At 29.5% G+C, this 72,089-nt stretch overlaps 3 protein-coding genes and 1 long non-coding RNA gene across 8 annotated transcripts; 2 read left to right on the top strand and 2 right to left on the bottom strand.

The window, feature by feature from the left end:
* Positions 1 to 44,295: 44,295 nt before the first annotated feature.
* On the bottom strand, positions 44,296 to 52,947 carry LOC111035669 (protein fem-1 homolog B-like). Of its 3 annotated transcripts, none has more exons than XM_022317366.1 (13): positions 52,340 to 52,947; positions 52,086 to 52,263; positions 51,558 to 51,761; positions 51,058 to 51,219; positions 50,795 to 50,996; positions 50,330 to 50,473; positions 49,095 to 49,269; positions 47,511 to 47,657; positions 45,599 to 45,825; positions 45,284 to 45,397; positions 45,074 to 45,201; positions 44,841 to 45,010; positions 44,296 to 44,784 (listed from the first exon to the last, which is right to left on the bottom strand). In XM_022317366.1, the coding sequence occupies exons 1-12, from the start codon at positions 52,526 to 52,528 to the stop codon at positions 44,874 to 44,876; spliced, it is 2,007 nt and encodes a 668-aa protein (XP_022173058.1). In that variant the 5' UTR covers positions 52,529 to 52,947; the 3' UTR covers positions 44,296 to 44,784; positions 44,841 to 44,873. The 3 variants fall into 3 exon arrangements, with proteins under 3 accessions (XP_022173058.1, XP_022173060.1, XP_022173057.1); XM_022317368.1 differs by having other exon boundaries at positions 44,868 to 45,010; XM_022317365.1 differs by having other exon boundaries at positions 44,296 to 45,010.
* A 264-nt stretch (positions 52,948 to 53,211) lies between these two features.
* LOC111035670 (ataxin-10) lies at positions 53,212 to 55,991 on the top strand. 2 transcript variants are annotated; one of them, XM_022317369.1, is made up of 7 exons: positions 53,213 to 53,685; positions 53,793 to 54,146; positions 54,316 to 54,480; positions 54,879 to 55,171; positions 55,253 to 55,440; positions 55,522 to 55,585; positions 55,676 to 55,991. In XM_022317369.1, the coding sequence occupies exons 2-7, from the start codon at positions 53,803 to 53,805 to the stop codon at positions 55,861 to 55,863; spliced, it is 1,242 nt and encodes a 413-aa protein (XP_022173061.1). In that variant the 5' UTR covers positions 53,213 to 53,685; positions 53,793 to 53,802; the 3' UTR covers positions 55,864 to 55,991. The 2 variants fall into 2 exon arrangements, with proteins under 2 accessions (XP_022173062.1, XP_022173061.1); XM_022317370.1 differs by having other exon boundaries at positions 53,212 to 54,146.
* Positions 55,992 to 56,578: 587 nt separating this feature from the next.
* Positions 56,579 to 68,449, bottom strand: LOC111035671 (putative ATP-dependent RNA helicase TDRD12). 2 transcript variants are annotated; one of them, XM_022317371.1, is made up of 23 exons: positions 68,195 to 68,443; positions 66,154 to 66,277; positions 65,809 to 65,976; positions 65,521 to 65,676; positions 64,840 to 64,989; positions 64,556 to 64,781; positions 64,343 to 64,486; positions 64,066 to 64,253; positions 63,787 to 63,918; positions 63,269 to 63,417; positions 62,973 to 63,152; positions 62,724 to 62,904; positions 62,478 to 62,657; positions 62,189 to 62,411; positions 61,968 to 62,115; positions 61,262 to 61,375; positions 61,061 to 61,202; positions 60,733 to 60,843; positions 60,368 to 60,676; positions 59,319 to 59,698; positions 59,124 to 59,251; positions 58,129 to 58,230; positions 56,579 to 56,873 (listed from the first exon to the last, which is right to left on the bottom strand). In XM_022317371.1, the coding sequence occupies exons 1-23, from the start codon at positions 68,227 to 68,229 to the stop codon at positions 56,740 to 56,742; spliced, it is 3,804 nt and encodes a 1,267-aa protein (XP_022173063.1). In that variant the 5' UTR covers positions 68,230 to 68,443; the 3' UTR covers positions 56,579 to 56,739. The 2 variants fall into 2 exon arrangements, with proteins under 2 accessions (XP_022173063.1, XP_022173064.1); XM_022317372.1 differs by lacking the exon at positions 58,129 to 58,230 and having other exon boundaries at positions 68,195 to 68,449.
* LOC111035672 lies at positions 68,421 to 70,355 on the top strand. Its single transcript, XR_002604671.1, has 2 exons — positions 68,421 to 68,498; positions 69,848 to 70,355. It is a non-coding gene; the product is annotated as an uncharacterized LOC111035672 (long non-coding RNA).
* Positions 70,356 to 72,089: the final 1,734 nt, after the last annotated feature.

Below are 72,089 nucleotides of genomic sequence, written 5' to 3'. Positions count from 1 at the left end.
GCTACCAATTACCAATTATGATATAGTTAGGTACCAATGATTACGTTGAAAAATATAGTGTTATCTTCTATTTACAAAAAAAAAAATCGTTTTAAAAATAATTCGTTTCAGTGCAGAATCAAAAGTGTCTTTTAAGTTCTTTTTTTATGTTTTAGTCTTACAGACGTTATTTATTATTATTTTTTATATTATATATATAAGTATATAACCATCACACACGTATTATATCATGATCCAAAATGGGTAGAGGATATTTCATACTGTTTTCTCTCTCACGTTTTATATACATAAAAAATATTTTTTTTGATAGTAGTTTGAGAAAACAATATTATTACTACTGTTTTCAGACCCAGCGCAGATCGATAGTCCTTGGATGGTCTGCTAGTTGACCGGATGCTATACGAGGAAAACTCAAAATGAGTATTCAGCAATCAATCATGATCGAACTGATGTGTTCACCCCGCGTTCTTGAGGTTTTTGTTTACGCGTATATACCTATGCTTCGCTTGCCCAAATCAAATTATAAGCTTAAAAAAAAATGAAAATTCTAATCAAAAAATTTACATTTTTACATACATTTTTTAACCTAGGCTTTGTAGTCTGCATAGCTCGCTGTACTACATGCATGATATAACTTATAAAGTTACACTAAGATGTTAACTTTCAAACTTATTATAAACCTCAAAATATGTAAATCAATTTAATAATAACTGTATACAAAGTGATTCACCTGCAAGACCCTGCATTATCCATTTGTATATTATAGTATTCATTCAAAATCGAATTTTTTTAAGTGTCAAATATATGTGCCCGGGTTAAGATATTTTAATCACTCAGAAAAAAATAACCTTCTTTCCATCCCATGTACAACGCGTGTAAGTATTGATTATTATTTTTTTTTTTTTGATAAGAGAATTTTTATTTTGTTTATAAATCTACGTTATTGTATGTCTATTGTTAGAACCTATATTACCATTTTAAGTCGCTATTATATGAAAAAACTAGATTTTAGCTAGAATCGAAATTCAATCAATTAAATTCAAATACGATTTGGAGCACAAAGCTTATTATTCAATCGTTTATAACAATTAACATTTTAAATATAACACTGATTTATTATTTTTATAAACGTTATTAAGATATTCATTTAATTACATTCTAATTTACATTATAATACATATGTATATTATATTCTAATGTTATTTCATGAAATAATAATTCACAAATAAAAACAGCAACATTAGTTTGATAATATTATTATGAAAATATAAATGTAACTACTTAACTTTATTAACTTGAAAAGTTAAAACTAAATTTTTATTTTTATTTTATTTACAAAAAGCATAAATTATAAACCAAACATTATGTAGAAAACTCTTTTATTTTAATGCTACAATGAAACATAATAACATAATACATTGTAAAATGTTAGTACTAAGTACGTAGTTGAAAAAAAATTGATTAATAACATGCACACATTTTCTACATGGTATAAAGAAAAATAACTTTATGTTTTAAGTTTGTTAAATAAAATAATTAAGTTTAAATAGAAATGCGGTAGTTATTTGTGAATGTTAAAAGATAAAATTAGCAAGATATAGAAATAAAATAGTGTACTTATAAGAAATGCTGAAATAAATAATTACGCAGGATTAACGAAATAATTAAACTTCGGCAAGTAGATTAAACAGTAAGCGGACGTAAATGGAGTGTTAGCTTATTCAGTGAGATCGATAAACGGACAGGTCCGTGGCTACCGACTAAATTGAACAGTAAAAAAATAATTTAAATATTATCAGTTAATTTGGTAATTCATCGACCATAAATATTAATTATTAATTATAATTTTTAGCAGCCAAATATCTCGGTACACTGGCTGCAATATGAACCCCGATTCCCAGACCAAAGTATATAAGGACGGTCGATGACATTGTTTGAATAGAATCGAAAAAGATTTTAAAAGGTTAACCGTATTATACGGTGCTCGCATTGTTCCGTTTTATTATTATTAGTTGCTCTTATACAGTTTGTAAATATATTGTTCTGTTTGTGAGTACTTAATGGTATACGTGTGGTTAATATATAGTGACCACTAAAACGATATGAACCGGAAACGTATGAAAACCGGAAACAGAATATTAATAATATTGTATATAATAGCATATGTTTGAATCGTGCATAGGTACTTAAAATAACTATACTAACTAGACAAAGACAATCGGTTACAGTCAGTCAGTAACGGCACCTACATAAACCGTGTTCTATACTTCTATTATAGGTAATATTGGTTTCTATACGCTTTAAACAAAAGAAGGCTTACTTAGTTAAATTTATTAATGCTACAAGTTGAGCACTTCATTTTTTTTTTGAACATTTTAACACTTTAACAAGTTATTTTTATTTAATTTTCTATTCAACTCGATAGCCAAACTAATTACAAATTTACAACACATCTATTATAATAAATTAGTTTTTTGCAGTTAATTCAAAAAATTTATACATTCTGTTAAAATCCAGCGTATACAACATATAATATCTATATGACCGTTGTTAAACACAAATTAATTATTATTTTTTGTCTGATCACGATGTACACAATAATTTTAAATATCGATGTACAAATAAATATTCCTTGATAAAATAATTTAGTTGGCACTTGACACTAACGTGCAATAGCCCAAACCACTACAGCTATATAGAATGCAATGAAAACGAATAGTAAGATGAATTATAGCAAAATTTGAATATGCACAGCAATATTGTAACTTATGGTAATAATTTAAATTGGTAAGTTAAATTAATATTTTTCTTCGATATTAAAATTAAACATTTGAGTTAAATATATTTTTTGTTGACAATTAACTTATAACTTAACGTACTTAACGTCGACTAACTTAAGTTAATGTTTTAATTGACTTGCAAACCTTTAACTTTTGGTAGTGGATGGATCGGAGGTAGGTATATCTTTTTGAAAATCACATTATGTAATATTTTAGACATTGCATCTTTCATCGGTTTTGCACTACCTATTACGATTGTGAGCATTTAAAAAAAAAACAACAAATGATTATATATTCTCACCATGTTATATGTGTAGGGGAGGAGATCCAGAAAACGCATTTAAAGTTGAAAAATTCATAATTTTAATATCGGTGATAATGTTACTTCTTTGATTTATAACATAATTAAATAACTAGGTATATTAAAAAAAGTTATAGACTATAGTTTTATTATGTTTTGATGTAAGAAATCAATAATTATTTACAAGCAAACTTTCCACAATTGTTTATTTTTACATTGAAGAGTTATAGAATATATTGGAATCGTATATAGAATATTTTTAAAATGAACACTGAGATGGAACTTAAAGGTTTAAAAAGTTTTTAAATTGAATGATTTAATATAAAACCTTTTTAAAGTGAACAAATAACACCATATTTTTCAACTGTATTCATAGTTCGTAAAAAAATAATCATTATTTATGTGGGAATACAATTTAATATACAAATGAGGAATTTCATCATACAATTCAACAATAATGTGTTCATATTATTATCGTTTGGGTATTGTCACGATGATAGTTGTCATAAGTTAGGTATAACAATATTCACTGAAATATAAAAGGTGCAGTACCATTGCTATTGCGCCTGTAACAGAAATATATACTTAATCTCAAAGAATTATGGCATTGGACGAAAAATCATAGGCATCAGAAATCGAAAAATGTTAGCCACATCACATCACTATAGTATTATTTTTCCAAAAAGTGATTTCTTTTTGAAGACCTTTTCATTCTCGGGTCGTGATTGTGAGCGGAAAACACTAGAAAAAAAACACCAACATCGCGCGATTGTTGTACGTGACGTCATCGTTGTGTCGATCAATCGATTGTCGCTGTACTTATCGCGGAGGTCGAATGCAATACTTGCCGATAGTCCGGTACCAGGATCGCATATTGCTCGGTGACGGCTAAGCCAGAGAACCATTCGATCGGGAAGCCGAAAAGCCGAGGAAAAAATAAAACCCCGGTGGAAATTTTATTTGTAGTCTACGTAATATCTTATAATAATCATAATAATAGTAATGTGATTATGTCCACAGTCAAGTTTTATAGTATTTAATATCGTTTTATATATAATAGGAATTATAATTTATATAATAATAATGGTAGACGTAAAGTATGTGAATTCGTGTTGTATGACGAGAACGATGCGTTTTCATGTTTTCAAATCACACCATTTTCTAATGTTTACTTTGAAAATAATAATATAATATTGTACGTTTAACGTCCGTTGCCGAAGCCTTCGGGTGAGCTCTGCATTCGATATTACTTACGACAATCGAAAAATGACATTGAACTACTTTTGATGCGGTTTTGACACGACGAGAAGTTACCCGGCACCAGGGCATCATGATCCGATGACCATGCACTACTCCTTATAATATCAACTCGCTGAATAATAAATAATAATACATTATAATCGAGTAAAATATAGTGAGATGATTTTCTCCGTCTGCTCACCCGACAAACGAGCACACCCGGCTTACCGGTCACTCGCCAAAATCAAGACAACTATGAAGAACCTCTATGCGAGGTTATTAGAGTACTAAAATGTATACTATTATCTATAACAGCCTATGTACCCAAGCAAAAAATGGTTACTGGTAATAATGGCTAATGTTAAGTTTGTTCGAGTTGTAAAATGTATATTATACCTAATATTTTTTAAAGTAATATTTCCTACGATTTTGTTTCAGTTCAAAAACTGTTCAATTGAATTCTTTAAAGAAAAAAAAACTACCTATATAAAGTTGATCATTCGTTGTTTCTACAATTTTCTTTTCAAATAAATTAAAAATCTACTTTGCATGATATCTACGACAAATGTGGTGGTAGATCAGGTACCAAACGGGTTTAGAGGAAATTATTTGAAATATTCAGTATCATTAGCAGAATAAAGTTGTTGTCATAAGTCATAACTATTTAATGAACGTGAAATGCATAAAGCTCATTTAGAACACAATAACTGTTTTCGAATGAATTTCATAGCAAGTACCAATATTGAAATTTGAACTTTTCAAGTTTTTCAGTTTTTTTATAAAATAGAAAACTTAACAAGTTATAACATAAAATAATCGATAGTACGTATAATTTTACACGAAACATAGTTAGGTAGTAGTTTTTCATTGTTCAGTGTGAACTTTTGATATAATTTTACGGTCACCATTGATTGATCGCTTATCCTGTTTAATTACTTTGGTTTGTAAATTGTTTCAGTTAAATTTCTGGGAAATTAACTCGAACAAAGGATTGAAACTTATAGGGTTATATAAAGCTTAAACATGTAGAATAAGTGTGTTTTGAAATCCCCAAATTTAACGTCCTGACACAATACCGGATCCCCGTGGTAGAGTAAAATACCAAGGAAAAGGGTCCATTGTGTGCAGCTTTTTCACATATTTGGTTTCCCTCCCCCTACACACTCTATCAGACGCTTTACTTATTTATTTATTCTACGCTTTTTACTCCAAAGTGAAAATATAAAATACAATATCATTAATTTACCTCACGCTTAAATAATAATAATGATTATTATAATTTATAATTTATTATTACTATTATGTTTGCGAATATAAACGAAATATTTTCACAAATAAATTTAATTTGCCAAATAATAATGAATACAATGTTGGATAACAATAATATTTTATTGACCTTTGAAGAAACCTATGCTTATACTTTTTAGAGTGTGGTATTACCTACAATTAAAAATTTGTAAACGTACAATAATAATAATTGTTTGTACTGAATGAGACATTCATTCGTATTTATTTTGTTTTAAATACATAAACGCATATAAATAAAAAATAATTTAATACCGCTTTTAATATGTTTAAAATATGTGAGAGTAATAATTGACGTGCATTTATTGAATTTAAATATTTATTTATTATTCATAACGCTATCCAATAATAATACTAATACTATGTAGTATGTACTATGTTCTTTACATTCACTTAATATATTATAATGCATTAATGTATTATTCATACTATAAACATTTATCAATTTATAAAAATTTTCAAAATAAACATAAAAACAAGACATTTTAACCTTATGATTTTAGACCCTAAGGCTGTATAAATAGTAAAAAAATGTTTTTTTTTCAAAATTTGGCAGAGACTCAGTTAGTATAAAAACATTTACTCAATAAGTAGGTAAGTATTATATCTAATATATTTTAAATCGTATACAGGATTCAATTAATGCGTACTTGAATGTTGAAATCATCCGGAGCTCAATTAATTCTAACAGGTTTTATTGGTTCAATGTGAAAATTAAGAATAATTAAATACGACCCAACAACCTCATCATAATTTATCCATCGACATCCTGCTGTATACTGCAGTATACAAAAATGATATTGACATATCTAGTAGTCTAGCTGTAGTATAAAATCGGATTTCGTTTTTGATGGTCAGTGTATTTTTTTTTCCAAAAATATAATCTTTTACTCATGTTTTGTGACTATCGTAAAATTCCCAACAATTAGAGTTGTTATTCCTACTGACAAACAAAACATAGGTATTTAAAAATTATTACATCAATTATGTTTAAAAATTGTTACAACATATTTTCAAATTTCATTGTCTTGCTTTATTCTTTACGGTTTTCTTGTGAGCACAAGCAATGCGATTTGTTTTCCATTTCTTTATATACCTACACGCATTATACCTTTAATCGAATTAGTAAAATAATAATAATACTTAAAGAGTATTAGTGTAGGTAACATGGTTGAGATTGGTACAGACTACTGTGAAGTGTGGACTTACAACAATCGATAGTAATTATAATCTTCAGAACGCCATATTATTTTACTTTAACAGACTCGTGTGTGTGTGTGTATTATGCTGAATTTAAAACCGTTTAAAATATCGTATTCTAAATGTTACATTTAAAATTTTTTCCTAGTATTCTGTCACTTTGCTTAAGTAGAAAAAGTGCATGCAGATTGCAGTTATTTTTTAACTTTAGAAGAGGAAGAGAGTTGTTTTTTTGCTACATGGTTTTGGCTCAATTATAATTTATAATTGCATTTATGTATATAAAAATGCGTAAAAAGTAGCTACCTATGTCTAGACAAATGTTGGATTTTCATTTTCACATATTTTTAATAATAATATATTACGTTTGTCGGAGAAAAGTTATACTTTAACGTATATTTATTTATGTATGTAACACAAATCCTTTGTAACAAAATACAATATTATGTAAAACGGAAAAGAATCGTAATTTTACACATTTTTGTGAATATTATATAAAATATTATGTTATAAATGGGAATTCTATAGATTAAAATATTATTATTATTCAATATACGAGTCTATAAATTATGATACAAAATACGCGAATCTTTATTTTACCACCGCAGGAGGTACTTAACTCGGGCTAACTATACTACACCTATCATATAAGCGGAATATCGCTGCATAATATGCAGTACACAATGCATTGTCCGACGTCGTTGTTAGCTCTCCGTTCCCCGGATCGATCTCGACGCACCGAATTTTCAACGAGCTTAGAAGTGTCCCGACCTCCGAAATCGTGTTTTCAAGTCACGACGGTGATGATTTAGCCGGTTCGTCAATCAGGTGATTACAATAATTCAATGCTGAACATCGCGGTGCAGACGACTACTGCGGGTGATGCATACGATTTCGGGTTTCAATTTATGGTATCAATCGATTCACCCTCTTCCGCTTCGATTTAGGTTAGGATTTAGGAACCGGTATCGATCGATTCACCGCGTCTGCCGGCGACTCGATGCAAACGGTTTCGGTCAAGCTTTTGCGTGGTCAAAGTCCCAAGTTCAGTACATAGTTACATTTCGTTGATTAACACGGCAGTAATGACAACCGTCGCCACGGAAATCGAGATTGAGAGGCCGCTCATCGTCTCGTAACCGCTGCATTTTCGACCGGCCGATGCGGAAATGCAGCAGTCAAGCCGCGATCTCGCGGAGACACTACCTTTCTAGTATAGTTCTAGCTACGTGCCGATGTGAGTTTCGATCGAGACGTCCGAGTTTGAAAACAGCCGAACTAAAACTCACGTGTAGATTGCAAGCTGTGCATGAGAATTTGCTGCAGGAGCCTGTAATCATCGGCCGGTGTGATGGGTTACGCTGTAACCACCGTGGTTAAACCCAAGTGGCACTCGATGTGGAAAATACGAAGTGGTTTGTTCGACGATTGTTTTGTTGCGCTTGATACATCAATAAAAAAAAATGGAACCATGTTCAATCGGGTATCACCGAATCGGGTGCATGCATCCGTCCGAAAGCTAGTTGAAAAGAAAAAGTTGTGCCTAGATTGTAAGACTGCTGTTATACAGCTAATCATATAATTATGATTTAAACAAATAAAAGTTTTTGTATGCTACCTATTTAATTGGTTTTTATTTGATATTATAATATACTATTGATTGTTATTAATCGTCATTAACCATCCATACGCTAGTGAAATATTAATTTATGTGGCTTTTGAAAATCGTGACTGTATTGCGCAAGAATAATTCGGTGTTTTTTTTTTTGTGACCAGTGTGGTGCATTCGTTTTTTATCGATATTTAAATTTAAAAAAAACTTAAAGTAATTGAAAAAATTAAAGGTCTATAAATAGCTCAAACAGTTTTAAAAAAATGTTGACATTTTTTATCGTGTGCAGAAAATGCTAACTTAAACATTTGGTGATAATTCCTAGTATAGAATAGCTATAGTAACTGTTATTCGTTTTTAAGTTACACATTACAAAATATACTCAACAATTATAATATTTTAATACTATGTTCGCCGTCCGAACAGGGCTTGTCGGCTTGAGAACGTAATTTAATAATACCCATATATACCTTCTATGTATAGGTAATTGAGACTAACGGGTTCTAAACAACAACCGTACGTAAAACGAATCGCACGCAACAAAGGAATTATAAGCACTTTTGCCAATATCTGCATCGTATGAATCGTCATTCGTCGCTCACTATATCTTAAAGAACAATATAATACAATATTGATTGTGCCTGCGTATATATATACGGATAACGTATAAATAATAAGCGCTTAGCTTTGACCGAATTCTTGAAAACCGAAACGATCGTTGCAAACTTCACGCACGATTCGCATTCCAAACACGTAGTAGTTTACGGGCCGGGGAAAAAAAAATACCTTATAACTTGTAACACACGTGCAGATATTATTAGAAAGAAACGAAAAAAGAAAAAAACCGTTGACCGCGGAGTCTGGAAAATCGAAAAATAAAACATATTATTTATCTTAACCTAAGCCATCGCAACACAGATCAGCTGATAGAGCTTTCTGTTGTTTACACGATGGCGGACGGTAAATAGTTACAGCAAAAACCGCCTTCGAGTAGATATCTTCCAAAGAGTAATAAACCAATTAAGAGCAGCTGCAACAGACCACGGAGCTTATAATATCATTATTATGGTTTTGTGTGTGTCTCGTTGATATAGTTTTTTTTTTATTATTACGCGAAAGCCAAAAAGCTAAATAATCGGTCATTATATGTAGATTGTGGGTATATTGTACATAATACTTGTTAAATAGTTTTTATTTCAAACTCGGGATGATTATTTCATTAAATATAAATGTATATATATGATAGTAAACATGAAATATAAAGTTTTGAGTAGGTAATATAACTCTATAATAGCCAATAGGTAATAATAATTTAGATTTAAGGTAAATACCAAGAAGTCTAATATAATTATATTAACAAAAAAAAAAAAAATAGAATTATTAGAGATATTATTTTTTTAATGCAGGATCATTTGACTATGTTTAAATCATAAATAATAGGTAAACAAATTGTTTTAATTAACAACACCATTTTATTCGTATTAAACCATAATACCATATAGGTAACCATTAATTACATTTTAAACTAAAATGTGCCAATATATACCTACCTACAACCATCTTATAAAGTTTTTGACTAATTCTACGATTGAGTATTGAAGAACGTGGAATACTGAAATATATAGCTACTTATATTTAAATATTTTATTTTCCACTATGCTTTAATTCCCTGATGTTTAACTATTATAGGTTTATGATTTACAATGCAAGTCAAATAAGCACTTAAATACTTCTAAGCTGTACAAGTATTAAGTATAAACAGACATTATTGAAATCTAAGTAATTAAGGCAGTTAAATGATAAGAATAAGTACATTATTAATTAATCACACAATTTAAAATAATTGGATTCGTTTTGGAATCTTTTTTTGAGTAATTAAAATTTGTTTATTATACAGTAATCTTCTGGGTGAATAATAATATGCGTTAATTGTTGTAGGTTTACATTTATACATTTATCATAGCGATGGCTAAGAGGCCAAAAGTTGTATGTCCCAAACACTAAATTTTACAGGAGAGCAGTTTTAAGATTTTAAATTATTGTACACCAAATAATTTTTGCTGTAGATTTTTGTTTTTCGGTATTTCAATTGATTTATTTGTAAAATATTCTGTAGAAAACATAAATTATTACTTTTAGGTCTTAACATTTTTTTCAGACGTAATTATAATGTTTCTTTCAAATTTAAATGGGACTTGTTATGAATGGCAATTATAATATATTTTACCGTGGACATATAAGGTTTTGATGGACATATTATTATTATTATTAAAAGTTGTTAATTTAATATAAACTATAATTAATTAATTATATAAATAGTTAATCATAATATTATGTACTTAAGATTAATTTTTTGATATACAAAATTCAATATGTTTATATAATTGCAGTAAAAAATTTAAAAATAAAAAAAATATTGAATTTTTTATTGAAAAATAATAAAGTAGCATTTTTCATAAAATTTTTAGTCAAATAAAACCCGCCCTTAATGATATTTTAGGCTAATTGATGATATCATATTATTTAGACTTTAGAGTAATAAATATAAATATATGTCGTACATAATTATACATTACCATAGTTATAATTTGTATTCATAATAATTTATTGACAAATCCTAAAAAGAATATTATTCTATTTTATCAATTCTTCAATAGATACAAGTGTAATAATAACAAATACAAAAATTAGGTAAAGAAAAAGTATAATTTACTCATAAAATCAAAATCAAAATACTGTTGGCATATTATAAAAATAAAAAATAATAATAAAAAGTATACTTTACTTTTAAACATCCTTTTAGCTCTACTGCTAGAATGCCCGGAATTCATGATAATAATTACAATATTGTTATTATTTAAATTTTTAACTAATTTATTGTTTGACTATTAATCAATTAAAATAAAATAGGAAACTCAGTCACACAAGTCACAAGACTGTACACGCAACTACACGTCAATATTATTATGTCACGATTGTCATACAAATAATTATAATTATTAAAATCTTATCGATACTAATATTATTATGAAGACAGTGTCGACGGATCGACGTATTGACGTATCATCAGTGATTAAAACGATATAGATTAAAAATAGTTTTTCGACAAAATAATACGTCCGGACATATTCATTTTTTATAAATAGATAAACAAATTCGATATTATCTAAGACATTACACGTCCAAAATTGAATGAATTATTTTTGACAAAAGTAACAAGTCCGGACATGTGATATTTGTCCGCTTAATATTTAGATCATGTTAAAATATTTATTGTATGTCTCATTAAATTAGGACTTGTTATATGTGTGCACTAAAAAAACCTATCTTGCACTAAAAACACAAAAATTAAAGTATAAATAAAACCTGTTTTACTTATGATATTGACTTATAATGTTTTACCAAATCATAAAGACGACCCAGATAAACCCAATGGACTAATAAAACGATTTTGAGTAAAAATGGACATACAACTTTTGGCCTCTTAGCCATCGATAGGTTAGTTTCATTTTAATAACATAGGCACTGTTTTTTAATTACTTTGTGTGATTGTCAATAGTGTAATATTTATCAACCACAATTAAGATTTAAGTTCTAATGTTCCAAATCTTATGTTTCGGTCACTATTCAATAATGAAAATCTGTGACTGAAGATTAGATAGTAGTATAGTGCAATACTACTGTTTTAATTTTTACACATTAGTAACAACTAATGAAATGCATGGTAATCCTCGAAAATGTCAGAAGCTCAAATGGTGAGTAGAGACTTGTTAAGCTAATATCAATTAAGACTAAGAAATAATAAATAAATAAATAGGGAGTGTCATCAGTTGGTAGTTTCTCTCTCCAAACTGTTCAAAGTAGGTACTATTTTATTAATAATCAGTAATCTTCTATAGATACTGCAATTACAGTTCATGCAACTATTCAAAATAAAAAATAAAAATAAAAATATTTCATTGGTTTTTGAATTAAAATAATATAAAATATATCTATTTAGTACATCTTTTTTTTGAAATTTGTCCTGATTTGTGTCTTAGTGTTTAAAAATTATATTTTTTCATAAGATAATAAAGTAGAATTAGTAATAATAATATTATCACCACATATAATATTATTAGCTCTAATAAGTTAAATACATATCTATTCTGTTGTACGTTGTGTTCATAAATATAAGCTTCGTCTTATTTATTAAATATGTGTAATAATATGAAAATTGTTTATAACTCATATTTTATTTTCTACAATTTATATGCCAATGGTTGTTATAAGTATAACTAGGAATATAACATATTAATTTAATGACTTCGTTTCGTTATATTATATATATTATATACTTATACCTAGTAAGGTACGCTACTATTGCAACCATTAGGATGTAAACATGAAACAATAAATTATGTGAATTATTTTGTTACAATTCAAAATAGATTAATTAAATACCTATTTAAAACCTTACAATCATTATATAATCACTGCAGGATCACATAAATCCGATACATTTGTCAATATTTTGATGCACCTTGTACAAATATAAAAGTACGGAGTTTGCGAAACAGATCCACTTTCAAATTATAACAATAATAATATTATATTAAAAACAGCTAGTCTATGAAGTGCAGTATGTAGGCAGTAGGTTTATCATAATATAAGATATCTCCTGCTTTAAAGTTTAAATACTTTCGAACATTTGAAAATTGTTCATTATTGTTTCCCCTAGCTCAGATATTTTGTCTCTTGCGTATATTTATTTTCCAACACAGGGCCTACAACTAATGCACTTCTCAGAAAAAAATAAAAATAATATGTTTTGACTTTCATCGCATTTGGTTCATTTTACAGCTATTTTCTTTTTATCGATGATAATTCGTCTTGACATCGAACTAAATACAATTTTTTTATAATAACATCCTTAAGTCCCATTACACTATGTACTTGTATATTGCGTAACTTATTTTTTAAATTTATTTAAAGTTATATGAACCCGTTCATTGTATGACGATAATGGAAGTTATGATGCTATTCAATATTATGTTTTAATATTAATAATAACAAATGTGACGGCTGAGTTGACGAAATACATTATCAAATATTATTCATATTTTATTATATCAGCTCGTTTTGTAATAAATAGTAATCACTTCGTCTCGGAAACGATATAAAAGTGAAACACATCTGTAAATTGGTTTCGATTTGACAAGTACAAACGGTTCAACCCGCGTATTATTGAAGACGCGAATAGAATAATTATTAAATTATGTGAGGTAAATCTGTTTGATTGTTGCCTGTAATATTGGTGTGCCCAGGAAAATGTTTTAAGTGATAAAAAATTTAAATGGATTATTGGAGTACTATCGAATGGCAAAGACACGAATAAGGGGGCTCACAGGGAAACGGGGTGTGAAAACCCCTAACCGCCTCTCCCTGTGCGCTCCACTGATCTATGTCCTGTAAGTAGTACAGGTGTGACCGTCCAAGAAGTGAATCAAATCATTTTTTTCATAAATAATCGCAGTGCGGACCTTTTGAAAAGATTGGTTTTATTTTTGTAGTTTTGAACGATTGTGGTGATAAGTGTATCGGAGGATATACTACACGCATATTATGTTATATGCGCATAATGAATATGTACACACTTCTCATCATCAGTCCCTCTCAATCTTGAAGCCACCGCGGCGTCTGGCTCTTTTTCAGTGGCCGTCGTACGTATTATCATTATTGTTGTTGTATAAGTAATAACCCTTTCGTCAGTGGTGGTGAGGGGAGCACTGCACACAACAATAATTATGCAGCAATAATAGTTTGGCGTGGGCGCACACACACACACACACACACACACACACACACACACACACACACACACACACACACACACACAGATAACACAAAAGAGGGCTTATGGGGAAAAGTTAATGAAGAACATTTGTATGTATTATATGAGTGTATGTAGTACGTTTGGCGTTTGCGTGCGCACGTACATATGAGTTTTAACAAGAAACCTCACCCCGCGATCCCTTCGCAGCCGTAAACATATATATGTGTGTGTATATGTGTGTTACACCCATTGTTGTTCGGGCGGCGAAAGGCTTCCGCAGTGTGCGAGAAATAAGAGAAAAAGCCCATTTAAGCCGGTCGGGACATCACAAGAAAGACCACGCGCGTGCAACACCGCCCTCCACCCCTTCCACAACCACATATATATATATTTAATATACACCATATTATTATATTATTATATCGTACACACGTATATATATATATATTAGATAGCTTATATAATGTGCTAAAAGGGGACGCCGCAGGGGAAGAAGAAAAAAAGGGCAAACGGTAAAAATAAGGGATTTCGTCGGAACAACGGAACTATAATATATGTATATAATATATATATATATATATATATATATATAAAACACACACGCATGGTGTGTTATCGTAGTCGTAGTCGTCGTAGTCGTCAGCCCGAGGGTCACGCCACGAATATGTGCGAGTGCTACAGGACCTCATCACCACCCCTCCGACGACGATCATCGCCCAGCTATACACTTATCGACTATAGACCGTCAAGCCGACACTAAAATATATATGCACACTCTGTGCGTGTGCGTCCGGAAAACGAAACTTAACTATGAAAAGCCCCTCGCGACGAGTTTTCCGATGATCGAAAAATGATTATATTATTATTTTTTACGATTCTCGAATTGACGTTTCACACTACAGGAACGAAAAATAATTGACGTGTAAAACGAGTCTCTCGTGATTGAATTCATATTTTTGCACATCATCTCCAACTACATTATAAAAATAGAACTCGAGTAAAATCGTCAATCGATAATATAATCGCCAACGTAAATCGGGCTACTTATAAGTAGGTACCTATACAACCATTAGTAATGATGATTATTGTTTGAGATATGTATTCGTATACACTGTTAAAATATTAACGTAGATAGGTACCATAGTAATTTTTAACGAAACATTTATTAACTTGAAAGTTTTTTTTTTTATTATTATTAAATTGTTTAACTCGAATTACTCAACAAACGACACCAGATCAATATTATTGGTGTATATAATATATTCAATTTGATTAGCATACTTAACTACATATTTTCCTACCCAACACGACGGATTTGTATATAATATTGTACTCTTCAAACAGATTTGTACTTAAATAAATTACCATACACATATTCCCTTTCTAAATTCTTATAAAACATTATATTCATATAAAACTCATCACTTTTATTAATCCGAATACTTTCAAGCAAAATAAATACTTAGTCAATACTTAAATAATCAAAACTCCGGTAATATACCAACAATATTATTAAAATATTGATACAAGGTATAAGGGAGACATATTGGCCGGTTTTTAAAACAGTAGTTTGTGCTTAAATACATTAAGCAAAACCATAAATATACCATAATACGATAGCTGCAATATCTAGATTATAGGTGGCAATTAAATAAGAACGGATAGTTTCAAAGCTGTACTAAATAAGCAAATCAAAGTTATCTGTGTTTGAACAAAGAGTAATGCCAAATAAATAAAATAACGTGAAGAACATTTTGAGATGTAAAATATAAACCCTACAGAAAATTTTTCCAGAAAGTTTTAAAAGTTCTATTTAACATCAGTTTATAATGCTCTTTGAAGATTATTCTTGGTAATTTCCAAGCCCGTATTTCTTGCCGTAAATTGGCGTACCTACATTTCACCGGAAATATATTATTGTTTTACTTAGATATAATATTATACCTATCTATTTGTATGGATACCAATGTTAGCATTTACCTACTACAAGATTGATTTACAAAACAAAATAAACCGATGAAACCCAACAAAGCACTCTATAACAAGTACGTCATATTTTAATGTTTAAACTTTTAATAAAGTAGGGCACTGGTCTGAAACAATGTCATCGTAACGTCATAATAACTAATATACAAAATTAATAAACTTCGTTTAAGCTAGCACGGAAAATATTATAGAGATGAAAATTTAAATATCAGCTCGACATCACAGTCGGTGAGAGTAACCAATTGACTGTAAGACAAAGCGACAAACTTTTCCCAGTAATGTTTGACCTGGTACTGGAAAAAACTAATTAGAGCTATACAATTTATTAATATAATATCTAAAGGCCTTCTTCTAGGTCAATCAATGATAGACCGGTAGGCCGATAAGTAGGACATAGATATTTTGGGAGATAATAAACGTAGACTGTAAAGGAGCTATAGGAGAAACGTATAGCAGCTGAGGGTAAAGTTGATCTTATGATAATTAGTGATGAAAAAACTTCCACCGAGCACAGAGACTAAAAGTAATAGAAGGATATGAGTACATGACTCTTATTTTTTATATACTAAAGTGCCAAAATTATATTTTAAATATTTAGGAGTCATTTTAACCCAAGACAATGAACTAAAATAATTGAACAAGATTTTTCAATTACTTCGAATTGTATCCCCCCCCCCCCCATTTATAGATTGTCGATATCAACATTTTATTTCAAATAAAAACCACCATATTTTGTTGTATACCTACATTTTTAGAGTTAATTTTGATGTATTCAAATTTAAAACAGTAGTTAGTGAATTATAAAACTTTCTATAGTAAGGATAGTAGTTAATACGAACTCATGATAACGGGTGTAAAGAGGTGATAAAGAAGCGATGATTCAAAATTATAGCAGGTAATTAATACTAATATGTTTGTATTTTATGTATGTGAAAATAGTCTCTGAAAATTACGTATATTTCATATTTAATGTAAAACCTTTACAAAAGATTATTATACACAGTAAGTACTTGAAGATTAATAACTTAACTACTCGTTAAAATTTTGATTTAAATACATCAACACGTTAAAAAAATCAAGTGCTTGACAATTTGCAAAAATGGGTGGTATTTTTATTTAAAAGAAATTCGCATCACCGCGGAACACTGCTTAAAAAGTATACACAATTAAGTGCCTACCCATTTGAAAATATTGTCATTACATGCTCATTAAGTATAATTAAAAATTTCAAAAATCAGAATTTTAATAAAATATGTAGGTACCTACTATTCAAAAATAAAAATGAGTAAGCGTGCTTGGTGATCACTGTGTATGTGCATAATAAATAGTTTCTATTAAAATGCAACTATTTAACGTGATTTAATACTATGGCATTTAAGTATGAGCTACCGTGAAGGGTAGATTGCAGTACAATGACCTTTTAAAATATTTAACGGTTAATTAATAAATATTTATGGTTTCATGTGTACCTATTTATATTGCTATATATAGGTATATTTGTATAATGTCGTTTGTTTTCACCATCTCTATCATAATATTTACAATTTTACGTTTTTCGGGTTTTTGATATTTCGTATAGAGAATTTGGTAAGTACCTACAATTTGTTTCTCATGGCTTTTGAATTATATTATTATCCACACAATTAATCAGCCTATAAACTTATTAGTGCAATAAGAGTAAGTGATCACAAAGATTTATTGTTTTACCGGCATGACTTTATTGGAGAAGTCACCCAGTTGTGTCATTACTCATTATTTAGTTTGGATTTGGGATTCACAGCAGCTAGATAGAATTGTGTAGATCAACTATTGTTTATAAACTATTTAATATATAGATACGGTTTTTTTTTTAAATGAATTAATTGATTAAATCTCTTGGTCTAGTTTAATAGTCTACTCGTGAAGGATTATAAGGAAAGGAGATTAGTTATGAATTATTTGAACTATCCTATGTTATCCGAACTGCTTTCTAAAATCTCAACAACTCTTCACCGTCCATCCGTTCTCCTCCACTCTGAATTTACGTTGTATGTATTTTTGTCATTTAAAAACAGTTTGATTGCTTAATGCTACCAGCACACACATAGGTACATCAGGATATGGAGTGTGGAATAAACGATGTAAGTATATCGTATAATGTACAGTAATTAGGGGGGGGGTGAATATAAATCGTATTTTGAGATCGAAAGAAGGGTTTCGTTGATATAGATACACACAGGTCACCTGCAGCTTCTGGCCATACAAACGGTATAAAAATCACCGTTCACCTGATAATATTAATATATGGTCTTTGAGTATATTAGAATTCGAATAAAATAAATTCATTATTATAACAGATAAAAGGGATGACCGTGGAACCACCCTGTATATAATAAAATGTGCATATTATCATAAAATGCATATTAATATAATATATGAACATAATGTGCGTGCGTGCTAGGCGGTTTTCATTCCTTCGACTTTTTTACATCATTTCCGTTCCCACGTACTCGAGTATAAAGGTATATATTACATTTATGTGGATTTATATACATGTCATACACTCGCATATCAGCCAGTGTCAAACCAAAACTAGTTTTTAGCGAATTTATTGTTTACTTGTTGTTTTTATTTCCTCCGTAATCTCATCTTCGGCACATATTATTATATTATTCTTTAATTATATTTTATATATATATATATTATATCGTGTAATGTTATAAAGCACTTCATCACAGTACAGTTTTAGTATGTTGAACGGGGGAGGGGGGTATACAGGTGAAACGTGCGACGGAAATAATGATTGCAATCGACGGCGGAAACGATTACGTGACTCGGGCGGTAAACTATATTATGTTATACATGTGTGTGTGTGTGTGTAAGTACACTACGGTGTCGCGCCAGAAGGTTTGACTTCTGATCAGCTGTTGGTTATTTCCAACGCCGGATCTCGAAACCCGCTATCTGCAGTAAGCCTACATTATAGATGAGAAAATAAAAATAGGTACACCCCGAGATTTTGATAAAATACTTATTTTACAAATTAATAACAGTCACCTCATATCCGCATCATCTGTATAATATTGACAATAAAAGCAACACATAATTTTATATTTCACTCCGCACTAGGTATTAAAATTGTTCAACGCCACATTACAAAAAAATATAATATAATAGGTGTTAATATTAATTAACTTAATATTACAAAATATATTCAATAGGTATAAAATTATAATATATATCAATAAATTTAGTTTAAACTAACTACTTACCTACCTACATCCCAACTTTGTTATAATTTAAGCCGAGTGCGCAGAATACCTTTTTGTAGAATAATAACGAACCGGCAAACCGCAGTACCCATACGAGTAACCCACCCTCGTACCAAACATTTAACTCCCTTCCCGCCTTTGTATACATGCACAATTCACGATAATCAGGTGAAATTTGAAAATAGTGTGGAGCGTAATGGTTTTTAGTTTGTTCTTATTCGGAGTTTAAAATGGAAATGGTTAAATGCAAAGGCCACCAAATCGGATTCGTAACGGAAAATGAACTGTTTTTCCATAACCTGTCACTGCAGACTAGACTGAGACTAGAGAGCATTATTAGTTATTTGCTTGTCTATCCACGACGTTGTAATGGACAGTTGTAGCCTTTGCCGATTGCTGATTTTTCCCGTTGACTGTATAAACGATAGCTTGAGTTTGTATCAAACTAGGACAATATTAATAATAATCATGATAGACCTTAATATACGTTTCGTAGGATATTTTGATATCTGCAAACGATATTTTTACAAATATGAAGTAATCACACAATTTTATGATCAAAAATATTTTTGTTGTTATAATACTGTTGTTCGTATTCTATGGTCCGTGTTAATTGTCAATTAATGTTTGATGACATGAAACATGAAACCGATAGTTCGTTTACAATAAGTAGAGGAACTCGTTGATTTTTATTCCAATTATTTAGGTATTATACAAATAAATTATGATTTCAATTTTTGAGTGATCGTTATATTCTTATGTCAATTATAAATAATATTTTCTACTCTCGAAAAAATTATATACATTAATTTGCGAAAATTGCAAACTTACCTGTCCCAGCAAGGTATTCTATATCTCTATAAGGTATCATCTACACATTAAAAAAGCATTTAAGGACATTAGTTTATTTATATAACATCATGATTATGTTAATGTTGTCAACAAATAATTTGTGCACTACGATCAAATAACTGTTCAATTTGTCATAAATCATAATATTTGTGCCTAATTCATTAATATTTAATATCATATTTTTAGACAGTATTGAATGCAAAATAAAACGCAGTCCGATATCGAGAGATGATATTATCTTAAAGATACGTCACGGGATTGAATAATCTGCGGTAATCTTTGTAGGGTGGTGAAGTATTTTTTCTGTATTATCGATTTTTCATTTGTATATTTTATTTATTTTTTATATTATTATGTATTATCATTTTAGGATTTGTAACTACACATTTGTGCCGTGTTTCCGGGAGACTTACGTATGTAAGAGCATCTTCAATGTGATTGGTAAAAATGTTTTCCGGGACAAAGCACGCAGTTGACCGGAAATCCGAGTGATTGGACACGTATCCCTGCAGTGATGGAATGATCCTTACACCTCGTGTTTCGTACACTAATGGTAAAATAAATTCAATGTGTTTATATATAGGTACCGTTTGGTAACACGTTAGGTGACCGTAAATCGTTGATAATATGATATTAAAAAAAAGCAGGTCAGGCTGCTGAGACCACTCGCTTTATTGTGCAGACGTGTTTTGATTTAAAATACATTGGTACATGGTGCAGAGATATTCCTATAAACAATTCGTATCTCATTGGAAAAACGATTTTGAGCTGATCTTTGGTATTCTCCTTCTTTGAAAATGTCAATGGTTTTTGGATAGATTTTTTTTATATGCTTTTAGTCACAGAATTGTGGCCTTAGATATTGAGAAAATTAAAAAATTACTTTTTCAAAATAATCCGCAGTGCGTAAATACAGACCCGATTTATGATCTTAACTTAAGTCCAATACACGAAACTTTTATTACCCAAAAACTGTTTTCTTCTACAAAAAAACACTAAAACTCACAATCATACACACAATAGTAAGTTATAAGAATCTAAAAAATGTCTATACCTAATTCACTCTACATTCATTAAATTATATTGCTAATAATAACATCGATGTTTTAATAGCAATACGAGTAATTTAAACCTAATTGTTCCAGTATTTTATGGGAACATAAAAATAACGTTTTCTATATACATTGGCATGTCATGTTCATTTTGACCTACATTGGTAGTGTGACTATAAACGTGTCCTTTTTTATTTATTTATTTCTGTTGCCAAGCTTTAAAGCCAATTTTTATACTCTCCGAGTTTGAAATTGATCCCTCTACTCATATGTAACGTATTAGCTCCGAAGGTTGTTGTTGTCTCCATTCTCATAAAACCGAAAATAAACGACAATCGTACAGAAAGAGATATGCGGTAACCGGGTAACGTATTGTTGCGGGGACATGCGTTAAACGTTAAATCCAAGTTTTTTTATCATGTTAATCTTCAAATAATAATTTTTACAATTGATGAGAATCTAAATAAGTTGTGTTTTTTTTTTAAATAGGCAATTTTAAAATCATAATAGTTATTTATAAAATGAATGTACTTAGTACTTTTTATTAATTATTATTTATAAATTAAAAGCCTTAACTGCAGTGTTCTACAACTTCTGTAGTCAACAATAATGTATTATAGTATAGATTATTTTAAATAAATCATAATAATACTTGGAGACAACAGTTAAACAGCTTATAAACCTGTAACATATTAAATTAATATACTTACCTAGCTTTCAGATTTCCTTCTCCTAGCAATAACCTTCTTCGTTGTTAACGCAGATTTGTCGAATTGTATTGTTATTTATACATTATACATTTATACCGATGTATCAGTCTCTGCCCTTTCTGCTTGCTATGCATCATAAATCCCGGAGTTATATATTATTTCGTTTACTAATAATATCTCCCCTCCTTCTTCTTCCAGCCGAGTTTTATGCCATCGTCGAAGCCTTTTTTTACATTTTTTGTCGAATAATTATTAGCCTCTGGCTATGTCATGTCTTCATATCTATAAGGCCTCAATTTTCAACCACTTCTACTCTCATCCATCTCTACTTGTTTTTTGTATTAAGTTTCTTATTTTCACCTTCAACAATCAGTTCAATTATATATTCAATTCCTTGGATTCCCAGTCATATTAAGATACTGGGATGCATGGTAACGAGGTCACCGATAATCTAGCCAAGTCCACATCTAATCTAATCTGCCCTCCTGTTACTTATCTACCCCAGTCTGATTGCATCCCCTTTTTAAGACTTTAATTCTCTAATCTATTGTTTTCTCACTGGAATAACATATCTGCAGACTTCGCTTCGAGTTATAGATATATTACACGTAATATCCTGAAAAAACTTACTTTAACATGATGAATTTACATAGACCATATATTTTTCAATCTAATCATTTAAAGAATAATGTATTACAAATCACACTTTCAGACGTGGCTCAAGTGACTCCTTTGTGTACACTTCATTCAAATTATTGTATCTGTGACCTCCCCCATATTATATTTTATTGCCCTACTCTGTGGGCTAAACGACTAATTCTCTTTAACTATCTTAAAACTCTTAATATTTCTTTCAACCTCTATTTCATTTTAAATACTAAATCAGTATCTGCTATAACAATTGTAATCACTTTTGTATTAGAGGCTGGCTTTATTTTATAGATAATAATATATACTATTAATCGTATTATATTTTCAGTTTTTCACTTAATTACATTGTAGTTGTTGAGTTATCTACTTTGTTATATACTAGTGGCTTTTAAAATAATAATAATAATACAAAAAATACCTACCTATTGCTATCACACCTATAATATTATTAATATTCATCGTTGCGCGTCTCGTAAAATATCGAAATTGATACACAAACACTATACCTACATCTCTCTTTTGATACTCGTTTTATTCCTGTAGATGACTCTCATTATAGATGTATTATCATAATTCATAGGTATAATATATGAGATGCAATAAAAGTATCACGCGTTCCCAATTCTCGGTATGCGCGCACAAACAATCATTATAATATCCTCGTCGCGTCGTATTCCCGTTTTGTAAGACGTGAAAACCTTTTGGTAAAAATCATAATCATAGTAACCACTATTACCATATTCTGTTAATACCATGATATTATTACCCACAATCATGTGCTTCCGAGAAAAAATGAATGCAGTAATAACCTCATTAATATGTGTAAATGATAGCAAGGCTATAGTCCGAGACTACGTCGCTTTTGATTCCCTTCAAATTTCAACCACCTGGAGTCATCACTCATAGCACATCATATTATTATAAATTATAATACGATAATGCGATAATCATAATTCATAATGTAATAACATTATACCCAATCGCCGACCATATATAGGGTCCGGTATACCACCTATATTATTCTCAAGTCTTGGAGAACACGACGAGAAGCTTCTAAAATAATTCTAAACCGCGATTGGCTGTGGTCAATGGACATACCGTATAGGGCGTAGGTTGAATATTTAATTACGTTTACCTCGCGGTCGTATGGAGTATAAAATATTTAATCTGTACGTTCCTATAATATTATGTCTGTATAATAATATTATATGCAAGTGGCAAGTGGTAATTAGGTATTTTGTAGTAGCTATTAATTTGTAGGTACATATCAACGGTGTTTTAGTCGTATACCGTCAAAATTCGAAGAAAATCTGAAGTTTTTACACAGCAACATTTTCAGTAAAAAGGTGGTATTAAATGAAAATGTATGATGTATACAATATTTATTTACAACAATAAAAAAGTGTTCAGGTTTTTAAAATGTAATAAGCGTATCGAATACCTGCATACAAATTTCAGCTTAAATAAATGAAAAAAACTACCTGCAGTATGAACGATATAATGCCTGCAGGTTACCATGTGTATTAACGAATGGTTAACCCCATGAAACTGCATATTTTTAAACTGAAACAGGGTGGTGAGATTACATCTTTCGATTACCAATAAAAGAAATGACCAACAATTTCCCAATATCTCAACTCTCAAGTTTAAAATGCAATAAAAACAATCATTATATTAAATTAATAATTGATTTTTATTCTTACATTTTGTAATTGCTTCCCGAAAAAGAGAAAAGATCCCGATGGTTGATTATAAGTGAAATACCGAAAAATATATAAGTACCTACTGCGTTTTAAGAGGTCAAATCTGTGGTTATATCCGCAGGATCAACGAAATCGACTGAAGTCGAATGCCTGCTCCCATGCGTGTGCAGGCGTAATTGAATGCTCGTTGCAATCTTTAAGCCCATATCATCGATTTTAAATTACATTATTGCTAAACCAGTCTACAAATATGGTACATACTACATACATAATAGGTGTACGACGTCGGTAAACAATACAAATTATATGGTAAACAATAATACTACTGAATAATCCTGGCACACAAATATTAACGTCATGTAATTGGGTTACCGGATGGAATTATAATATAATATTACCTATATGTTTGTGTTTGGTCGTTAAGTTCACTAGATTGAATTCAACACGGATTTCATGCACTAAAAACTGTAATCCACGTATTATCATATTATCTTCACATATTTGGACCGTTTTAGCTATTTAGATTACGTATAGATAGAAACGGGTACTTACATCCTTCATATTATTTATTCCAGTTATCGATTTTTGAGCCGTACGGTTTTATAGAAAATACTTCATGATAATTTAGACACGTGAATCTATGTAATATAACAGTCTACGTAATATCGTTATTATGTTTGCAAACATGAAAAAATAAATTAAATGATACGACATTGCGACGTAGGTACCTATGAAGAAATCACGTCAGCCTGCGGACTATTTTAATATAGTTTGTTTGTCAGCAGACAGCAGTATATCATTATAATGGATAGATATAATACTTCAAAATTAAATCGAAAACACTGAAGTTTTGACGATATTGTTTCGGAAAGTTCGATTGTTTACCGATTCAATTATATTTATTAAAACTTCTCACGCTATGCACATTATATTATCATGGTGGAGGGCGGCGAAGCGTATATAACAGTGTACACACGCTACCGAATATTTATAGTCAACCCTCTCTTATAAACCAAAAAAAAAAAAACAAAAACGTTCGGGTGAACTAAGAAGTATACAAAAAAAAAACATACAATTTTCATCCTTATTTATACCCTACGACCCGTACGTGACATTATTCCGGGCAGGTCGATGTGTGCATACTGCAGCAGGGGTGGAGGTCGTACCGAGCGAAATGATATAAATTATTGTGTCCATGGAGTCTAGTTACTCGGCGAGGGTCGAAGGGGTTAGTGCTGCGGGCGGATGAACGTCGGACGGAAGGGTGGGCCCATCAAAGGAGCAATGAAGCACGTGGATTATGTTTCCGGTGTGGTGGCGGAAGACTACCGTGGGCGGCGAGTGGCCGGAGAGGCGGAGTGGGCTGGTTGAATGGATATCGATTGTTTGTCGAACCCGCGAACGGGGGGTGAAGATAAGTGGAAAGTTTGATAATTCGCCGCCGGTGTATGGTAGGTGCGGTGGTGACGGGCACGGAGGAATAAGAGAATAAATGGATTTTTCTATTTGCCGGTTTGTGGTAACAACAAAGGTGGACGACGACTGCGAGTATTGCGAAGTGGGTAGGGGTTGAGTCTGCGGTCATGCTTTTTTATTCCTTTTTTTTGGAAAGTGTTTGACACGCGTATGCCTACCAATCGTCGACGACAGCATCTATATAATTACAAATCATTATGATCAACCTGCAGGTCATTGGCGGATGAAAGACTTCTCTGAATTCCAACACAATCACTATTCATACTTACTACATTCGTTTAATTTATTATCAAAAACGTCGGTGCGGTGGGCCAGTATAATAATATACACGTCACGTTTATATGAAAACTATTAAAAGTGTAGTTTACTTTTTTTCTAATCATAAGCCAACTATTGAACCTGCACAATTATTCGAAAACATAAAACAACACCATAATACTATAATATAGTGGCTGTTTTGTAAAAATGAACATCTTAATATTATATCTTATAATATATCTATTATATATTTACATGACGATGACACTCGTCACTCGGTGTAATTAATGTTTCTCCTTACTTTCATTTCGAATATACAAAACATTATACATCACATTAGTAGGTATTGTTTTTACATTCATATCAATATCATTTAGGTACTTCACAGGATACTTCAATATTTTAACGAGGGACAAATAAAATGAGGCAATAACATAATAATAATAATAATAGTATGTGACATGTGCAACACGTCCTGTTAAATAGATGACTTAAGGGCAAATTATAAAAGTTATTATTTTCTGAGTACCAAAAGCTAGTCGATTTTTCGTAGGCTTACGCGTAAATGTTCACATCACATGTGTCGGTGGATTTTAACCTTTTCGACTCTCTGTACATTTTGAACCCGACTTGATCGAAACTCGAAAGCGTGTTGCCACGCATTTATTTTTTTACACGTTTCAAGTTTATATTTTTAGAGCGCGTGGGTTAAAACACGGTCTTATAAGTTTTAACTTACTGTGGAATTATTTATGATTTATTCTTTACACTTTTATGGTTTAATATATTCTACTCGGCGTATCTTCATTTTGATTGAAACATAAAAATGTTGTTTGAAATAATATTTGCAACAAAATACTTCATATCTACATACCTACCGACTTTGGAAAAAATATATTTATTACACGCAATATGTTACGGCCTAAAATATTACATAATAATATATTTTTCTAAAATTGGAAATGATACAATAAGATCCATAGGTCTACATACTACAATATGGCATTTTGTAATATAATATAATATTATAGTAGGTAGGTATGTTGGTACATATTTTTATTTGAACTATTCCAGATATTCTGATATAAGTTGCAAACAGTTCACCGAAGTATTGATATAGTCGTGAAACCCCATGAAATATAAATAACACTCTGCATCTAACATTTAAAAGCGTAAAACCACTCTAATTCTTATTTAATATAAAGTGTAAAATTGATGTTCTATATTGTAATAATTGTTGACTTCTTTTCAGAACTTATGTCTGATAAAATATCAAATATTCAACTTTTCACTTGACGTAAGTATATTGTATTCAAATATGAAAAATAATTATAATATGAGCTCTAAATTAGGCCAGTATAGTTTCCTTCAAACTATTTGACGCATGCAAATATATAATACAATCTGTATAAGACTGAAACTACTATCATATTCTTTATCACAGGTTGATTTTGGTACTGCATTTGGTAACTGGTAAGTCGTGATCACGCAGCTCCGTAAACACCACAGAGATCATATTTTAAACATGGTTCAACACGGAGTAGAAAACATAATATTAAAAACGAGTTCAGCATGCGTTATGGCATAGGTAGGTATGTCATTTCGTGTCCAAATTTGAGCTAGGCCCAACACTGTAAATGTCTCGGTAAACGGTGGTTAGAGAATGTACCATAATATTATATTACAATGGCCAATCAGAATTCGATAAACGGAACGCCACATGACAGACGACGTGCTTTCAATTCAGTATTTCCTGTCCCTGTGAAATCGAGAGATGAAATAAGAATAACCCCCGTGACGCCATTTATATTATACGGTAATAATTATAATATTTCCAAAACACCCATTTATGTCCCATAATATTATATTGTATGCAATTATAATTAAAATTGTTTCACACGAAGGAAATCAGGTTAATCTGCAGCTATAGCATACATAGACCTAATATTATAAAATTAAAATTGTATGAAACCGAAAAAAAAAAAACAATAAATAAATAAATAATAAAGAAAAATATAATAATACATGACGTTTGAGACAATATCTTGTATTATATTCTGTATTCTATAATATTCTATCCATATTCTTTTTTACTAATAATAGAGTATTGCTTTGTGAACTGTATGTATTTGTATGAAACATAGTAAGTAATAATATTTCTGTAGTCGAAGGTCTAAACATAATTATACGTTTGGTAGTTTGGTTGACGAATACGTTTTCATTATTTTACGTTTTCTTTTGATTTACCTATATATTATGGAGTGTTTAAGTTATCAATTATAATGTATCCATTAAGTTTAATTTAATGGCTATGTAATCCTTACATTTTCTTATGAGTTATTAATTTTAAATGTTAATTGTTAATTTTGTGGATATATTTTTATTTGTGCAGTTACGTTTAAGGCAAATGATCATAACACGGTTCTATATTTATATTTAAGTCTAAAATTACATATTTCGTATACCTACGTTTTATAAACTATTAAAATATTAGATAAGTAGGATAACTGTACCCATTTATAAATGGATAGTTGATTTAAATTTAAATTGATACGATAAATTTGTCTGAAGACAATAAGTGGGTAAATAATTTGAAAGTTAACTATAATATTTTGAATAAATATAAGAAAAATGTTTTAATTTAATGTTAACAATGTTCTCATCAACAAAATAATTGAGTTATCTTGTATAATAAAATTCAATATATTATGATATGTAAATTACTTAGATTAATATTAATATTTCCTAATCATGGGCAGCCGCTGAGGTAGCTCGAAGAGGAACCGAACTCAAAGAAAGCCTGCAGCGGTCCGCTCTCGCCACCACCACGGTAACGGCAATAACCACCGTCTCACATCCCATTCAACTCGGAGTCACTGCAGAAACTCCAAACGAAACTCAATTCCGTTCAACCCAAAAAATCCTCCTTCCAACAACATCGAATTCCACATTTTCACCCTTGCTTCTACTGCCAATTGAAATTAGGGTACTCAAGGGAATCCCCACTGAATATCGAATGATGAGTTTAAAACCGAACTCGAGGCCCGCAACTTCGAAGTACAACAAAATAGACATTTCGGCCCATCTGCAGGCACCCAAGCCAAAGATATATACGACCTATCAGAACTTTTCTACCTTAAAATCGTCGTCGAGTCGTTTAAGAAAACGGGACCTTCTCAATGCCACTCCTGTCAACATTTCAGCCATGGGCCGAAGTACTGCAGAAACTCCCCCCCCCCCCGACGTGTGCAAACTGCAACTGCGCACACACATCAAATTACCGTGGTCCGTGGATGCCAAATATCTGAAGTCGCCAAAAAATTCATCGTCAAGCCATCCTTACCAAACAACTCAACAACCAAATCTCCCCACTTTCCAATCTTCCAGCTCAAAAATTCAACTCCGCCAACCCAGCCCACTACCTTAAGCAATCTCCACTCTCATAAAGTCCACTACGCCATCGTCACCAAGAACAAACCTGCTATCAATACTGGCACGGTCAACGAACTCCTGTCAGCCATCTCCACGGCCGGGGACCCAAAAATAATCATCTCCGCTACCATTAACTCATTCTTGTCCCTTCTTAAAAACCAGCCATAAGTAATCTTAAGATTATTTCCGGGAACACAAACGGCATTACAAATAAGCAAAACGAACTTCAGACCCTCACCAACAATCTAAACATTGATATTATCCTCCTTAACGAAACTCGCCTAAAAACCACTTACAAACTCTATTTACCCAACTTCCACATAGACAGGACCGACCTACTATCAGTCAGAGGCTCCGCAGCTGATGGTGGAATAGTCCGCTCTCACATCATCCATAAATTCACCTCCCTCCGCACGGATTTACAATCTACGTCGACTATTATCAAACTTGGGACCTACGAAATTTTCATTTCAGCCGTCTACAAACCTCCGAGTCAAACTCTTGACCCAATTGACCTGGACACTCTCACTCAAAGCTCGGAATGGTCTATAACTGCTGGCAATCTCAACTCTAAACATCCCCTATGGCACAGCCGCGCCATAAACCTGGTCGGTTCAATATTGTTCAACCATGTCCAACAAAGTGACTACACCGACCTTATTACTCCTACAGTCAGTCTTTTCGACCAGAAGTGCTCGACATCGCCCTCATAAAAGTTCCATTGGCCGTACAAGTTGCCAATCTAAAAGACCTCTAGTCAGACCACAACCAGGTTCTACTCGAAATAACCAGCACGCCAATAACCTCCTCCTCCTTCAGCAAAACGGACTATAAACTGGCATAAATACGCATCTATCCTCGAAAATCTTTTAGTGGACCTAAATCCTAGCACAACGGAACCCGCAGTAATTGACAGCGCAGTCGACTCGTTTACATCAACCGTTCTCAACGTTGTGCAATTTAGCTCTTTAACCTCCAAACCTAGCCACCCGTTCAAGGTCCTAAAATCTTACATTGATACTGAATATAAGAACCGTCTTCGCCGTGAGTTTCAGCAAAGGCATATACAAAGCAATCAAAAGCCGCCTAAATGCCAAAATCAGAACCATGCTATCCACACACAAGCAAGATGAATGGGTCAAATTTCTCGATTCTCTCAACCATAAAGACTGCTCGATTTACCACATCAACAAATGCCTCCTGCACAAAAGCCCAGCCTCAAACCCACCAGTCGGTCCAAACTGACTTGTTTTTCTGGCAATCGAAAAGGCAGAACTCATAGCTGACTTGCTCGAATCTCAGTTCACCCCAAATCCTGGTCCTGCTCTCCAAGATGTCAACAACTACTTAAAGTCAACCTTTCGGTCACACTTCGCTGATACTCCCTGTCACAACCTGCACACAACTCCTGGTTTCATCATGAATCTCCTCAAAAGGCTTCCGTAGAAAAAAGCCGCTGGTGTTGACCAAATATCAAACACTACTTTGCTACTACTTCCTAAAAACATGATCCTGGCTCTAACCAAAATCCTAAATGGCTGCTACAACTTTCCTACTTCCTAACGGCGTGGAAGAGGGCTACAATAATTTCCATTTCTATCCCCAAACCGGGTAAAGACCCCTAAAAACCGTACGGTTACAGACCGATAGCACTGCTTTCTTCCATCTCAAAAGTCTACGAGAAAATCATTCTCTTCGAACTCCAAAAGCACCTAATTGACACCATTAGACCAGAGCTAGCAGCGTTCTGGCAAGAACACTTAATCACTCAATAGCTCATTAATCGAATAAGTCTTATCAGCAACAATCTCAACAAAAGGAAATATACAGCCGCTGTCTTTGTCGATGTCTAAAGGCCTTTAATCGTGTTTTACAAGATGGCCTCCTCTTCAAAATGTCAGCTTCGAACATCCCAACGCATCTCATACATGTAATACAGTCATTTCTAACAAGTCGCTCCTTTTGTGTTTGGGTAAACGACCAACTGTCTACCACCAAAGCTATCCTAGCAGGTATCCCTCAGGGTTCCTGCCTTGCCTCAATTCTATAGGTAATATACACAAACGACATTCCTGTCACAGTCAAGGCACGCTTCGCTCTGTTTGCGGATGACACCATGTTCTACAAACGCGACCACAATCCAATCGGAGTGAAAATGCAAGTTCAGAGTCAACTTCAACTAGCTTTAGACTGGTTTACAAAATGGCCCCTCTAAAACTATCGCCTTAATGTTTCGTGGGAAACGGACAAAACACCTGCCCCAGCTCTCTCTCAACGATACTCCTATTCCATGATCCACTCAAAAAATATTTAGACATTACAATGGGTCGCACTCTCAATTTCGAGAAACATGTAAGAGACTCCATTACAGAGGCAACAAGAACCCGTGGTTACTCTCCCCAATCCTGAGCAGGCACAGTGCACTACCCGCCAGAACAAAAATCAACCTTCTCAAGATGCGCATCATTCCCATCTTAACATACGTATGAGCTGCCTGGACTCCATTCATTTCAAACGCCTAATGGTGTCAACTCGAAGCTGTTCAAACTATCAGCACCCGTATGATTCTTGACCTTCCATCATGCATTAAGAACAAAATCACTCTATCTTCTGCTAATCTCCAGCTCTTAAAAAAAACCATCCGCTCTCAAGCTTCTTCTCTCTTCTACAAAAATAAATTCTCGATATTCCCACACCTAAGAGAGCTAGGTTATTTGCCCCCCTCAATTTATATTCATCGCCTCAAAAAACCGCCAAAAACCAGTCCCCTTGAGTGAGCCTCACCAACCTGAAATACACCTGAATTAAACCATCTTCACCACTAGAAAAGCCAACAGCTTGCCATATTAAAGACCATATAGGGTCTCCATCCAAGCAAAGATCGATCCTCTTCTTCAACGCTTCAAACTTTCAACAACTATACAGTCCAGATTAAAACCATCAGTAGCAACCGGTATAAAGTTCCGGCGAAACGAAGAACGCCATTAAGACACGAAGACTGATTAAACCGCGGAAGAGAAGCTAATTGAATACAGTGCCGTCATCGACCAAACCACTACAGCAGACGAACAACCAGCCGTCGACACGCTGTCTTTACTCTGACAACGTATTCGGGTTGCCTACCTCACTGACTGACTAACACCTCTCGGGGTTAATCGGTTATCGGCTACGATCTGTCCAGACGTCCGACGAACGCCCTTGACGTGTCTCCTTTTGTGCCGATCGTTTTAAATCGAGAACCCCGTGGTGCACCAGGCGGGTCGCCTTTGAAACAGCTTAGCAGCGCACATAGAAGACCTCAGCGACGCCGATCATATTCCCTCCGTACAGCTGATACCCGTGCAGGTGACAACGGGAAATCTTTAAAATAGCTCTATTCAGGGCTTACAAATCTTAGTCCTCCCGAGGGCGCACCTTCTTAGGTGATGCATACTGGTCAGACCTTTTTTCCAGACGCTACTTGTTTAAGAGGGTCTGCACAGTGTTACGTGCCCCACGCCCCACCCCGAACTGTAAAAAATGACCATTTCCTTTATTGTCAACGAGGACCTTTCCCGCTGAATCGGCCGTGTTATATTCCGGGGACGCCGTCTTTGTCCCCTATATTTGTAAATATAATTTCGTTAGAAATAAACCAAAATTGCTTATTCCATAATTTACACGAAGACTAAATTATAACGGAACGGTGACTCGCCAACGGTGAGCACCGTCTCAAACTTTAAACTCTTTCTCACCTTTTTCTATGAGTAAAGATTTGTTTTTTTTTTTTCATATAAACAATAAATTAAATAATGAACGTTATTTGTTTTAGTTTTTGATAAGTGAATAAAGTATAAACATAAAAAAGTGTATGACACTTTACAAATAGTCTAGCAGCAGGCTGGTAGAAATTACAATAATATTTGATAATTGTATATAATAATATAATATTTTTGATACTGTGTTTTACAGTTTATATAAACGAAATCAAATCTACTTTTTTAAAATTAATTATAAATAATACTTTTGTAAGTAAAAATGCTTCGCATAATATTATAAGATTATTTAAAAGTCCGCTAACTTCCATAGTCGTATGTTAATAGGCACAGCAATGTCTCTAAGGACTAGAGTTTAATCAGATGTGTGCAAGTTTCTTAATTGAAATACTGTAATTAGCAGAACACTACGCATCTTGTTAATGTATAAGTTGTATAATATTATATTATACTTTATTATTCTGTAAATAATGTTTATTAATAAAAACTTACGATGAACACAGACGCGATAAACTATGCATATAATGGTTAAACGGTTTTATTTATCTAGATAATTACCATTTAAAACTACTTAAATATAAAATACTTAACTTTTTAAAAGTTTTAAACTTAACCATTCATATTGTTCTTTCATTACGAATACTTTGAAATCATTTACTAAATAAACAAATGTAAAATATAGCTTATCGTGGTGGTATCTATATCATTGGTGGTTTAAGCATTAAATAATATTTTATATTATAATAAATAAATGACAATAATATACAAATGATATCAAATAATATGTATTACATGTATGGCATGTCACACTGAAGGAAAATAATAACATGTTATAATATTGGTTTTACTTCTTTTAAGACATACTAATTATAATTATTTGTGTATACAGGAGAACGTCTTACAACTAATACAAATAATTAAATTATTTTATTTTATTCACTAGTTTTAATTTTGCATTTTATTTTCTATTTTTGCCATTTGCAAATTTATCCATTTTAAAAGCCATAAATACTTTTAAGTTTTAAGGGACTTGAAATCTAAACTTCAAACCTTTTCGATCATCAATAATTGAATACAGATATTGGGAATCAGCGTATAATCTATAAAATAATGATTAATAATTAGTATTTAGTAATTAATTACTTAAAATAAAACAATATTATGAATATTAAAAAAAATTGTGATTCTTTGCCATTAAAGTATGGATGAATAGCAAATTTTCACTTCAAATATTTGTCATTTCTGTTTAATTTTTTTTTGCTACAATAAAAATAAAATAATTTATATTTGAGGACTCATACTTTGATGATGAGCAAAATAATTAACTAATGCATGCGAAAATTAAAATAATACAAAGACACAAAAGTAGGTGGCATAATATTATAGTGTGTTCACATAGTACAGGTTATCTGTATTGAATAATTTTATCACTATTTTAGTGAAAATGGAATAATTGAGCACAATTCGGGTCTCCCTTTTCAATGCAAAAATCATTCCGGTTTATTCTGTGCATTCGATCGAACCACAGTTTCCGCCACCTTGACATCATCCCCTTACGACTTTGGCAACTTCCCAACCCCCTTATGTGAAGTTTATTCAAAACGTGTCCGGTTGTTACACAATACGCTGTTACTGCAGTCATTTGCATTGTACAACGTTCCAGTACAAGTGTACAACACTATTATATTACATTAACCAAGATTGCTGAAAATAGAAAATTGCATAGGTTCTAATTACTTATATTTTTGACCAAATTACAGCCAACATTATGTACAACACCAATGTGTACAAAAAATATCAAAAATACACACTCTTTAAGTGTTATTATTATTGACAGCTGTGACTGTGTGTTGTTTAATGTTTTTAGTGGATATTTATATAAATTATAAACACAATATTTCGATTCATTTAATTATACGTATTTTACACGTTGTACAATTATTGCTGTTGTTGAGATATGTATTTAGGTATTTGATGAATTTAATTTCATTAGACATTTTCATATATTTATACTAACATTCTTAAATATTTAAAAATACTGAATTAGAGATTCTATAAACTATCAACGAAGTAAAAAATACATTTGTCACCACCGTGATGAAACTTAGATGTAAATAATGATTTATTTTTGTTGAATTTCTATACTTGACTATATTATCATCGTTGTTTTTTAATTTGTATTTGTTTATTACTGAAAATTAAAAACAACGATGATAGTATAGTCAAATACACTACCATTTGGTTAATAGTTTGTTACGAATTCTCTGACCTCCCAGTAAAAAGATGAAATATGAATTTTTTATACTTGTTGTACATATTGTGAACATTTCCATCTAACCCTTGTATTATGGTATTGTATTATGTAGGTATAGTATAGTATATTTTTTTTAATGGATTATTCAAATATGATAAGTGATAATAATTGTATTATATTAAGTATTATAGCATTGCACAAATTTCAGATTATCGTTATTAACAAAGTATATGCACGATATAAATGTGCTATTATTACACAAGTACACAACACTCAGTTTGATGAACTTGTATTATATGTCTTTAAAGCCACTATTAGTTAAACAGTATTCAAAATGCACAAAAATATAATAAATTAGTACCTAACATATTATTTGTAGTGTAGGTTTTGCTGTATTGGATACCTTAGGCTATAACATGTATTTATGAAATTTCATTATTTCAATATAAATTAACAATATAGTTTTTATAATATAATAAATGATTGTGTTTGAATATCGATATTCGTGTTCCTACGAATGCTCAGTGAAAATAAATGAACTCATCAATTACATATTTAAATAATAAATAGCTTCAGGGTTCTGGCTATAAAAGAAAGGTAACAAAATTAAACCCATGTTTTATTTGTTAACACAAACTACGACTACCTGTATACATATTATTGTTTTATTGTATCTATAATCGTGACCCAAATCAACTATTAGTATTGATTTTAATTTATCTATGAATGTAATAATTATTATAGTCTCGATTTGACAACGAGAAATTGTTTTAAAAACTTATATTATCTACAAGTTGTACACTGCAGTTTTAAGTACATTAATTTATCAATTCAGAAATGTATAAAAATTTTGTCTAGAATAATATTATATTGTAATAAAACCCTTTTTTTCTAAAAATGTCACACTATAACGCGGCTTAGGTAATAATAATAATAATAATAATATGGAAAGTATAAAATGGGATTAAATTATTTGTTTTTGAAGTACACTGTACGCTATCTACCGTTCGGAAATAATTGTGTTGTTCAACTTCATCAAGCCTTCTACACCACTAGATTAAATAATAATAGATATGTGTTCCACAAAAAATACATTCATAGCTCCGCTAAAATAAAAAATTATATGAAATAATAATTACGATTGAAAAAACAATTCACTAAAAAAATATATAAAGCATAATATATTAATATCATAATAAAGTATAATAATATTATCATTTATTGTATTCAGTATTATCTTTAAAAACTCGATATAAATATTAAAGTATGGATTTTTATTTGTGATATTTTGTTTTAAAATAAATCTATAATTATAATTTCTAAAAGTTTTAATAATATACACTACCCAAATAGGTATTAAAATATTATATTCTTGTTGTTCTTTATTGCCCTGCAATAAAATATAAGTATAAAAAAAATCAAATCTTAAGAGTTGATCCAATTTGTTTATTTTAAACTTTTATTTGATTTCAAATTTAAATTATGTATAAATTTACGATGAAAAATATTATTCCATAAAGTTTTATTGTTAAACTTCAATCATTTCCTGTCAGATATTAAGTTCATACCTAACTAAATATTAAAAGTTAAAGGTAGTTTAGCATAGTACACAGAATAACCTAATAATACAATAACAAAATTAACATAAAAGCTAATAATTTATTATTATACATACATTATATACCTATAGAATGGTTATTGGCTAGGGACCCTCTTTTAGTCGACGCAGACCAATAACTATAGTAAGTTCAGAGCATAATAATTCTATTAAATATGACTTTTCAAGTCTCTTAACTTATTACTAAGTCATTACTATTATCCTCTATAAGTTTTTTTTTTAAATTTATAAGATATGTAAAAAAATCACCTCAACAACACACAGAGAACCATATTTTAATTTTACTTTGTCCGGAACTCCCTCTCGTCCAATATAACGATTTATTAAGTATACATTTTATTTAATCTATAATATTATATGGAAAAAATATCAACTGATCGCGATTTTGTTATATTTTAATATGGTAATAAAAATTAAAACACAACTATGCCTAATACACTCCACATAACTCTACATAACTTATGTAGAACATTTATAGCAAACATTCGGCACATCAGACAAAGTATGTACAGTGACGGACTATACCGGCGAGAAAGCGGGACTTTTTCTGGTGGACCACAGCTGCAGATAATAATGGACAGGGGGCTGTTCATTAACAACAATAATGATTAGAGGGATTATTGTTTATGGATATAGAGTAAAAAATATTGAATAATATTGTTGTTGGAAACATTGTTTATATTTTTAAAACCAAATGTGGTTTATTGGATAACATTTTTTTTTTTAAATTTAATATATTATTTTATTTTGATCAAGTGCAAAATATGAATTATTTTTTTAGTAATTACTCATTTAAAGGTTACATGATCTATACAACTTCAAAATAAGCATGTTTTCGTACAATGAAAAAAAATCACTAAATATATACATGACGAAACAAATTTAACTGCTGGTCAAAAAGTTTAACCAAGCTGAATTGTTTTCGTAGTCCAGCACCGAGGATAATCCCCTCCCGTTAAAAAAAATCTGGTTGGGCTATAGTCTCAAATTTTTTATGTATATTTTGGTTTGGTTATACGGAGATAATTTAAGTAGTTGTATTAAAATTGTTCACTATCGACTATCACGGAATATAATATGAATATAATGTCCAGTGAATATTTTGTTTTATGACGTAAAAACGAGCCCCTCAGAAATATGTAGCTAAATTGCCTATTCAAGACGCCGTGTTATAATAAATAGTATCGTTGAAAGCTGACGTCATAATAATGTACGAAACGTCGAAAAATGGACCCAATAATGGTGGTATAAATGCTGCTTTGTTGTTGTGATAAAAAATAAAATACGAATCTGTGTGTAATTTCAGGCATATCATGGTAATAATAATTAATAAATTAATCGCATTCCAGAGAATAATTTGTACCTATAAAATGTATAACTCAATAAATAATAGACTGTTCACATATTTGCAAAATTCGCATAGAATAAGTTTATTTTGGTGGGAAACACAGCCGGAATCAAATCCTCATAATGTCGTAACAATTTATTCATTTATATAATTATTATAATTTATAATATTATGTCTTCAACAGATTCGATTCAATTTTTAAAATTAATACCATATAGTGTCCTATTTGCAATATAATATTATGACGTATGTGATGCATATTTGTACTGCAATATTATAATGCGAATATGATATTATATATTATAATATAAGTATATTATGAAAACTAGACCATTATGAATAATTAGTTTTGTTTCTCTTAGATAATATAGACTTAGTAATACTGACTACTGAGTATTACGTGCGTATCGCAAACAAATTAATAATATGCGTTAAAAAACTGTACGCACCGATAACGCACCATGTGTACTCTATTAATACACGCACGACAATGTTAAATATAATATTATATTATAATGTGTTTACAACATAATAACACATAATTGAGCTCTATGTATAGTTTAAGTATATATTATAATATATTATATATATGTGTGTAATTTAAGGTAACGATCCAATTAGTTTCGAATAAGTATTATATTGCAGCACATTGATAGTGCGCATTTTATTCTCGGAAATATCATGTTTGCTTTTGTGCGGTCGGACGGTTATTAGAATATCATATTTGCACGTAAGTACATATACGCGACCGCGGATAGCCATTAGTGCTAGAATATACCTAGTGGTAATTTTTTATTTATTTCCTCCTCCCCCTACACCCATTCTCCTCAACACCCACAAAGGTTTTCGAATATCTACGCAAGCACACATACGCGTGAGCGTATTATATGTAAGAACGGAGTGAGAAAGAGAGAGAGAGAGAGCTCTCCAGAGGGTTTGTACAATAAATCACAGCTTGTCAAGTCGCCTTACACAAATACATGGACTGCACACACACACACACACACACAGCAGACTAAGTATATATTATACAACCTACACAGCTCTGAAAGTGAGTTTGTGTGTGCGCGTGCGAGAGGAGTCGAAAATTACACGCACGCGCACACCGTGATACGATTGAAAAAGAGGTACCTATATATATAGAAATAGACAGCTGTATGCAGTAGCTATTCGGTAGTCACGTGTAAATAAAGGTCGTGGTTCGTACGTCTTAAATCGATTTCTGCATACAATATAATAATAATAATATTATTATTATAATCCGCCCAACTTGAAACCTGCAAGATTTAAAACCATTTTGAAGAAGTGGACAACAATACATATAAGTATAATATGTAATTGATTAAATTATTTGCCAACCTAACGGCCCGTGTAGCCTAGGGTCTTTTACCAATAATAATAATAATAAAAACATTATTTCAACTTTTCTTGGCGGTGATCATACATCGTACGCCGCAGAGTAAATGAAAACAGTTACGAAATAAAACACCGCACAATCGCATAACGCGTGTGGTAGGTCAATTTCTGTACAACATATTATTTTAGTATATCATATCATGTTATTATAATTTATAGGTATTATAAATAACTAATAAGTGAGACAAGACAATATATTTTTATTATATTATGAAATGATAATATGCGGCGCACGTGATGACGGTCTTTTTCGATTACCTACGTCTTATCGCAGTCTTATCACCGACGACTTGTCGATTCATTCGAGAGCATGAGAAATCTGACAAGGATGACAGAAATATGCCGTTGGACAGCTTTAAGGATTTCATTATACGCTCGAGCCGAGTTGAAAGTCTGAAACGAATCGCAGTGATGCAGTTGGCGCCGCGTGTTTACAGATATAGTTTCTTACTCGATATTACCTATATTCCTTTTATGCGTAGAGTGCAAAGTGCCAATCCTCTCAGGTATTAAATATATGTCACACCCTAACCCTGTTTATTGACTCGTAGACCGTTTTGCTGTACCTATATATACTACCTCCGACCTATGGACATAAGGATTTGAGATGTCGAATGATTCGTCTATAATATAATGTTATATAATATAGAAACAGGAAGTTGTAACACTCGACGATAAGTCTTGTACACCAAGTACAATATCTATCCCGACTTTAACATACCAGTTTTCTGTCTACTGACTGTGAAAATCCGATATTATTTTTAACATGCGCGATCACCACATAGGTACCACCAATACGAAGGACTGTATACTGGGGGGGGGGGGGGGAGGGCCTATCTCTGCAGCGACTAATTGGAAAATTGTATAAAGCGGTTGGCTTATTCTGGAAGAGATACCATACTTAAAAGTATATATCGAGTTGTAAAAGAATTTGCATCTATCCCAGTTACAAATTGTTCATGTGAAAGACATTTTTCGAAATTGAGTTTCATCAAAACCAAACATAGAAGCGCAATGCTTCAAGACCGCTTGGATGCTTTGTTAGCTATAAGTATTGAGCATGAATCTGCCTACAATATCAATATTGATGATATGATTGTAACTTTCGAAATACTTACTAATTATAAACATAACCAGTAGATAGGCGTATGGAACTTTGAGGAGAGCTTTTTAGTTTTTTTGTATTTTATTATCTATTATTCTTACACTTTTTCATTAATTACCTACTTGCAATAAAATAAACATTTTTAAATAATAATAATTTAATAGTATTTTTTTTCATACCTACCCAATTTTAATGGATAATTACCTAATTTCAGTTTAAAAAAAAAACATTAATAGTTTGCTTTATGTACCTATACTACCTACTAGCATTAATTTAACTTGGCAGTTGACATACTTCATAGTAAGCATCAGGGCTTTTCTAAATTTCAGATGTTTACATATTTACATAAAAAGTTACAAGTACTTAAATTATTGTAATAAAATAAGAGTAAAGAGTCACAAATATTTTGTAGGTATACGTATTATAGATACAACATTGCAGCTGTATGTAAAAACTAAAATTTTAAAATTTGCCTCATCAGCCATGGAAGTCTACGAGACCTTTATATTAAATGAAATTAAAAAAATCAAATTATACGCAACTACGCAACTACGCAAGTACCTACAATTAATAAAATATACTAACTTATCAATCTATTTATGATCTATATTATAATATTATATTATTATAAATGCTCTATCATTGCTTACTGACTTATATGGTGTTTTTATCGGAGGCCGGAATAATAACATTTTTTGAAAGAAATTGTTCTTACAATGTCTGGTTGTTGCATTAAGTCCATTTCATTTTCATTTCAACTGTCAAGAAATATAATATCAATGTAATAGGTACTATAGTGTTTTTCCAGTATTTGTATTATGAAAATTATTAAGTCAGTTATTGTAATTTGTAACGTCATTTGACATATGAAACATTCGACATTGGAAGTCAACGTGGAAATATTATGGAAATAATCACACCTCTGGATATTGCCCACATAATGCAATATGAGTGCCTAAGAACTACGATCTGAAACAATTTTACCTGAATGCTTGAATAATAATAAAGAAACTTATCCCGGTAAACAAAAAAAAAAGATTTTTTTAAGTTTTAATTCATTAATCATTGGTGATTATTTCGTTTACGCCATAGAATAATATTTATCATCTCTATTTTATAGATTTTGGGAACCATACTACCAATAAACGGTCCTTAACAAATAACAAAAACATAATATTAATTTTATAACGTTTCAGGATCATCATTTCAGTTTTTTATTGTTTATGCTTAAATTTTCTCAAGCCCGAATAAAATCGCGAGTATTCTTCTGGGTGAGGACTATTTTTTCGTCTACTTCATTGACAACTACACAGACTCATCACATACAAATTATATTAAAAAGTTGAAATAAAAAAATAAAACGATGATATTTTAAATTAAAATGTATTAATGTAGCTACCGTTGGTGGGAGTATAGGAATTATGAAGGGGGACGTCAGGGGGTTTTGCCCCCCCCCCCCAGTTACGCCAATGTATCTAGTCATAATAATAGGCACATGCATGTGTAGTATGCAGGTGATGGTTAAAGAGTAATAGTATAATAATTACTGCCCTCCTTAGCCAAAAGGCAGTAAGTGTCAAAATGTGTAAAATGAGTTTATTATATCAAAATATTAGTTATTTTAATGAGTATTTTTGTTAACCTTAGCAAAAATGCCGTATTTGTAATAGATTTTATAATAAACGTGATGACGCATACAAGTATTTTTAAAATGTACAAGGGATACTAAGCAAAAAGGCAGTATCAAACATATAGGTATATTAAGCAAAAGGTAGTAGCCAGTAACTGATCACATTAAACAGTAATTTTGCTTAGTATGATTAGTATACGGTATTTTTGCTAAGTATTTATAAACAAAATAAGCGCCGTAACTGACATTGACATTTATTACTGTCGTAGAAAGCAGAAGAGTTTATACTGTCAGGTTTGCAATGGCTATAATAATAATTACTACCTATAGTAATACAATCCATAAATGTTATATTTTATCAAAACTGAGAAGCATATTATGGTTTTACAAGCCTACTTAAGACTTTCGGCGTGTCATGCCTGTAAATTATAATTTATAACGAATGACAATACTATAATCGTTGTTTAGATGTTGATATTTATAAATATTGTACATTGCATATTATTATTATTTATTATGTTTTATTATCACGATTTTTGATTTTAATATTTAATACGATTTGATGTATTAAACACGTTATTATTATCATAATAATATATGTCACGAGTAAGTTCATCAAGTTTATGTGATAACATACTAGCACAACATAGAACTACAGCAAAAACTGTTGCGTGGTAAAAAGTTTTTGAAATTGGCAATTTAAAAATCATATTCTAATGGAGAAAATAATTAGCAACGCAGAATAGTGTTTTATAATCTGACAACTACTTCTACTAACTACTCAATCTAATAAAACCATCGACAGGTGAAGTCGAAACACATAGGTACCTATTATATTGCTTTAACCATTCTATTACTAAACATTTCCTTTAAATAATACAATAATTCAAGATAATTTATGTTATTTACAAATCATTTATGGCCTGTATAAATTGATTCCTAATGTTGATAAAGTTACCATGGTAATAAATGATAATAATTCCAAGCATACAGGTTTAGATATTAAGAAAATCTTAATCATTTATACATTTTGAAATAATCAAAAGGTCTTGATTTTAGATCAATCCTAAAAGTTCTAGAATAATAGAAAAAATAAAAAAATACCTAATAAATAGTTGGTTTTAAAAATTGTGTTGTATTTATATTTTATTTTAATTAGGAAGCTATATTATAGATATTTACTAATTGCTGTACAATGATACTCAGTACAAGTATAGAAAAATAAATGGAATTTTTATTTAATTTTTTAAGCTGGTTTAAAAATATACAAAGTATGAAGATATAAATATTGATTTACATAGATTTAATTTTTATATTTGTACTGTTTTTATAACATAAATTGACATTATTACCAATACAAATATTTTTATGGCATATTCTAAGGGTATATTGAATATTCAGTCATTTTTTAGGGCATAGGTAAATGCATATTTTAAGGTTTTAAGGGCATATAGTTCCTAGCCCTAATAATTAATAATCAATGATCTTTTCATTTCATATCAGAATGTAAGCTTAAGAATTTACTTCAAATAAATAAAACCATAAGGTAGGTAAATAGTAAATGCTAAATATTAATGAAGTTTTATTCTTGTTGTTGGCAGTATTAAGTAAATGAAGAGGTTAGGACAATCTCCCTTATAAAAATATGTAAACAATACATAGAATATAAATTTAAACTACGAGTATTTAACAATTTTTTTCAACAATATTTATCCTAGATTTCTATTAATTATACATAATATACATATAATTACAAGATTAAATAACTATGCTATATAATACATGTTGCTTTTGTTTTAATGAAATCAGTAAATTATGTCATGCAGTTTTTAATATTCATAAGAAATCAACCAATAATGTTCAAAGTAAAAAACTGGTTGTACATTTATGTTTTCATAAAAATATTAAGAAATAAAAAGTTTATAAAAAATAAAAATATGTACATGTAGGATAGATAAACCATAATAAAAATGTATTATGTTGAAGTCTTTTCAATATTCTTGTGTAAGCATTTATTGCTTTGCTTACAGCTGACCTGCATAAAATGACAACTTAATTATTTACTCTAATATATCATATCAAAGGTAATACATTTTTTTGTCTAAATATTTTACTGACTATCACTTAATGTAAAAAAGTGAATTTTAATAATATTTTGGGCAATTTATCTCGGTAGTAGTATTTTGGTAGTTTGTTTTTGACCGCACAGGCAGATAAACATTTCAAACTCCTTGGCGTATTGTTTGTTAAATGAAATACGCCTAGAACAAAAATGAAATATTCATAATAAAATAAAATTAACTTAAATAGAATCAAATAATTACTCGACAGATATCCCGTATAAGGACAATCCCCTGATTTGTTTACAAAATCTGTATGAGCACCAGCATTCAACAATTCCAAAACCATTTTTCTTGTGTCTAAGAAATCAGTGTCGTGTGGTATGTGAGGGCTTAAAATACGAATATTGTAAAATGAAAATCACAATTATTAATCTTGAAAGGTGTTCTCAAAATAATAATACAAATACTTACAAATCTGTTATGAATTTACCAATGTAATGGAGGGCGGTATTATTTTCATTGTCCATTTCATCTACGTTTGCTCCACAATGAACTAATAATTTCATTGCAAGAAAGTTTGGAAAGCTGCAATACAAAATAAAAAAATGAGTAGTTTTTCTATTGCAAAACTCAACACAGAAAATAATACTTCACATAAAAAATATACGTGTTTCGATTAAAGAATAAAAGTAAAATCTGGATTACAGGGGTAATTGTAACAAATATATAGGTAAATTCAAATTAATTTTTTCTGTTATTGTATTTACTTATATGAAATTATCTTACCAGCAAATTCCTGTTGTGAAAATATTGTCAATGTGTGTGTCATAATTAAGAGACAAGTGAAGTAATGTTAGGCCTTTATTTGTTTTAAGTTCAAGTCTATTTATCTCTACTATAACTTTCATTAATTCACCTACTAACGGATCTTCATTATTATCATTTTGAAATAATGCCATACTGGTTATAATAATCAAACCAAGTGTAGACCTTATATATGCATAATATTCATCCTGTAGAAAAAGATAATTTCTAATTTCAAATTCATTCATCTATAATTTAAGAATACGTTAACTCAATAGAGTTGCTACAAGTATGCACCATTAATTTATTTAACTAGAAATACAAATGGGTACTTCTGTATTATGCAGACTACTTAGATTGATCAATAATTTACCGGATTACCATATTAAACACATTTATACATATTATTTGGACAACCACTATTTTTGTAAATTTTTTATAAATTAATTTACAAATTAAATAATAAAAAATATTAAGATGCACATGTTTACTGAATTTGAAATAAGGAAATATTTAATTATTAAAGATTTCAGTAACAATATAACAATATGGTTTGTTAAGATTATAGGATATTGTAATTTATAGTGAATTATCTAACATAACATATGTCTAATAATATACTATGGACTTCATTCATTAATAAGTTGATAAAAGAACTTTTAGTACGCAGTATACGTGGTTTGTTTGCAATTTTTGTACTGTCTGTCTTCTGAACCGTGGAGATTTGGTTAATTCGTTATTAATATAAAATTGTGGCTATTACCAAAAATTTAACTAAGATCAATGCAAAAGCTTTAAGCGAGAGAAGCCTTCCTACTTGTTCGATTATGATTAAATAATTATTACGCTAAGTTATACTTTGGGAAAATTTGCATTTTGGAAGTGAAAAGTAAAAACATGTCATTGAAAAGATAATTGGTTTGAAAAAAGCTGTATACCATTTACAACAGCTATTTGCTTTATTTGTGCATGGTGTGAAAAATAATCATCAATTAAGTGATGTCAAAAAAATTTAAATAAATTATGGAATAAAACTGTTATTGATTTGAATTGCTTTTTAAAGATAAGTTTGTGTTGTGTAAATGGAGAATAACTTAAATGGGATGAAAATTGAGGCCCAAACATAATTGTAGAAGTCAATGAAAGTTTAGTAAGCATGAAATAAATTCTAATAAAATTTTATCACAACAGTGAATATTTGGGAGCATATGCCGTAAATCAAAATAATGTTTAAAATGTTTAAGTCTAGGGTAAAACTAACTCTACCAAAAACAATTGAAGACAATATTAAATAGGGATAAACAGTATTTTATAATAGTTGGTAAGCTTACAATACTTAACAATTAAAAGATACCGTATTCAAATATAATCATTTTAGAGTTAATCATACTTAAAATTGTTAGTAGTTTAACAGTGGTCCTCACGCAAATTGTAGAAAAATTATGGGAAACATAGTGGTACACATTTTTTCTCTCTATACTAATTTTTATTATATTTCATATATAATTGAAAATAATGTTGAATTTAATGTAAAAATACACAATAATAAACTAATTTAATATTATATACAATATCAGTGAATTGGACCAACAATCTATATTTATTTAATTTTTGTATTTTGCCATTATTGTGTAATATGTGATGTAATCACTGTTCTTGTATTTTTTTTTTTTTTGCCAATAAATATTATCTCTCTTTCCCTCTTATATTTACCTATTGTATTAGTAAATTAATATATGCAAATATACAAAAATAGTTTCAGTCAGTGTATAATATATATACTATGGTATACAGTAGTCCAGTAAATTTTTAATCAAACTAGTTAGTCTGGAAAATACTTAAATATATAACATGTAGACGTTTAGTTAATATTTGCAATAAATTATTACCCAACCTTTGCTATATCTTTTTCAGTTGAAAAATCAGCTGCAGATGATATTTTTTTTTTAATAAAAACTAATTCATCATATTCAGTTTGTAAAATATTCTTTAAATCTGACAGTTTGATTTTAATATTATTTTTAATCATTTGACAAAACACCTGAAAAGAGATATAAATTAAGAATGGTCTCATGTAAACATATTTAAATTTATAACTAAAATACTAATAAAAGCAGAAGCTCTAAGTCATTTTATTTTAGTTTAGCTCATTTATTTCTTATTTAATGTTACATAAAAGGAATGCTGATTAAAAATGAATGAATCTATTATATTATGTTGTTATGTAAAAAATTATAACACACACTTTAACTGTTTTTTTTACATTTAATACTTTTGTAAACAAAAAATAAAAGATAAGAAAGTAAAGTAATTAAGAAAAGTATTATACAAGCTGAAATTATTTTCAAAGCAAAAAAAAAACACACAAAGGTTTGAAAAATTGGAGTCTTAATAACTTATAAGTTTGCAGTTTTAATTTTTTTGATTAATATGTTATTCTACTTATAGTTAAAAATCATTTACCAAAGTATTTTTACAAAGGTAAAAATTAAAATTGTATATAAATTTATTTTCATAATACTTCATACAAATAAAGATTTGATTAATGAGTATTTAAATTTAAAGACTTTATTTTAATATAGATTACTCAAAATTTTTTAATAAGTAAGTAAGTACTTACTTCCAACTTCCTACTTAGAAAAACATCTTACCATACTATTTCATAAAATTAATATATAATCTACTACCCATACGAACTGTTTTAAATTAAAATTGATACCCATCATCGGTTTCTAATTTATGACAAACAAGCAATTATCATGAAAATCAATAGTGAGTGAAGAGAAGACAAGTATTCTACATTTCTACATACATCATCCAATACAAATATTTTACAGGATACTGTAGCTCAGACATTCTTAGTTTTTTTTTTTTATTATTATTACTGGATCACACACATATTTTTGTTTTTGTTACTTGGGGTAAAATATACTAATTAAGAAGCCTAGGGTGGTTCTAGAAAAGTAATAATATAACAGATTGCGATTTATTGTATAAAAACTAAATGTTATTACTATGATGTCGAGACTGTTTCTGCATATGGGCAAATATGCCACGTAATTTTATAAAAGCTTGGCACACTACAAGTTGAGTTGGCTGCTACAACTTGTTAAAATTAAAAAAAAAAAATTGAATGCATCATATTATTTATAATGCAAATGAGTAAATCTTAATATAAACTTTTAAGTCTTGAAGTCTAATAATATAATTGGTATCAAAAGTAATTTTGTTTAAATATGAAAGTGGGTAATTAATATAATATTCAATTTTTAAGTCATAAAAATAAAAATAAAATACGAACATACAACTTTAAAAGAACCAGCCTAATAAAAGAAATATTAAAAAGTTATTAATAACATCCTGATTGACATTATTATTGTGTGAAACAATATAATATAATAATATGTATAATTGATAATGTTTTAAAATAGATAAAATTCTAGTGTACATTTTTGATTTCTGAAGTATAAAATGTTACCTGTGTGAATCGCAATAGATCAATATGGACTCTATGTTTATTATGATTAGCTATTTTTAAGGCATGATTCCAAAGAAGTACACATGGTGTAAAATTTTGTGCATCTGCATAAACAGCACCACGATATATGAGTGATTGCAATAAATCTGGATTGTTTTCTCCTAAAATCCGTTCTCTAAAATAATAAACATAAGAAATAATTGTATGTTAAATAATCTTTATTTATTTTCATTTGTTTGTTACATTGCTGTTTTCTTTATTATAGTATGTAGCTAAATAATATATTTACTATCTTATAAATAAAACGGCATTTAATAGTGTCAATAATGAAGTAGTACTTATCAAACTAATTACCAAATTATGGAGGAGGTATTATAAATAACTAAGTCATATTATCTTACTAATATATTACAAACAGTTAGATTAATGGAAACTTTAAACACCCGGTTTGGTCCCCTACTTTTACTGAAGACATTGGAATTATTCAACCGGAAAAAAAAACATTGAAAATTTGAAAGTTACAGCAAATAATACCTTAATCTCAATAAAATATTAAAATCATGGTTCAATAATACTCTTTAGTTGATTCAATTTTATAATACTTCAGTAGAATGTGAGAAGCTTTCACCTGATTATTGTGGACCTATCATCTATTTTTTGAGTACAGTGTCTCCTGTGGTTTTTGCCTGGTCAACATTTTTCCATGCCAAATATCTATCTCATAAGTTCTGAATGGTGTGAAAGTTACAGTGTTGTTGTTAACACCACCTACAAGTCTATTTAAATAAGTTTCATTACCATTAATCCTCTTATAAACAACAACACTCAAATTACTGGACTGGCATCAAGGCACTCATCAACAATGAACATTAAAACACTCAAACTCTGGTCAAATGTTCAACCCCGCATTAAAACATCTAGATAATATCTTTCAACTACACAGTTTTTTTGATGATAACAAATATAATTTAGTGGCCGATCTCAATGTTCTCAAAAATGCATAGGATGTTGACAACAACCACAATGGCAATGCCAATCACACAGTTATCTATAATCTTATTATTCTTTATATTGGAGTTGCCACTTGAGTCAACCTTCCTCTTTTTCGAAACTCTGCTGCCAACTTGTTATTTTCTCTTAGCCGTTTTACTTACTTCTTCTATGGTCCGTTATGAAGATAACAAAATGGAATGTGAATAATAAATACCAAATTATTTTAAATAAATAATACATACCTAATTATCAGTGATTCAAAATGTATGGCTTCAGCGTTGTCTTTTATATCCAATAATTCTTGTACAGTTTGACATTCAACTTTGTAATTGTAACATTCGACTGTTTTGTTTACTTTTTTATTTATAATTGGATGCTTCTCGTACCTAAAATTAAATATAATTTTTTCTTATTTGTTTAATATTTACAATAAGATACATAATATTTTTTTTTTAATAATATTCAATGACCCACAGAAACTGGGATAATTTTGCCCATTATACATACTTACAAAAGTTAAAGTGTCTATGTAACCTTAACCAATATAATTATAAACAATTTGTACTTCTTTAGATTTCATTAAATGGGTACAATTAAAAATAAAACAAAACAAAACAGTTATTAAACATCGTTGAATTATTAATCCATACATAGAAAATTGTTAGTATCATTAAATTATATTATGATACATAAACTACATAGCATACCGCTTTTTCATCGCTTGAACTAGAATATTATATCCCCGTTGAAAGTCATAATGATCTTTATCATTCAAAAATGAAGCACCTAATAACTCTTCAGCGTCAATCTTCTCTTCCCGTGTCAAATTTAATTGGCTCATCTCATCAATGAGACAATATACAAAATTATGATGTGTTCTTTCTGCTGCCACCAAAATTGGAGTCAAAGCTAGAAAAATAATGACAATTCATTTAAATTGTTAATTTAAAAAATCAAAACATGTACACACATTGCTGATTTTTCAGTTGTTGAGCATTAAATTCTATGAGTAGTTTAGCAATTTCCAAATTATCGGCTTGTGCAGCAAAATGCATGGCTGTAGATCCACATTTAGTTTGTACATTAATATCAGCTCCCTTTCTCAATAAATATTCAACTACATCTTTGTGATCTAGGATAAAAATGATATTTTACTAATTAAATAAATAATGGTGAGTATTGATAAGTATAGAAAATCATTTATAAGCAATTGTAGTATAAAATTAGAATGAGTCTTTTAGTTCCAAATAAATATTGAAAAATTGACAATAGATCTCATACGGGCCAATTATATAAATTATAATGTTTTAGTTATTATTATTAGACATCATGAGATTTTTTTTTGCGTTCTTGAGTTTTCCAAAAATCGTTTCTTAAAAATCCATACAATTTAAATGATAAATTAAAAGATGTTTCATATTCATATATTTGTATTCTGAAATTTAACAATATAATTATATATGTACTTACTATTATGAGAAGCAATCATAAGACATGTACTATTATATATATTGGTTAAATTAACATTTGCTCCATGTTCAACCAAATATTCAACAATATTTAGATGTCCTAAATAACAGGCAGCTCGTAATGGAGATGACTTAGTTTCAGTAAGAAAGTTAACATTTGCACCATTCTCAACAAGAATTTTGACAATTTCCATGGCCCCAGATCCTAGAAATTCAAAAATATCAATGAGCAAGTAATAAGTTGGATGATCGTAAAACGTATTTAATTAACTATTTTACTTAGACTAATCAAAAACTATAAATGATTAATTTTATACAAATAAAAACAAATATTATATAGAACACAATAATTATAATTACGGTTAATATGATATTAACTTCTAAACGTTTAGAGTAAGGAACAAACTTTACATAGTATGTTCAATCTGGTAAGGGAGAAATTGAGGTCTTGATTACCTTTCTAATAATTAATGTTCAATTTCTATTTAATAATGAACATAAATGTTAACGGATAAAATAATATACTGACCAGCAGCACACCAAAGCGCAGTTGCTCCTTTGATAAGTGAACCAAATTGTACTACATCTCCTGTGTTGTCCACTGCGACATTAAATCTGCGGAACAGTTCCTTCACAATTTTTAGTTGGCTGTTCAAGCTAGCTTCTATTAGTAGTGTAAACTTCTGATCGAAAGTGCTGGCGTAAGTCTAAATGGGGCAGAAAACAAAACATTAAATGGGTATACCTACCAACTGAAATCTGTTTCACAGGGATTAAAATTACTCCATTGATTATATGATCTGAATCAGCGACCTCATTCCTTGCGATTAAATTCATAGTTTGGGCGAAGCGAATCCTCAGGAATTCTTTGTCAGTACCCAGTTTTCTAGAGTAGGACGGGAACGAGTGACAATAAAAAGGATCCGCGATATCTAATGGCAATGCTGATAAATCTAAGATGCGTTGCGACATTTTTGGGACAAAACGAACGGCAGTGACTATTGCTCCGGCAAGAAAGTTTGTGTGTCCACTTTTGACAATCCTCTCAAATTTGATTATTCGACATTTGTGTCATCCAATACGTAAACAATTACATAGTAATACATTCATAGAAGTTGCTAAACTAGTAAAATTTAAATGATGTGTGGTAATAATATTATCATTCATTTAATATATTGTAAATGTGATAATCATTGACCAGTGATTAGTGAACAGTGAAGGTGAGGACACCAGCGAGCGAACGACTGAGCAAGACAAGTAGCGAGTAACGAGTAACGACTACCGGACATTGATAATCAGTATAATCACAAATAATAAAATCATTAAAAAAATAACTAAGAATTGCATAAAATAAAGATAGGAGTATAGGAAATGTTATTTATTTAGATAATAGATATAAACGTTTAAGTAAAAATTAAATAACATTTAAACATCTGTAATCATCAGTAGCAGTAATACTTATTTATAAATTTGTTATCTATGAGTACCACACACATCTTAAGACTTAGATCATAATAATATCCTAATATAGGTACAATATTGTGTAATGAATAGTTATATAATTATTAATTATGATCTAAGTACTACAACCATATTATATTTTATTTTATCCATAATATTATTAATTATTATTTAATAATTATCAGTGTTATCACAGAATAATATAATCTTTGATATTGGTACTATCTTAATTCATGGTAAAAAACTAAAAACTTAACCTAAGTACTAACTTGTTGCGACTAGTTCAAACGTGTTACTGGGCAAGGTGCCAAGGTGTATTGATAATAATATAATCGTAAATCGTTTTTGAAAATTGAAATAGTGCAAATAGTTCAATACTGAATACTCTATAGTCATTATGTGATGATCAAATTACAAAATATTGTGCAAATCACATTTTAACTTTTTTGATATTTAATTTAAATTTCGAATAATCAACGTTTAAAATTCCCCAAACACTTTAATGTACAAAAATTTCTAGGAGCTTAAGAACAGTTTTAAAAAACTGACTTGATCGATCTCAACAAGTAGACATATCAACGAATTCAATTCAGTTTTAAGAAGTCTTATCACGTTGTAAGGTCCATCGGTGTGATTGACAAAACATTGGCACATTGTGATTGAAATAAGTAATAACTGACCGTTTACAATCCTCTTAATCGTCATTACTTCTCGAATAACTTCAATATTTTTATCATTTATTAATTTATAATACTATCCGTTTGTGTCTTTAAAGGCAAAACAATATGACGTCAACTACAGGTCAACCGAATGATGATGTACAAGAGTTTGTGTGCCACCTAATGGGCTTGAAAACCAGAAGACTGTCTGGATGGTCGGACGCTGATGAAATAAAAAGTGTGACGGATACATTCCGTTGGCTTCGGAACAACTCGCCCCGGCTCAACGACAACGGCAAATGTCGACTGTTGAATTCAGGACTGATTGAAACCTGTTCTTGGTACTGTGACACTTTTTTTACCAATGATCCGTTGAGTCGCAGTGTATTGCTACAGTTTTTGGCTAACTTCTCTGTGGGCAATGAGACCGCTCAACGCCAGATATTTGAAGGTTTCTGTAGCACGTTAAGGTACATAGTTCTATCTACAACTGCATACCATAATTAATAGTTAATGGTACGTAATGTACACTATGAGAGTGTACATCACTCAAACACATTAGTCAATACATTGATTCATTATTTAAACATAATATATCATTCGCATTAGATAACTAAATATTTGTATTATTGTTTTTAGACATTTTATTGTATCTTCTGAGGATTCCAAACTATTAAACAATTCGATGATGCTGTTGTACAACCTGTGCTTGTGTGATGTCAACTTCAGAGACGAGATCTTAAAAGATGTTAATATAGTTCAACAGATTATGATTCATTGGACTCAAAATGAAATAGAATATAGGTGAAAAATAGAATATATATAAGAATAGAATACCATTATTTCATAGTACAAAACATCTAATAATTTGCAATTTTTCAAAAAAACCTTTATATTACTTTCTCACTGCCAAACAAAAATGTTTAATTATATTTTAATGTTATTATAATAACATTCCACTAAAATTATTATCATACTCTTTTTCAAATGAGTACACACCCGGCATCATATGAAAATCAGTCGAGACTGCCACATCCTTCCCACTCCCGACTGTTGTAGTCGCAATTACTTATTTTGAAGTAAGAGCTTGTTATTTCGCTTCTGATGCTTGTGCGATGCGTTTTCACTTGAAAAGGAGTAGACATCTGTTAAATATGTATTGATTATTGAGGAAATACTATATTAAAAAATTTTTTTTTTAGTAAAATATTTTTAGATTCAATTTTCTCAAGTTCAAAAGATTTTTTATTGGTCTATGAAAATCTTCCTGGTACTTCTAAAGATCAGTTAATGAACATTATCTCCATTTGGCTTGACCATTATAATGAGGAAGTGTCTTTAGAAGTCATTGTTGTAATAAAAAACAATTTTTTTATTAATTGTGCCTTAGATAAAGTAACTAGTCATGTAGTGAATGTTCTCGCTAAGGCTTCAAATATAGACAAATTTAATGCAGAAATCAAACAAGACACAACTCTATTAAAAAAAATTATGGGTATAAAATTTGTTTCATTATGATAAAACATGGTTTGTTATAATGTACGATTGATGAATAATGAACATTGCACTACCTTAGATTTGTTGGTATTCATACACAAGCATGCCAAGGATAATGATGGTTCAGACAATGAATTTAGTCGTGTGAAAGATCTGTCAGCCCTGTTTGATTCAGATATACAAACGCATAATAGATTTTGGTTCAAATCGGATCTAATACGATTGATAGCAAATATGTGTTATAACCACCAAGAACATCAACACCTAGTAAGTACATCATATTGTAGTTAGAGTCGTAATAACTTTAACATATAAATTCATACTTAATAAAAGAACTTATTTTTACAGATGCGTACTGACAATATTATTCCCATACTGTTGGAGTGTTGTTCATTTGATGCCAAAAATCCCTGTAAGTTCCATGTATTAATATGCTCAATGCTAGGCAATTGAAGGAAGTTTTATTTTATACTGATACTTATAGTGAATCATATTGTTTCAGTGATGCGAGAATGGAGCTTATTTGCACTCAGAAATATTTTGGAAGGCAATCTAGATAATCAAGATTTTGTGGCTAATATAGATTCTGTTGGATCCATTGATACTGAATCATCAGTTACACTAACCGATACACTTAAAATGGCATCAATTAAAAATTCTATTTCAGATAGCGACACTATGTTTATCTAAATCAAATAATCAGTTTTAGTACTGATTACTTATTTACCTGTATTTTACAACCAATGTTAATGTTTATTGTTTGTATGTAATTATGTAATTATTGTAAAGTATGATAATAAAATCAGTTAATTTATAGATGGAAATAAGTTTTGCCATGGTTAGGAAAATAATGTTGGGGGAGTTAATTATATAAGTTATTTTTAATGGAACAAACAAAATAGAATCATGTTGGGGGATGAGGTGACCGAGTGGTCTGACGTGTCCGCTGCGACGCAGCCAGTCGCGGTTCGATCCTCGGCTACCGGGCGGCATTTTTCTCCGGACAAGTCGCGGTGACCGGAGAACAAGTGCTGCCATCCCCCACCCCCGGGGCATGGCAGAAACCTACGGGTGCCCCATTCGAAATTCTGCCAAAAACAAACACACACGTGTTCCCCCCTACCGTTCCAAAAAAATATACAATACAAACTACAATACAAATCCTACTACAGCTAATGGCCTCAGTTGCCGAGGCTTAAGTTCAATAAAAAAAAAAAAAAATCATGTTTTTAGGTATAGGGGGGGGGGGGTTCTCCTATATGAAAAGAAGCATTTGCAAATGTTTACGCCTAATACACCAAATAGCTATCACGGCACTAACTTCCTGTAATTATTGAAAATGACTGCAACTCAGAAAACAAAGGTTAAAATTAATCATAACTTATAAATATACAAAAACAAAAAATGATTGATAAATAATATAAATTTAGTGAATTTAATAATAAAAACAATAGGTATGAATACTGGTCAACTCCGAAGAACAATATTAAAATAACTTAAAAACTGGTTAACTTTTAAATAAAACAGAATACTATTAATAATAAAACTTAAAAACATAAGTACATATTATAATATGATGGAATCATCAAAGTCATTGTGTGCTTCACTTTCACTGTTATCACAGCTATCACTACTGGAACATTCATTATTCATTGAGTTCAGATGGGTACCTTTGGCTAAAAATTTGAACCTGTTCATGTCTGTAAGAACAAAATAGATAAAACTAACCAGGGTGATCTACTCCATATTTGCTGTTAATAATACATTTATTCAAATTCTGATTTTCGAAATTTTTCAGTATACTTAATAACCAAATTTTACACCATTTAAGAAGTGTCCTGTTGTGGTACAATCTTTTTTTTTTTTTTAAATGTTGACTTATCTATAATACCAAGAGTCAAATGAGTAGTATCTGGGTTATTAAAATATGATGAGGGCAGATGTCCAAACGGTTTTATAAAACTATAAAAAGATACTATCATTATTATTATTAATGATATTAATTAGTAATAAGTAACTAATATAATTTTCAAATCACCACAAACTCAATATTTCCCAAACCAATTTAAATGTCGATGTGGATAAAATTATGTACATATTTCAAAATGTATAACTAATCTAAACCTCAATACTTAATAATTTACAAGAATATTGTAATTTTCATCAACTAAATAAATACACAAAGCAGTGTGATACTTGATATTTTCTCCACTGTATAAAAAAACATTGTAAGATAATTATTACAAAAATGTACAGTTGGTAACTTTTTTGCATGATGATGATAATTTATATCTTTTTACAATTAGTAATTATGATTAATAATGAGGTTTCAATAGTAACGTATTTGAATAAACCATAGATTGCGAAAGGCAATCTATGTACTATAACACAAAATTATAAGCTTATGAATTCATCTTTGTTATTGTTTGGTTGCCATAGAAAATTTAATAAATTTGTCTGAAAAAAAATTAAAAATTTGGATATAATCTAAAAACATATTTGCTAAAAAGAAGTTAGAATTCCCATGGGAAACTTCTTAAGTGGTATACAAAATCTAAGTTTTTAAAAATAAGGTAATTTACAGGTTCTTAAATATTTCAAAAATCAGAATGTGAATATAGTATTATAGTAGTGTACTCCATTCAGATAGAGATTGAACACTCAACTGGCAAGAACTGGTCGGCCATGAGTAGCCCCTGCTATTTACCATTGTCATGGCAAAAGACAAATAACATTGGATGCCCATGACTGGTAACCAATAGCAGAGCACCTGACACCGCTCAAAGGGGTCTAACTGTTCTGGCGACTCAGTGTGCAGGAGCGAAAGTGGGCAATCTCATTCTGAATAGAGTAGAGGCATTAGGAAAATGGTAGCCAGCATGCATGGTGAATCATACAGAATTTGTATAATCGTTCGAACCTAATTATCAAAGATATTCATAATAATAATAATACCTTTTAACCAGAAGGAAATGTTTTTTGTATCTATGTGTTCTGTATCATATTTTACATATGTATGGTGTTTACTACATAAAAATAACTGTGGCCATTTGTAATCTGTGAAAATGCCAATACTGCAGTTAATTGTTTTTGTCAAACTTTAGTAGTTTACAACCAAGTCAAATTAAAGTACAAACGGTATTATTAAAAGCATCAAAGTTGTTATTTATAAAAATAATTCTAATAACAATAATACAAAGTACTGGCTATTTAGTAGACATTTTATAAGGCATATTAGTAAGAGCAAATTTGGGTATAAAGTGATTTTGTCAAAGTTTAATTTATCACTAAATTTGACTAAACAGTGTGGTTTGATACACATTTATAGTTATAGCCAAGCTCATATTTTTTAGTGGACCTAGATGTAGTGTGTAGTCGGAAATCAAAAATGTACAATATGGATTTGAGAAATATGTACCTACTAATAAATAAGACTTCTGACTAGGTAGTATACACTATACAGAACAATTACAACTTGTTGCATTTTTAAAACAGAAAATATTCTATAATAACAACAAATAAATTATTTTCAGCTACATTTCACTAAATTGATCTTTCTTTCTCTAATTTTAACTATGAAAAGTGAACACGCTTGAAAAATGCGTGAAGAAGACTTATAGTTATATTATTTTCAAATTGTTGTATGGGCATAATAATTATTAAATTACCGAGGTAAATAATATAATAAAATGTATAAATATGTCCAGCATTTGAACTGATCAATTTCTTTAGGTACATTATACAAAAAAGTGAGTTGTATCCCACAGTTAAAAGATAAGAGAAGTTTTTAAAAAAATTGTTGTTTTTTTTTATTAACTATAATGATGTGAAAGTTGTGCAGAGCTGTCACTGTATCATATCATTATACACACACAAATGAGTATTATGAAGTTTTTTTTGAAAGGGCCTGAATCAAGTCAACACTAATCAGTAGATAACGTTATATATACCTGTTTTGAACAATTTTTCAGCTTTGATATGGAATCCTTCATAATTATGTCTATGTGTTATACTTTTATCAATAATAAAACCATAGGGTTTAACAGAAAACTCATATGAAAAATGTTTAAATTGAGATCTGCAAATAAAACATGTAGTTTAATATAAAAATGCATACTTTTTTTGCATATAAAAAAAAATCTTACTTAAACTTAATACTCTCCAATGTACTTTCAACATTGAAATTATCTATTTCAAGAATATTAAGTTTTAAATAAATATTATTTCTATCTTGATGCCAAGTACACATAGGAATAATCGATTGTATATTGGTATTGCATGTTAAGCAAATGTTTCGTCGTTTTTCCCTTAGTTTTTTTTTGCAATTATTTAGCACAGGCATATCTTTAAGCATAGCTGCATCATTAATAGGTCTTATTTCTTCAGTTTTAATTGGTTCAACAGCAACGCGATCTTTAAGAGATACACTTTCGGATACCGGTGTTATATCGGTGATTGTTAAGGAATCTTCTTTCTTAACATCCTCAATATATTGGTCTGTAGGTTTAAAAATATTTGCATAATCCTAAAAAGCATATTCTCTTTAATTTTAAAAATTCATTGAAATTGACTAATGATAATATATTATTAATTTACTGTTTTCCAAATTCGTACATTTTTTTTAAGAAAAAATAAAATTATAATAATTCCAACATTGCAAAACTTAAGAATTGGCAATCATACCAATAAAAGTATATAATATTGTATAATATATAGAATACTATTGCAGTGTCGAGAGCTCTAATCATTAAATGTAATCTTATTTTAAGAGGGGGACATCTCACCCACATTTATTGTCTGTTTTACAAGAGCATAATATGGCACATTTATACTTGACTTTGTTAGTTCATTAGAATAAAATCATTTTCTATCAAATTTTAAACTATAAACATTTTACATGGGTTTCTTTGGAGTTTTTTATTGGATATTTTATGTTTGAACTTTTGAAGCTAGTCATATCATTTCTAAAATATTAACATTTTAAAATGTTTGTAAGTTACTTCAACATTTTAAGATGAAAAGACACCTAACAACTACAACTAATCACAATGATATACACAATAGGTCAATTCTCTCTAATATTAATACTAACAGAGCTAAGAATCAGTAGTTCAAACACAAATGTACTATGCTACAAACTTGTAAGATGTCTTCTAAAAAATTAATAATTTTAAATTCTATAAATTATGGTTACTTCTCCAAAAACGGAAGTTGCAAATTCATCAAAAAATTCTTGTTGAATTTTCAATTCATCAGAATTCATATCTTCAATTTCAAATTTTTTTTCATCAAAAACATATGGAATATTTTTATCATCTTCTACACAATTATCTTCACTATATTCAGCATTTAATAAATTTAACAATTTAGACATTTGGAGATCGTCGCAGTATTGACTGAATTTTGTCTGAAATTCTAAATTAACAGTAATATCTGCATCATATAAAATAACTTCATAGTGACTACCACCAGTGTATGTTGTTGATGAAATAGTGTCAATAACCTAAAATATAAAGAATAAGTTTTTACAATAAATTTTGAATAATATTGTTAACTAACTTTTAAATACAATGGATATTGAGTCATATCAAATAAATAGTCAACTAGTTCATCCAGCTCACAGCTTGTAGGTAATGTATCTTTAACACCACTTAAACTGCATTCAATCGCCTGGAAATTAAATAAAATAATATTATAAGTATGTATTTATCATGCATACTGTGTGATTCTTGTATCATTGAACTTTTATTATTTTAATAAGTATTTATGTTTCTAAAAATTTTTTTATAAATACTTTCTGGTCATTAAAAGCATCATTATACATATACATTTACACTTACATTAAATGAATTACTCGTTATTTAACTAAAACATTATTAATATTTACTTGGAATGGTAAGTAAGTGATTAGTTCTGGATGTATTGTAAGCAGTAAGTGTAATTTAACATTAAGAAATTCAGCTTTGTCCACAAACAAAACTTCAACAACTCCACTACCAGATTTTTCAATAATTTTGACGCGGCTATACCTATGACACAAAAGTTCAAAAACTATATAATATTATTTACACACTTAAATAATTCTTACTTATTTGTATGTGGATGTTTAGCTAAACAAATTGCTCCATTAATAACATGTTTTAATTTTGCTAACTGTTTTTCTTCAATATATTTATCAATCATTAGTTGAAGATCGTTGACTCTAAAACATATATTATACTAAAATATTGCACATTAATTTATAGATAAGTTGTATTTAAAAAAAATAATAATTAAGTATATAAATGGCAGTCATTACAATAATAATATTTAGCTTTCTTCTAAGTATCATAAATTTATATTTTAATGGTACATAGCAATAACATTAAAAATCTTTTTAAAATCCTGTTAGAACTTTTATTTTGTATACTATATTATTTCATAAATATTACTAGCTACTAGTGACTAGACTTATGTATTTTGATTTTGCCAAAAAATGATTTTGAGTAAAACATTTTGTAATATAATTTATTTTTTCTACAATTATTATTAAACATATGAGTCACAAAAAAACTATGATTATAAAACCAATACATTTGTTGCTCAGAATCTAAAATTTAATATCTAATTTAAGGATTAACACTTTAAAAAGGTTGAAAATCAATGTTTAATTAGAACACATTATTAACTCAATCTTAAAATATTTTTTAAGGGAAATAAAAATCAAATCATTTTATAGCAGTTAATCTTTTACCAAACACCTAGAATCCAGAAAAGTAATCCTTCTATATGAGTATGTATGTAAACAGATTTACCTATCACAATACTTGGTATTTTCAACAAAAAAAAGTTTAGGGCTAATAAAACACTCTACAGAAACCAAAATGATACTTTGGTCCAGATGAGCCCATTGGGGTTCAGGCAATTTATAAAGTGACATAAATTCTTCTATGCTTAATTCTTCTAAAATAAAAAAAACAGAAATTGGTTAAAAAAAAAAAAGAGTATGAACAATAACATCATTCATTCAACTTACTATCATCCTCAAAATTGTATTTTATTTTTAACGGCTTGGAAATACCAGCTGAAATACTGAGTTCTGTTAAATTGTCTATGTGTTCAAAATTCATATCTGCATAGCCTGTATTCAACAAAATCTCAGGTAAAATTTCTCCAAAGTCATATTTCTTATGATCTGAATCCCAATATTTTTCATATAATTTATTTATCCATATTGTAGTTCCTAGTGCCATTTTAACCTTGAAAAATATAATTTGAACACATGAACATCACACAAATAAGTACTAAATAATATCATATCATACCTTTACAATAATTGTATTATTGCAAATATTAACATCTTTTAAATGTTTTATAAGATGATGGTTAGCTTGGTTACTCCATGTTTTATCAAAGCCAATTGGTTTTATGGAGGCCAAAAACATATCCACAGTAGTAGTAGGTACACTTTTTAGCATATCAGGTAACACAAACAGTTTCCATTTCTAAACACATATTAACCAATTTAACATCAGAAACAATTAATTATTAATAAATGTTATTTATTATACCGATATAGTTTCAACATATCCTTCATCAATTAGTTTAACCTTCACTTTAGGATTTGTTGTATTTTTGTCAACTATATTAATAACGAGAGCTCTGAAATAGGCAGTGTCGATTATTTTTCTAGTACTAGATTCCATCTGTACAGCAACTATGTCTCCAGGGTTAGGTTTTTCATGAAGAATTCTAAAAAGATTTTAAAATATATTAACATTTTCTTTCATTTATGTAAAATAAGCTCATTAAAAATGTACTCAGAATCTTTTTTTGAAAAATATGAACTGAGCTTATGATTAATGGTATCAGAATGGTCTACTACATTTGACCAATGTTGTTCATCATTAAGAATATTTGTACAATTTAGTTTCAAAAGTTTGGCAGACATGTGAGACGCATCATAAACATTTAAAATTTTTACAACAGCTAATCCAGATCTAAAAAAAACACATAACAATCATTAAATAAAATAGTTAAAGTACATTATTTAATTTAATTAATAATAAATATTTATTAATTATAAAAAGACAATATAGAGAAATAGAAATTGGACCTGGGAATGTTAACACCAGGTTCATCAAGTTCCTTGAATAAAATGTGACGACTTTGACATGTCATAGGTTTAGAACAATAACCAAATTGTTTTATTTCACTGCAGAATAAACAATTTTTCTTTTCTTTTTCTAGAGTGTCATTAATAATCTAAAAAAATATTTTAAATTGAATTAATATTGATTGACTATTCAAATCAAAAGTACATCACAAGATTTGTCTGTTATCAACATTTGGAACATACTAAAAACAAATTTACTAATACTTGTCATCAATTATTTTAAAGTTAACATGTGTTATATAAGTCACAAAAAATAATATTAGATGTCTGAAAATTAAAATTAATATTTTTAATATTTGAGCTAAATAAATCGATTTTAAAATTACTTATGACAAATATTTGATAACTAGTTATTTCTATGTCCCACATTTGATACCACACTTTTATGTGACGTCTTCTTGTTTAAATCAATACTATGATATTATGTACAACTCAGATTTATATTAAGTTTTTAAAACCTTCGCATGTTTCAGCAAAACTGGATCTACTTCACCATTACCAAAACCTTTCATGATTTCAACTACTTTTGGCAACTGCAACATGTCTTTAGTATTGTTACTTAAAAATATATAAGTACAACATTCTTTATTCTATAAATAAAAAAAAAAAAACACTTATTTATCCATATACTTTTGAGGGTCTATAAACCATTAATACCACCAACAAATATTTAATTTACCCTACACAAAAATTATGAACTTTTTGAAATAAAAATCAATTTAATTTATGGGACTCACTACAATAACATTGTTAGAATTTTGTAAAACACTGAATCTCATTGAAAATATGTGTTTGTCAGAGGGAATATCATAATGTATTAAACAATCGGCATCAACAACATAAAAATCAATCATTGTATGGTCACTACAAATTAATATACGTTGGTTCTTTTCTAATGGTGCATTCCATTGTTGCATTTCATAAACTAAAAATAAATAAAACTCCTTATATAAAAGTAAGTCATTTGGAGTAACCTATTAACCACTAAACTTGAATTACTATTAATGAATTTACCATTAGAAATTCTCATTTGACTTGGTACCAATACCTCTATAGTAGAATCATGTTCCTGAATATAGCTAGAAATTATGCCTAGTTCATCAGCATTAGATGTAATCAAGACACTCCGACGGTATTTAATATTATTTTTTAAAAACTCTGAAATTTTAGAATAAAAAAATAATTAACACATTATAATAGTTTATATTTATAAGAAATTTTGTTTACGTAATATTTTTTCTAGTTTATCATCCTTGACTTGTACAACATTAAATCCTATTTTCATATACCGAGCAGCTTCTAGGGGAGATCCAAAAATATACTGCCATTTTATAAACAATTTGTTTAAAAATGTATCTATATCTTTATTCCATTTGACTGATGCCGATATCAATTGTATACTGCATTCTTCTTTTTCTTTAAGTTTTGTTAAAATTTGAAGAAAATGAGGCATCTAAAATGTTTTTTAAATTCAATTTTTTATCCAAAATTGTATGTAACAGTGTAATTACTTGATTTTTATAGTTATCCAGTAGTAGATCTATATTATCAAAAACAAAATGCCTTAGATTCGAATAATTAAATATTTTTGCTTGGGTAAGCAAATTATGGAGACCTGTTGGAGTAGCAATTAAAATATCACATCCATTGCACAAAGCTGCCTACAAAAATAATAAATTAAGATAAAATTAACAACTCTAAAATGTGTATAGTTCAATTTTTTTTTATCATTTTAAACATTTTCATAATGTCCCGCATTCATAAATTGTTTGTAAAATATGGATTAAAAACATTCATGCGCAAAAACAAACCACTCAAATAAACAATCGTAGTTTAAAAACCTAATTTATAATTTGATACAAAAGGATATAATTGCGGTGTAGTAGCTTTTATAGTTAAAAATGAACTACTTTTATTCTTTACAAACTTCAATTACATTTTTGGATTATTGTAAATTAAATTAAACACTACTTTACAAAAAATAACATTATCTAAATTATTTATAAATTTGGTTTTTCAGTACCTTGAGTAGTTATTTTAATACTTTTGAGCAAAAATGTTTTTTTGTTTTATATAATCTTTTAATCACAAAACAACCAATAGTGGTAATTTTTCAATATTTTATTAAAATTGCCTGTTTAAAACCACTTTAATAGCAGGGATATGACGTTTTTTTTAAGTGTTTCACTTACTATCGTGTGTTGTACTGAACTAGATTCATAAGCTACAACAACATTATTCTTTTTTATAGTTGAAGAGAAAAGTTTATTTGATAAATATTCCAATGTAGAACATGATGTTAAAGAATTACTTAGTATAATAGCTTTGGGTCCGATGACAAAACTCTTCTGTAAATAGGTAAGATTGATTCAATTAATTTTGTACCAAGTTTAGAAAAAATTATATAATAATGGAAAAGTAAAAGTAGTATAAAATATATTTTCTTAACATAAATCAACTCTTAATTTATTACAACATACCACTGTATCATCAATATTGCTCATAATTGAAGAACAAATACTTGCTAAGTAAGAAATAGATTTTCCTTTTGAAAAGCCAATCATTGCCGTATTATAGTGATTCATTAAATATAAAAATGAATTCTGCTGTATAGGTTTCATTTGTATTATATTCATTTTATGAAAGGCCTAAAAATAAATAAGTATTGGTATATTAGTAAATAACTTAAAACACAAAGCAATTATTATAGACCGTTATATACAATAAAATATATACAATTAAGTAGATATAAGATGACTAAAAGTTAGGAAAAAAAATAATTAGGTCCAATGAAGTCTAGTAAAAAATATATATGTATCAACTACCTGCACTATATCATGATGTATATCAGATTGACCCCAATCATTGAGGTATAGTTTTTCATAAGGCCCATATATTGGTGTTGAATTTCCATTGTTTTTTGATACATCCTTATCATTATACAGCAAACTACAATAATTATACAAGTATTACAATATACCTAGTTTGATATTAAATCAACTCAATAACAGCCGGAAGAATGTGAATTAGTATTAAAAATAATAATATAAATAACAGACACATAAGAGTTAAATATATAAAATTATAAACATATAATATATAGAATAATGGATGTTTTTCTGTCTGTTAGCTAATGACTCAATATTACTAATAGACAGTTTTCAATAAAAATTATATCAATAGATTCCCTAAGAATTATGGGATGTTTGTAGCTTTCTGCCAACCTTATACTATAGAGCAGGGGTCGGGAAAATGCTGCTCTTTGGAAAATTCCCACTAATATTAAGTAGATACGTTGTTTTGAGTGTTATTGTATTTAGTTAAATAATATTATATTTGTACTAGCAATAATAATAATAATAATAATCATGAATTAATAAAATAAAGTTTTTCTATATTATGTTTTAAATTTAAGACGTATCATTTGCCTACCAATTTTTTAATGAAATAATAATACAATCTTTATTCTAATATTCTATAATATATTGTCTATACTAACAACTACAACTAAAAAGGTTATTCAAACCTCTGCTGCTCCCTGGACATCATGGTTTTGTAATTTTTCGAAAAAATGTTTCTTTTTTACGAAAAGATTCCCGACCCCTGCTATAGGATGTACAGGATGATCCAACAAGTATGCTCACCCCCCTTTTTTCTTTAATAATGAAGTGATTTTTGGAATCTTTAAATATACTCAAAGACCATATTTTCATATTCTTGAGATTTTTTCTACCACTTAATGAGTGCCCTGTGGCAATACAAACTTTTGTTTTTCAGATGGGAACCCCACTTTTTTACAGTAAATTATTTAGAGGATAATTTTTTTGAGAATTCTGCTGTAATGAAATCAAAATTTGAAAGAGTGATTTCCTAGTTATTGGACAATTTGTACTAAGGATAATAGTCCATAATAGGGATATGCTTACACAGTTCTACACATGGAATAAGAACTAAATAAATCAAGAAGGACCTTACTTCCTATTTACCTAAGTGTTTGACTAAATAAATTTAAAATGACGCATTATTTTATACTGTGTGTATAGACTATAGATAACAACGAATACTGTATAAGCATATTCTTCTTCCCTATTATAAACTATATTATCCGTAGCACAAAATGTGTAACAACTAGAAAACTACTAGTTCGAATTTTGATTTCAATACATCAAAATTCTCAAAAAAATTAGGGTTCCCATTTGAAAAACAAAGGTTTGTATCGCCACAGGATACTCATTAAGTGGTACAAAAAATCTCATGAATGTGAAAATATGGTCTTTAAGTATATTTTAAGATTCCAAAAATCAGATTTTGTAAAACTTCATTAATAAAGAAAAAAGGGTGGTGAGCATACTTGTTGGATCACTCTGTATAATATACTTAAGTGTAGCTCAAATCTACATGTATTTTTCTCAGCTACCAAAAACAGAATATTTTTTTTCTATTTATTGATAGAGTAGCCATTGATTACATAATATTTTACTACTATTAATACTAATATACAGTACAAATATGGCATACACAATATTTTCTTTACAAAAAAAAACAAATCTTTGGCACAAGTATCGCCATCTGGGACAGCAAATATAATTTTTATTTTTTTTAAATTTTAATTTGCATTTTATTTTAAAATAACTATAGCTAAATAACTATATAACTATTGCTAAATAACTATATAAATTATTATTTTGTTTCATTTACGACATTTAGATACATGTAAATCGACTAGTACAGGCAAAAATTTCCCCAAGCAAGCAATTGTATAAGTTCACCGGAAATCGGAATACAGAAAAAATTGTTCATCTGGCACGACGTTATTCAACGGCGTAGTCTTATAAAAATTAAAAGGTCTTATAATATTGGACTTACTCGGTATATTTACGAAAGCTAATCTGGCCCGCCATTTCGGTTCCGATGGTGAGAAAAAAGACCAAACAACGGATGGAAAACAATTTAAGTAATAATGCCCGGACGAATGAACGAAGAGAAATGATGATCACTATATCTGTAGGATACGTCAACTAATTATTATTGAAAAATCCGGAAAAACCAAGAAAAAATACACATAATATTTTGGCATGAGACATTATGATTAATCAGTTATCACTAATCATTTACGTTGACAACAATTTCAAATCGAGCATGTGCTTGGATCAGGGTTTTTCGACATAAGGTATTAAATACAATATATTAGATCTTAGTTCTTATATAATCTTGAACCGTGGCTCAGATCATAATATTATCACCCATACAATAGTATTTGTATTGTATACGGGCATCACTGCTTGCACACTGACCCACAGATAATTATAATATAATATATTATATTAAGTCAAGGATTTAATATAATATAAATCTGTGAACTGACCGAATGTCGAATATAATTAATATATAATGTACACGGATGGATGGGTGCCCGTGTACGCTTTACCTACACAGGCACCCGGGTGTCTAGAGTTCAAGATCCAACCTATAAAGTACCATTACAATAATATAATTTGCCAATATTGACCAACAGGCTTCAACTGATATCAGGAGTTCGCTATCTAGTACAAATAAAATATAATATAATACATTTAAATTTAAAATATGTATGTACCTATACATATTTTTTCAAATGTATTAATAAATTAGATTATTATATTAGTAGGTGTGTTATATCGGGTGTCGCCCGGTTTTCTAAAACAACGTCCATTCCGCATTCCGTCAATAAATTTTTCTGCTGATCAAAAATGATAGAATTTTGAAGTTTTGGAACCCTTTATGAAAGATTTAATGATAATATATATTTTTTTGAGTAACTATAATTGTTAACACTATGCAGAACAATTTACTCAATCACTTAACAATCCTTTATATAAAATCGAATAATTCAAAAGTTGTATTTTATTAGTTTAAATATTATTTAATAAACAGTGTACCCATTAGAAAGATTAATATTTATTTTTTATTAGGTAAATAATGTGTTTCAAGGACACGACTCAATCGATTTAATCTCGTTATATTTGATTTAATTTACCGATTTATCAATAAAAATATAGTTAAATGTTCAGTCATTTTTTGATAACCTTTCGTCGGTAGTCATTTTTTGCAATATGGGGAAAAAAATCTCCGGAAAACAAATCGCCAAAACTATACCTAACTGTTGGATACAGCTGTTCGTAATTATTAATAATGATAAAATAATAAAAAGCATAAAATTTCAATGATAGTAATAAATCATTACAATATCTTGGTCAGTCAGTTCGCTTGCGCATAAAATAATAAAAAAAAGATTTATCATAATTAGGTTATAATAATAAAAAAAAGTTATTCAATTAGTTTTAGTTTATTATTAGGTTATGCCTATTTAGGTACCTATAATATTTAAAAATATGGCGTGTACAAATAACAAATTATCATAATGTTTTCAAATCAAATAACATGTTAATTGTGTGTAAATGGCATGTGTACAATGTACCTTTATTAAACAAATCAAACAGACAATGATTAAATGTTTGGTTATGTAATGTTTGGTTTCAGTGTAATGGCATCGTGAATCATACTATTTGAATTACCTACCCAATAATATAGTATAATATTATAATTTGAAACTGCTTACTCACAACTGCAGTAGTCTTGTTCGTCAGAGTTCCGCACTTCCACATTGGATTCAACGCGAACCAGATAATTAAGGATAAAGAAAACATCAACGACGAAATGCTAATCAATAAAATGATGCTGTTTATATTTGTGTTTTTGCTGATGTTAGACTTGCATGACGTTGCTGATGGTAAATTTCGTTCCATTGGTAGGAAAAGAAAAAAAAATAGTAAAACAGGTAAACCCCTCAACAGAACTGCAGGAGGGTAGATTATTAAATTAAATAATAGGTTTTTAATTTAATTTCAATTAAAATCGTGTATCCAAACGTTTGTTTTCAATATAATTATTTTTCCAATCGAGAATAACATGGAATACAAAGAGATTCTGTACAATTTATGATTCACAAAAGTCAATAAATTTGAATATAATATTACTGTAACTTCTATATTAACTAGTTGTTTTTGCATTATTAATTGTTACCCTATATTCCTTTCCATAATTGTATTTATCCAACTATAGTTTAATACATCAGGTAAAAATTACTTAGAGATGTTAAAAAAAAGTACATTTGTCTATTCCATCTAAGGATGCCGGATGAGCCAGTGCCGACCTTAGGCCTTAGCTTTTGTATGACATTTTGTGCCTCGTGAAATTATACAATAATTTATATTATAATTTTCCGGAAAGTTAAAAAAATAAAAATACGATGTAAGTGTAGTGGACAGAAAAATCATATTGTATTTTTGTCAACGAAAACGACTTCAATCAATAATAGTTTATTTTATTGTTATCGTATTGTCGTAACGATTATCTGTTCCAAAGTTCACGTCATAAATTGTGCAATTGTGCGATACACCGGCACGCCGCACGTACAAAACTTGGTTTGAGGCGTTTTGGAAGTTGTTCATTTCACATCGCGCTTTCGTTTAAATGTGATAACTGATAATAGGTAGGTACGTTTGATTTTGCGTTTGATACTCAAACAATTAGCGAATATCAGTACCTACCTTATTTTCGTAAGTACTAACACCTATTGATATAACTTAATATTAATAGGTATGTATGATAATATTATAAAAATATAATAATTATAACATTTTAGTAAATACTATTTTGATGCATTGTCAGTGGTGTATAACTTTTTTTTGTGTGTAATATATTTATAAGTATTAGAATTTATATTATAAGATCTTCAGAATCCATTTCCTAATGCTACTGTATCATACAGAATATTACTAATTATTCCAATAACCGTAGCCAGTGCAGAAAGATCCTTTTCCAAGTTAAAACTAATCAAATCATATTTGATGACATCGATGACTCAAGAAAGGCTCAATTCACTTGCAATATTATTATCTATCGAAAAAGACATAGCTTCAACCCTGGACTACAATGAAAATAAAATTAATGAATTTGCGAAAAATAATGCAAGGAACGCCAAGTACCGAACCATTAAATCCAGTTTTGGGATTAGATAAGTACTTTTATATCCAGATAATGATAAAGGATGATTAAATTCAAATCCAATAAATACATTTTATTTAGATAAGAAGAGATGATTTTTTTTAATATCTACTTTAATGTCTCTCACTTTTGAGAGTATACGAACTCCGGCCATATGTTTCAATTAATTTTAGCCGTAGACATTATTTTTAATCGACAAGTATACTATGCTATACAATAATTAATAAAAGAACATTTTATTTGTTGTTATGATCATGAAGTCATAATGGTAATGTAAATAATTATGCACATGTAGATATGAATTATTGATATCGATTCAATACGAGCCGGAACTAGGAAAATACAATTAAATATACCTCTCTTCCTAAAACCAACTTGTAATTATTTTTCCATTAATTTACTGTTGTCGAGTCACCAACTCAACATAACATTGAAATGTAGGTATATTTGAGTACCGGATCCGGGGGCCCCTAAGGAAAAGACCAATAATAAATATTTTGCCACCTAATACATGATATTAGTAGGGCTCGGATTTTGTAGCAGAATAAATCCTTAAAAAAGCATTTTAAGTTGCCAAAAAAGCATTTATCAAATTTAATTCTAAAAAAACAAATTTCAATTACACATAAAATTAAATATTAAAAAAGGAATTTACGACCATATATTTAGTCACGATGCTTTCGTTAAAACTTATACTTATAGGTGCTAATATAAT

Source organism: Myzus persicae, unplaced genomic scaffold (genome assembly GCF_001856785.1).
Source record: "Myzus persicae strain clone G006 unplaced genomic scaffold, MPER_G0061.0, whole genome shotgun sequence".
Classification (NCBI taxonomy): Eukaryota; Metazoa; Arthropoda; class Insecta; order Hemiptera; family Aphididae; genus Myzus; species Myzus persicae.
The sequence above is the reverse complement of the archived record's forward strand: the minus strand, read 5'-3'. Positions and strand labels throughout refer to the sequence as shown.

Bases quoted from the DNA above. Each gene is read 5' to 3' on its own strand.
- LOC111035670 (XM_022317370.1), top strand. From the start codon at position 53,803: ATGACGTCAACTACAGGTCAACCGAATGATGATGTACAAGAGTTTGTG. The intron at 55,441-55,521 runs GTAAGTACATCA...TTATTTTTACAG, and splicing joins ACCAAGAACATCAACACCTA to ATGCGTACTGACAATATTAT. The intron at 55,586-55,675 runs GTAAGTTCCATG...ATATTGTTTCAG, and splicing joins ATTTGATGCCAAAAATCCCT to TGATGCGAGAATGGAGCTTA.
- LOC111035671 (XM_022317371.1), bottom strand. From the start codon at position 68,229: ATGGCGGGCCAGATTAGCTTTCGTAAATATACCGA. The intron at 64,254-64,342 runs GTAAATTCATTA...ATTTATTTTTAG, and splicing joins TCAAATGAGAATTTCTAATG to TTTATGAAATGCAACAATGG. The intron at 63,153-63,268 runs GTCCAATTTCTA...TGTTTTTTTTAG, and splicing joins CCTGGTGTTAACATTCCCAG to ATCTGGATTAGCTGTTGTAA.
- LOC111035669 (XM_022317365.1), bottom strand. From the start codon at position 52,528: ATGTCGCAACGCATCTTAGATTTATCAGCATTGCCATTAGATATCGCG. The intron at 52,264-52,339 runs GTAATTTTAATC...TGCCCCATTTAG, and splicing joins CAGATCATATAATCAATGGA to ACTTACGCCAGCACTTTCGA. The intron at 47,658-49,094 runs GTAACATTTTAT...ATCTCTTTTCAG, and splicing joins ATCTATTGCGATTCACACAG to GTGTTTTGTCAAATGATTAA.